Source organism: Rutilus rutilus (genome assembly GCF_951802725.1).
Source record: "Rutilus rutilus genome assembly, chromosome: 23".
Taxonomy (NCBI): Eukaryota; Metazoa; Chordata; class Actinopteri; order Cypriniformes; family Leuciscidae; genus Rutilus; species Rutilus rutilus.
In genome coordinates, this window is record NC_140233.1 from 16,955,795 (window position 1) to 17,021,731 (window position 65,937).

At 38.5% G+C, this 65,937-nt stretch overlaps 5 protein-coding genes across 9 annotated transcripts; 2 read left to right on the forward strand and 3 right to left on the reverse strand.

Annotated features, from left to right (window-relative positions):
• Positions 1-1,019: 1,019 nt before the first annotated feature.
• Positions 1,020-12,890, reverse strand: sema7a (semaphorin 7A (JohnMiltonHagen blood group)). Of its 2 annotated transcripts, none has more exons than XM_084397865.1 (14): positions 12,642-12,890; positions 12,327-12,460; positions 11,664-11,702; positions 11,471-11,566; positions 10,260-10,353; positions 9,993-10,103; positions 9,419-9,561; positions 7,978-8,156; positions 6,147-6,255; positions 5,049-5,244; positions 4,096-4,211; positions 3,815-3,960; positions 2,103-2,158; positions 1,020-1,983 (listed from the first exon to the last, which is right to left on the reverse strand). In XM_084397865.1, exons 1-14 carry the CDS (start codon positions 12,802-12,804, stop codon positions 1,610-1,612), a joined length of 1,956 nt encoding a protein of 651 aa, XP_084253991.1. In that variant the 5' UTR covers positions 12,805-12,890; the 3' UTR covers positions 1,020-1,609. The 2 variants fall into 2 exon arrangements, with proteins under 2 accessions (XP_084253991.1, XP_084253992.1); XM_084397866.1 differs by having other exon boundaries at positions 1,026-1,983; positions 2,103-2,155.
• Positions 12,891-12,912: 22 nt separating this feature from the next.
• commd4 (COMM domain containing 4) lies at positions 12,913-17,818 on the forward strand. The gene is made up of 9 exons (XM_084397869.1): positions 12,913-12,970; positions 13,221-13,311; positions 13,518-13,589; positions 13,695-13,760; positions 13,852-13,891; positions 14,957-15,076; positions 16,722-16,802; positions 16,892-17,068; positions 17,152-17,818. Exons 1-9 carry the CDS (start codon positions 12,963-12,965, stop codon positions 17,190-17,192), a joined length of 696 nt encoding a protein of 231 aa, XP_084253995.1. The 5' UTR covers positions 12,913-12,962; the 3' UTR covers positions 17,193-17,818.
• Positions 17,819-17,820: 2 nt separating this feature from the next.
• Positions 17,821-24,181, forward strand: neil1 (nei-like DNA glycosylase 1). Of its 2 annotated transcripts, none has more exons than XM_084397867.1 (11): positions 17,821-17,898; positions 20,254-20,747; positions 22,090-22,209; positions 22,436-22,520; positions 22,624-22,717; positions 22,921-23,042; positions 23,121-23,148; positions 23,230-23,291; positions 23,375-23,576; positions 23,658-23,759; positions 23,862-24,181. In XM_084397867.1, exons 2-11 carry the CDS (start codon positions 20,290-20,292, stop codon positions 23,909-23,911), a joined length of 1,323 nt encoding a protein of 440 aa, XP_084253993.1. In that variant the 5' UTR covers positions 17,821-17,898; positions 20,254-20,289; the 3' UTR covers positions 23,912-24,181. The 2 variants fall into 2 exon arrangements, with proteins under 2 accessions (XP_084253993.1, XP_084253994.1); XM_084397868.1 differs by having other exon boundaries at positions 17,831-17,906.
• On the reverse strand, positions 24,158-35,473 carry man2c1 (mannosidase, alpha, class 2C, member 1). The gene is made up of 26 exons (XM_084397864.1): positions 35,285-35,473; positions 34,922-35,047; positions 34,727-34,850; positions 34,574-34,644; positions 34,319-34,496; positions 33,990-34,179; positions 33,306-33,412; positions 32,956-33,066; positions 32,508-32,600; positions 30,279-30,395; positions 30,104-30,199; positions 29,872-30,017; positions 29,553-29,676; positions 28,981-29,102; positions 28,814-28,899; positions 27,383-27,544; positions 27,139-27,224; positions 26,971-27,065; positions 26,790-26,894; positions 26,523-26,679; positions 26,274-26,417; positions 25,571-25,680; positions 25,388-25,467; positions 24,965-25,104; positions 24,769-24,872; positions 24,158-24,432 (listed from the first exon to the last, which is right to left on the reverse strand). The coding sequence occupies exons 1-26, from the start codon at positions 35,383-35,385 to the stop codon at positions 24,318-24,320; spliced, it is 3,090 nt and encodes a 1,029-aa protein (XP_084253990.1). The 5' UTR covers positions 35,386-35,473; the 3' UTR covers positions 24,158-24,317.
• A 1,287-nt stretch (positions 35,474-36,760) lies between these two features.
• Positions 36,761-57,181, reverse strand: ca12 (carbonic anhydrase XII). 3 transcript variants are annotated; one of them, XM_084396657.1, is made up of 10 exons: positions 56,988-57,181; positions 52,270-52,449; positions 50,269-50,411; positions 48,375-48,470; positions 48,066-48,129; positions 47,814-47,971; positions 46,808-46,934; positions 44,300-44,323; positions 42,026-42,107; positions 36,761-40,159 (listed from the first exon to the last, which is right to left on the reverse strand). In XM_084396657.1, the coding sequence occupies exons 1-10, from the start codon at positions 57,025-57,027 to the stop codon at positions 40,081-40,083; spliced, it is 993 nt and encodes a 330-aa protein (XP_084252783.1). In that variant the 5' UTR covers positions 57,028-57,181; the 3' UTR covers positions 36,761-40,080. The 3 variants fall into 3 exon arrangements, with proteins under 3 accessions (XP_084252783.1, XP_084252784.1, XP_084252782.1); XM_084396658.1 differs by lacking the exon at positions 44,300-44,323 and having other exon boundaries at positions 39,966-40,159; positions 56,988-57,100; XM_084396656.1 differs by lacking the exons at positions 36,761-40,159; positions 42,026-42,107; positions 44,300-44,323 and adding an exon at positions 44,721-46,190 and having other exon boundaries at positions 56,988-57,100.
• Between the last annotated feature and the right edge of the window lie 8,756 nt (positions 57,182-65,937).

The following is a 65,937-nucleotide window of genomic DNA, read 5'->3' on the forward strand; positions in this document are numbered from 1 at the left end:
CTATTTGAGGTCTAAAGAACTACATTCTCACCTAAAAAATTCTTAGAACTACATTCCGTGACACAATAACAGTAGTATAAATTATGGTGGGTTTGCTCATCCGCCTTGAAACTCTCTTTGAGAAGTGGAGTGATACAAACGGTGAAACGGTTCCAGTGCTGATACTGTGGGAATATCGCATGGCTGGAAAAGGCTCTCAGCCAATCAAATTCAGATTCCAGTTTAATAATAATAATAATAATAATAATAATAATAATCAAATATAGGCAGCAATCCAAACAGGTAGTAAAATACACACCATAAACGTAAACGTAACAAACACTACCATACACGAACATGACCTGACAACAAAAGACTGAAAACAGAGGAACTAAATACACAGAAATAAAGAACTAAATGATGAGCAGCTGTGCTGGAGGATTAGCGTCCAACGGAAAGTTCGGCCTGTTTTGAAGGTTTCATCGGATGTATCCTTAGCGGCCTTAAATCACCCACAATCCTTTGCACACATTCCAATTCGCAAAAATAAACTGACGGAAAACGAGTCTGTACTAAGCTTGTCTGAGATTATTATGAAATGTAAGACAAAAGCATAGATGTTAAACTTTAGTTTTGCTGTAAATTAATCACTAACACTAAACTGCCAATAATAAAAAGCCAGTTAATATATATATTCATTTTTAATAGTATTGTTGTGCCGTGACCGTGGGGGCGGGGACATGTGTGATGTAGCCATGCGCTCTTACTAGACCGTCTCATTCTAGCGTTGGACCACTTGCACTGAGCTTCGTGACGCACTTCCGTTTGGAATCTGGGTAACAGCTGGATTTATAACTTTATTATACAAAGTTTATATTAAGATTTTTAATATTTAATATTTTTATAACTGCTGAGGGAACGTGCATTTTCATTCAGTGCTTCTCCTTCACTTGTTCCGCCATGCGGTTCTTATGCGTGTTGCGCACATGCCTCTTTAACGCAGCATACAGCGGTGTTTTACACTTTTTCGTAATAGTCCGAAGAAAATAGTCCGTTCCGCCTCTACGGTTTGAATCCTGCGTCCATAGCAACGCTCTGTTTTTCGTGGCAACGGTGTGTTATACTTCGCAGCGGTCTGTTATCAAGAAATAACAGACCGCATTCTACATTGGAATTCAACCAAGCCATGTAATAACGTGATACATCGTATTAACGTCTAATTTATATTATATCTTTATACCACTAAATTAGTAATTGTTTTAAAAAGTGACTTGTGACCTAGGAATAGAAGAAATATTCCTTCATTTTACTTCATAATGGGTTTTTTTTTCACAGAAAAATTCTAGGCCTAAATCCTGAAACTGTCCGAGCATTTCCAGGTTCTTCAGAAGCCCAAATTTGCATTGCAGTCTCAGACTTTGGACCCCACTGTATACACTCAATAGAGATGGCAAGCGTGTAATCTCTTTTACTTCAGTGTTTACTTCCCTATAAACCTCACTTGATTAGGCCATAGTCTACACCAGACAGCCACTGACACCTGGCAACGAGTTACTGATGGTTGAAATCAGCTTACAGGTCAGAAATGCTGGAGGACGGAAGTACTGACATTTATATAACTACTTTGACCTTAAAGTGAGTGGAGATTGAAGGCACTAGTGACTAATGTGGCCATAAACCAGTCCTGGGCTCTGAGCTTGAAAGCATTGTTAAAAGCAGACTTAGGAAAAAGGTCATATTCATTCACAGTTTTAGTGTAATCACGTTCATGGGAAATACATTTGTAATTTCCATACATGTCAGCCATCATGGCTGGGATGAGGAGGAGGCACTCTGATTGAGTCGGCTGGCATGGGCTTCTCTTGTCCCCATGTTCCCATACATAAGTGGCATGATGGGAATCAACAGGACAAGAGAGATAAAAGGGGACATTAGTGGGCACAGAGTGTCGGACACTTAATGGAGCCGTTGATGATTGTTGCATATCACGTCTGAATCTTCCCACTGAAAAAAACATTTGTTAAAGATACACGAGTTAGGAAGATGGTTTTGTCTTTTGTCTTGAAATATTGCGGGGACATTTTTTTACTTAAAAACATTATGAGATTATTCTTATAACAAACCTGTTTTTTTGTGACATACGTTAGTCAGTCCATCAGCAATGTTTTGTATTCCTCCTCTGAAACAAAAAAGAAAATGATTTAAAACAGTGCTAGGGTGTTGTAGCAGGTTGCCAGGGTGTTGCTATGGAGTTTCTTGGCTAACATTGTGGCAAGGTTCTCTCAAAGTTATGAACAAACGTTATTCCAGTAAATGTTAATAGAATGTTTGTTTAGAGTTTTCTGGGCCCGTTGCACCAGCTGGACGTAAAAAGTTGGACGCATAGTTGAGATGCCATTCAAGATTCTTAAAAACTTAAATTTGCTAATGCTAAAAAAATTTAATTTGCTCATCATAAATGAGGCTACTACACCATCTGATTTCAATGAGTCAGATTACCTAACGAGTCGCCCTGTACGTTATTACAACGTATGTAAATTGTTATTTATGTAATGCCTAAACATGTAAAAGGTTATTTATAAGTCTGCTTATTAAAAGTGTGAGTATATGTTGTTTGAAGTCATATTCAAATAGAATTTCTGGAAATCCGTTTCAGTCTGATCGTATTTCGCGCGGTTTATGTGACTTTCTTAAGCTACGTAAAACATAAACGCCAGAAGTTGTTATAGAAAACATGCTGAAAATCGCTGCAGAAACAAGGTTGTGTTGTTGCAAAGTGCCAGACAAACTTCCGGCAAATTTAGATTTGCTCTGCAAGTAGTCTGGCAAAGAGCCCATTCAAGCCGATTTCTAATCCGTCTAAATCGAGGCACCAATCAGAAACGTTGAGGCGGGCTTTACACGATGACGATCGCTCTGATTGGTTTTAGGTCTATTCAATTGCGCCCAGAGGCATTTGAGCGACGTCCGTTGGTGACGCCCCTTTGGAAATGAGTTGTTAATGAAGCTTTGCCAGACCATAACTGAGAATGGTCTGGTTTTAACCAGGCTAGCAAAGTGCCGGACTAGCAGAAAATGACAATATAACGGAGACATGTTATGAAACCGGCGGAGACGACAGCACGGAATAAAGCAAACGCAAACCAGCCTCCTACCGTTCAGCCGTAGCAGACAACATCTGTATTATTTACATATATATTGTATTTATTTACATACTGTATGTACATATTACATTATGCATATCTGTATTATAACGTTGTTATATCGCATGTCATGTGTAAATGAACCCATCATCAACATTACAGTTCATGTCTGCAGTTACAATTAACTCACAATTGATTCACAGAGATGAAACTAACCTTTTCCGAACAAGTCACGACTTCTCACTTTACACCTACCTTTGACCAGGTGTACGATTTAGAATAATCAGTTGCGTGAATAATTCAATGACTCACTCACAAAGACAGTGTGTCCAAGATCGCATATTGAGTACTACATTTGAATTACCTTTGTGACCATTAAAAAGTAGGTTGCATATGGTATAAATATGCAGTAATAATTAATTCAGACATATACTAGTCTTTTCTGAACAAGTCATGACTTTTCACTTTACACCTACCTTTGACTAGGCATAAGATTAAGCCGCATTTTACATCCAGCCTAGTCTAATAACCGGGTGTATGTCCAGCTGGTGCAACTGGCCCCTGGTCTTTAATAATGTTCTCAAAACATTAGCACAAAAACACTAGCACAAAAACTAATATATATATATATATATAAATATAGCACAATAATATAATATTCTTTAATAAAATAATAAAAAGATAAAGCATACTTAGTTTGTGACGTGCAGCCTCGTTCAGTCCAAGCGCAGTATGGATCACGGGAAAGAACACATTCCTCACAGGAAGCATTGTAGTCTTGACATCTCTGCAGGTCTAACACGGACAACTGCCCAGGATATCCTACAAACAGCTTCTTCTGCAGATTAAAACAACAGCGGTGAAAATTTGCAGCAACTAGGAGTATTCGTAGGAGGTACATTCTCTTCTCTCTTTTTATTAAATCTTGTTTTACTCCCAAAAAAGCTATTAAAGGGTCTCTGGACAAACGAACCTGAACAGAGTCAAGTTTCATTGACTGTATGGGTGCTGAGCCGTTGCACAGATGCGTTTCAGAGATGATAAAAGCTTCGGAGCCGTCCTCCAGGATCTTGAGGATGTCGCCATTATCTAAGAAGAGCAAAGACAATGAATGTGAGTAAGGCAGAATGTCAGAACTAGTGAGAACATTTATTGTAAGCAGGTTCAATAGTAATTTAAAATTGACAGTACTAAGCGCATATAATGGAAAACTTGTTAAGGCTGGAATACACGGCACGACTTTCGCACTGATGCTTTCCCCGATTTGCGGTCTAGAGAAGTCCGGGTCGCTAAAGACCTGAATATGTAATAATGATTGGCGAAACGTGTATTTAAGGGTTAATAATACAAAAATCTCATTCTAAAGGGAACATATGACGAGAAAACAAATTTACCTTCATCTTTTGAAATAAAATAGTTAATTATACTCTGAAAGTATAACTTAAAACTTCATCCAGAATCCAAAAAAAAAGACTGCGGTTTCTGGCTGTGTGTAGCAACAGCTCAGCATATCCTTCTGAAGGATCCCATGCTTACAAAAGAGTGGCTGAAGTTTATAAAAGTTGCAACATGGGTTGTTGAAACATCAACAAACCAGTAGCTTGTGCAACAAAGTGCTACATTTAATTTCAAAGCCAAAAGGAGGGTTTCAATTGGAGACCTAAAGGCACAGCAGGAAATTATTATTTTTTTTTTTTTTTTTAGGGGTCAGAAAATATTTTCTTGTGCAAAGAACTTGACTATGTTTTCAGCAGATTTCAGGGATTAAAATATGACCCCTTTAAGCAGGAAAAAACAAGACAAAAGCCGGTATTGAGGGAAGGGCTTTTTAAATCAAGTGTATTGTTATTTTCTCTGGTATGAAGGAAGTCACGAAGCAAACATCAATATACAGAGATCTTGAACCAATTTACGACATCCATGTACCTGTTGCAAGCAGCAGCACATTGTGCATGTTTTCATCTGAAGCTTGGACTCGGTCAACAGCTATCTTGGTAAAGTTCTTATTACTTGTAAAGAAAGGTGTGTCTTTTTGAATGGGATGAATCCAGTCCTTCATCTCTGGATAGTCTTTAATAATATGGAGGGTGGAAACTGGAATGGAATTGCTGTTTTCCACACACTGGAAAAGATGGGAGTTATAATGTCATTTCAGTTAGCATTGTTTGAGGTTTGAGGTTATAACCATCTCATTGTTACCAAGACAAAGGCCAAGGTAAAAATGACTGTGGATTTCCTCAAGTATAAGAGGAGATTTAAAATAGCTATTGTGAGGAAACAATAGCCTTGGCTCACCAACAATGGCTATAGAAATAACCCATAACGATTCACCTTTGGGTCAAGAGTAAAATGATTGAGGAAGTTGTTGGGTATAAATAAGTTCACAAAAATAAAACTTAGGAAAATGTGAATTAAATAAACATTTGCAGTGAACACGCTTCACTTGAATCTAAGGTTACTCAATACAGTTTTTTTTAACAATGTTTTAATGCAAAAAATAGGACAATATTACAAAAATGTTTGGTAAATGCTAATATATTTACACATTTATTAATTAAAATGATTATCTATTCCTTTTTATATTACTAAAAATAATTATTTACATTTTCATTATCATTTAATTAATTATTTTAATGATTTTTTCCCCAATTAAGTTTTTCTATTGCGGCCCCAAGGGAGTCTACGACGGTCAGTTTGACTCAGATCATTGTCAACTTAGAAATAATACCACAATACCAGTTGAGCTATTCATCAAATCTGGAAACAATATGTGGAATATTGTTGACACGCTCATGGAAAGGTCTTGTGGTGTTTGTGAATACTAGGAAACTAAAAAAATTTAAACTTCCCTACACATTATTTGACCACAGTGGTTAACTGGTAGGTGTTGTAATGCAGTGTAGTGCAAAACCAAAAGAGGGCAGACTAACAGATATTTGAGTTTTTCTATCCAAACAAAACAAAATAATATGATAAAACAAGATGTTTATAAAGATTATTCTGGAAAGGAATGTTGTTGCTCACCGTTCCTGGTCTTGGGCTGGGCATGGCCCCAGTATGACCTTTGAAGGAAGATTTCTCAAAAACATAATCAAGATCCTTCAAGTTGTATATGCAGACAGCAGTAGAGTTCCTGTGCAAATGTTAAAAGAACAGATTGTTAACACACACACACACACATATATACATAAAACTGATGGCTTTTTAGTTCGGGTACAATCTGCGATCTCTGGCCCAGTTTGTTTTCTGGCTTCCATGGCTTCAACTTGCTGTGTTTTCCGCCAACTGGAAACACGGGTTGTCGAACTATTATTGGGTAAATTGGCAGTGGGCGGAGTCACATCGACCAAAACAAAAACAGACATTCCAACACGAAACACACATTTTAAAGTAGAATAACAGGCTGTTGCATTGTTTTTTCAGAGAAATGAGTTGGTGAACTTAGCATGTTATCCGCTAGCATATAGTATTTTTGTGCTTTAGTACAGTCGTCATTCGCAGTGCTTCATGGGAGTAGGTGGAGCTAAAGAATTCTTTTGGTGTTTTTTTCTTTTTCATTGACAGCCAATCAGAATCCTTCCTGCTTTCAAGAGCTACAGCATTTAAAGTGGCAAGCGACAAAACTACAGCGAGCGCGTCAAAAAAACATATTTTTTATCGTTCGTTGGTGTGGATGCGAATCCTCTTAGTTCAGCCTTCCGCTTGGAACAATGACTGATAAGCTTAATAAACAAGCGACAATTGACTTTTTGTGTTTGTACTGATCACTTACAGACTGTGGCCCGGTTTACACCTGGTATTAAGAAGTGTTTTGGTCGATCGGAACACAAGTAGAGGAAGAAAACACATCTCGTTTACACCTGGTATTATAATCTGTCTCTTTTGTCCAGTTTCAACCACTTATATCCTTATTTCTTCAAGGGGAGGGTAAATGTAGGTGCTTTTTCTGATCTTTCGATCTAATGGACGAAGTAAGCTCACGCAATTTACATATCAAAGTGCCCGAAGACGACAGAAAAACATACGGAGAGCAGCAGCTTGTATTTCTGCTCTGAGAGCCGCAAGACGACGCAGTGAGTGCGTGTTAGAAATCAGGAATGGTGAGAGAACATTGTACTTGGTACATTTTTCATCTTCAAACCAAACTTGGGTCTCCAGCCAAAGTTTTAATCCTGTCTCATTAGCACGCTTCCCATTATGTTTACGCATTAGATCAGTAGGTGGAGAGTAGATGGTCTTTTGTGGCTGTTCGAACGCATTCGACCACATGAGTATTTACACTATCCGGTCGAATGCGTTTTCGACTACCTCTGGAAGTGGTTCAAAACATTTTAGACCTCGTTTACACCTGTATTTAGCGTCGTCCACTTGTGATCCGATCGACCAAAACGCATCTTAATACAAGGTGTAAACAGGGCCTGTGTGTTGACTCAGTTCTCTTTACTGCCATGATTATATATGGGTAGGGATGGAGACAGTACATTGGGTACTTGTTAGTAGCTACATTTCTGTCATGACAACTCTCGAAGAGATTGGCATGGTAATGGATGTGGCAATGTTAATGTATTTGGTCTCGGCGGAATAGATCTGCTTCGCTTCTGCTGCTGCAGAGCAAGTACCGAGACTTGCTACTGCCAATACCTTCACAGACATACAGCTGCTCTACATATAACATACATGAAATAACCCCCGTAGCAGATCTATACAGGTGGAGCTGGGGAAGATGGAGGGTTTCTGAAGTGCCAAAACAATGCCAAGTATTTGAATGTTGAGAAAGCAAGCTCATTGGTTACACAGCAAGCAATCTGCTGTGCGTGAATACTATTTAAATATCAGAAGATAATGCAGTCTTTACCAGCTGCTGGAGAAGAGCGCATACACTCGCGACTTCATCCAGTCCTCAGCATGCTGCACAAAAACATCCTGCAGGCGGTTGAAGTACAACGACTCACTAGGAATCCCACACACGAGGCGTGCCTTCAGGAAGGAGGTCCAGATGTTCTGGAGGAACAGCTTGGGACCGCCCTCATCAACCTATGAGAGAGTGTTATTTTCACAGGTGGAAAATATTCAGCTGAATTTCAAGCCCAGATATATTTGTCTATCCACATGCCATGAAAGCTTTGTTTCTCTTCAGAACGTTCTCAGATCTTCCCTAATGTTCTAGCAAGGTTCTCTCAAAGTTATGAACAAACGTTCTTCCAGTAACATTAATAGAATGTTTGTTTTAAGTGTTCTGGTCTTTGAAAATGTTCTCAAAACGTTATGGAAATATTCTTTTAAAACGTTTTATTTGGAATTTTTCCTATACGATAGCCTACTACTTGTTTCAGAATTGACAAAGAACATTCAAAAGTAACGTTCCCATTATGTATGCAAAATGAGTTCCCTTAAAGGAGCTTTATGTAAGAAATGTATTTCAATTAATCATAAAATGGCCCTGATATGTCACTAGACATTAAGAAATCATGTTCATTTCAAATACTTATATGTAGTCCGGCCAGGATATTGTCATTTAAAAAGTGAAGTTGCAGCCCTCAACTGATGTTGATGTTGTCATCTTGTGTTTTGGCCTGATGCTCCACCCTCCACCTATCTACCAATCACAAAGTCAGTAGTGTTTCGGCATCGGGGTTGCCAGCTCTGCTCTAGTTACCACAGCTACGTAGCAGCCTACGTTCCTGCTGGATCCTGCAGCCTATCTGGCAACCTCGAGTCAGGGGGGAGGGGGAGGGGATACACCGCTCTACAGTAATTTGAAAGTGATTGCAGTACCAGTTTTGGCCACAATCTTACATACGGCTCCTTTAACATCCGCATAACCAAGAAACATTTTTTTTAAAACACTTAAAATACAAGATGGTTTATGAAAATAATGTTTTCACAACATAATGTGAACGTTAGCAAACTGTTCTTAGAGCATATTTTTTGCATAGCTCATGCTTTGTTTCCAGAATCTGATATCTGTCCAACAGTCTTGTTTCCAGCTGATGTTTACTAAAAACTTTGCTGAAGCACTGAAAGAAGAGTGATGACTGCATTGCTGGCACTGTCAATTAGACGCCAATGAGGCTTGCAGTGCTGAAATGTCTCTTTACCACCTCCACAATAATCATGGCAACCAATCCCTGGCAAGCAAATGCCTTTATAAGTTAAGGCCATTCATCTTTCCTTGAAACGAGTAGGATGATAAAATTGCTTTTGAAGGTCACTTTTCCACAATTATTGTTCTCTCAGACATGTAGGAAGCCTCACAAAGAACAGACACATCTTTCATATCCATGTGAGAAACCTACCTTACAAACTCTGGCAACTCTAGATATCCAAGGATCAGCTTCTGGGCTCGTGTCCGAGTTTTTTTCACGAAATAAGACGTATATCTTCTCATTCAAGGAGTCATTTTTGCGCTCGGCCAGAAAACTGGAGATAAAAGTGGGCTCTGTGGGGGAGTCCGAATAAGTCATGAATTATTTCTTTATTCATTCCACTTTTTTTTACTAATTTCAATGAACCTCAACTTTAGCTTCAAGTGTGAAACAGTGACAAGGGAGTATTTTGATAGCTGAAGCTTGGGAGTAGAAAAATGCTGCGCTGTAAGCAATTGATGACCTTTCTCATGCTGAGCAAACTCTTGTAAGCAAAATTAGTGCATAGGCTACTTAAGTGCAGTCTTTAGAAGCAGAGTAAGATCTACGAGTTCACTCAGACTAATCTGTCCTAAGTTCCTTAAATCTGAAATAACCTTTCTTTGTGGACATTTGGAGATTTCCTCAATTAGAAAAACAGTTCAAACAGTTCATACATAAAATACGAGTTTGCCTAAAAATGCTAAAATTGTTATTTTTAGTGAAAATGTGTGAGTCCACCAACCTGAGACCCACTGGTCATGCATCCATACGCTGATTCGATTTCCAGCTTTTCTTCGAAACTGCAGCAGGGTTCCATCACTGTAAAGAGGAGCTGCTGCATAGAGGTCTCCATCTGCACATTTAAATGGCAACATTCATTATGAAAGAGCTGAATCACTTTCTCGGATCTGCTTAATGAAAGCCTATTCTAGATAAGCATGTACAATCCTCCAGCTCATTCACAAAGCCTGCAGATCAAAATATTAAGTGGCTTGCGCTCCGCACTTACCTGCAATCAGAGACAGCGAGTTCTGTGTAGATGTGTGAGGTGAGATCCCTGTGCCGTCTACAACCTCAGTGGAATGATTGCTTTCTGCGGGAAACTTTGAAAAGAGACAATCATTTTAGAGAGCAGCGATATGGCAAGCCATTTTAACATTTATTCATTTGCATGATATGAATGAAAGAGATCTACAATTGAAAATACAATTACAAATGTACTAAAATTTTAATTAAAGTTGAGATGTCAAGAATTTCTGTAAGTGCTCACATAATATTTTATATCAAGAATTCACATTTTTGTAATAGTAATAACTGATATAAAAAAAATTGGCATTTTAACAAGTAAAAATGATAATCTTGATATCAGGAATTATTTTAACTAGTGAAAATTTGAATGCTGATATCAAAAATAATTTTTTTCTGGGAATTAAAAGTCAAAATGGCGTTTGAACTAGTAAGACATTGGTTCTCAATCACATATTTGAGTGTTTAAATGTAAATGTCACACAGAAATGACTTCATATTAATACTTTTTCACTAAAGTTTATTTTATTTGCGGTAAAATTTACGACAAGCTGAAACCAGACATATGCACAGCCAGTAAAGCTGACAAAAATTACAGAGAGTCCAAGCTTATATAAAAAACGTTTGGTTGTGTTTAATTAGTTTTGAGAATGGCACACTTTGATTGGGTGAAGATTTGCTGCAAATGCGAGAGAGAGAGAGAGAGAGAGAGAGAGAGAGAGAGAGAGAGAGAGAGAGAGAGAGAGAGAGAGATCTTTTGGGCATCTTTTTATTAAAATTATCTAGCAGCATGTAACTGGGCGGGCTGAGTACATAGAGCCTATACACAGCATTAAATAAATATTATTTGTATTATTTTTTCATTTTTTTTTTACAATTACTCTTTGAATTTTTGGGATCATATATTTCGGGGTCACCCCAAAAGACAAGGAATGTAACATAAACTAGGAGCTTATGAGGATTAATCATCCAAGTTGATTGTACTTAAAAAAAAATTAAGGCAGCAACTTTTTTTACAGCGTACACAATCATATTCCGTGAATCTGGTGGAAATTTTACACGCACAAATAGAGTTGAGTCAAGTTACACATATTTTTTACACAGTATGGTCTTACTAAAAAAAGAAAACTGTGCAGTTCTAAATATGTTGCAGAGCTATATGCAAAAATCTTGCTCTCTAAATTTGTTTCTCACCAGTTTCCAACACTTCGGCTCTTCTCCATTCGTCCCACATACGAATGTGCAGTCTTGAAATCTCTCAATTACGGTGACTACATTTTCACAATAGCTCTGTATATATGGAGGAATATTAGAAAGACTGTTATAAACCACAAAACTCCATTTGTTCTTTTATGTTTCACTTCTTCAAAAGAATTTAAAAACTCACCTTACCACATCTTGGTAAGTTTGGATTCAGAGTGAAGTTCTACAAATAAAAATAAAACATCATCTGAATCAATTCTATAAAGTTTGCATCTCTATAAACCGTGTTTTATTTTATTATCTCGGTCACAAAATCTTCTGAACACTTCTCAAAATGTTTATATATTTGAGTACTATGACTGCACAATCACACAATAAACATTTAAATAATGTATTGTAACCATAGCAACAGATTGGACATGTTGATGGAAATAAATCTTTCATGAACACCTGCTATTCTTTTGTTTGCTTAAATGATCTGAATTAAACTGCACTGACAGACACACGTTTGTTGTGGACCCAGCTGCCTTGTGTGCGTCATGGCTTCATTTCTAACTATCTATTCACAATATATAATTTAACCTAGGCTCAATTTACCAATTACTCCCACTGCCAAAAGTTTCAGTTAACTTCAGTTAAAGCGTTAAAAAGAATAATTTATCACTGACATGCTACTATGCTTTACATTCAAACTCTGAAATTAGTTTGAATAGAATTAAAAGAATATTATCTTAATAATAATAATTTTATATTTCATAATATTTTCAATAGAAAATGGCAAAATCATATACAAACATTGTGATTCATTTAAATATCACATATAATTGACATATTAAGGACCATTTACCTCCAAAATATCACCAGTGTCTACATCAACATGTAGAACATTATTTAATCCTCCCAACAAAAGACTGTTCGATCCTTCTTCATGAAATAAGACTGTATGACTATAATTCGTGTTGTATAACAGTAGAGAGTCATCTGAGAAAAATTAAATAAAACTTGGGTAAAGTTATGTCGTAGTAAGATATAATATATCACATCTCTCACAAACACAATTTAGACTGCATTATTTGATATACAAAACAAACAAACACTACTATCAATTTATTTATTTATTATAATTAGTCTGACTACAGGGTAAAATCGTATTTTCTCTTACCTTGTTTTACTGTTAATCTGGGATTACTAGAGCAAACCACGCACTGAAAGCACGCTCCATAAATAAACCAAGGATACGCCAAAATTCCTTTGATGTCGACAGAGAAATATCGTTTTAGGAGCATTATCCTGCAGTCTATTCGCTCAGAGTAACTCGAACACATCTCATCTCCAGCTGAGTGCTTGCGTAGACTGAACAACACCCCCCCCCCCCCCCCCCGTCGATGTACTAGGCGAGATTGCTGCCTGGAGAGAACCTACGAACTCAAGGGTGGATAGGATACACATCACAGTGAGATGTAGACTACACAGTTCTAGACTAATGATATAGTGTGTTGGTAATATTTTCTTAACATTCACCGTTAATAATTTGCATATGCGCGTTTGCAGTTTAATCTTTCGATTTCAGTCGGAACTCGGAATAAAACATTCATTTGCCGTATTAAAAATGTCACTTTAGTTAGTGTGACTTAAAATAAGGGCCCAAATCAGTCAAATATTGTATCACGAACTTCTCAACTTTATAAAAGGAACTACACTGATAGAATATAAAATATGTTTTTAACCAATTTGACTCCAGTCCAGTAGAGGCGGCATGGGAAAGCTGGTGTGCTATCCACCAAATAACAGTAGAAGAACAAGAAGAGCAGCTGACTGACTGTGTCACAATGGTATTTATCTTATTTCTTATTGAACGGTAGCTGAGTTTATTTTGGTTTCACGTTTGAAACCATTAAAGCTATAATATGTGACCGCTTTGTTTTGTGGATAGTTGATTTATTTTCATTTTTGTGGATAGCGCACGCTAATCGTGTAGTGTAGTCTGTCTGGCTGAGACATTCTTCACTCAATTTGCTCTTTCATTATTTTATTTCAGAGGTTCCGATTTTGTGGAGATCTGGACTGTCCTGACTGGGTCCTTGCAGAAATAAGCACCTTAGCTAGAATAGTAAGCGCGGGTTGTCTAAATTTAGTTGTTGTTTTGATGCTCCCTTTGACACCTTCTGTCTAAAACTTAATTATATATAATTTGCTTCATTGCTGTTCTTCACAGTCGAGCGTCAAGATGAAACTTCTGTGTGTGCAAGTCATGAAAGACCTGCTTGATGAAGGCATTGATGTAAGAGAGCACTGGCTACAGCAGACTGCTATACTGGAAACTGAATTGATATTCCTCTGACTAGTAACTGTATACAATTATCTGTTTTCAGTATGACAAAGTTTCAAAGCTGACCACAGATGCAAAATTTGGTGAGTATAACCCAGTTTTTGTGTCATGTGTTCTCAGTAATAGTGATGTGTCAAATAAGATTATTATAAATCAAATGTTTCAATACTGATAAGCTGATAATCATTTTCATGTTATGGCTTATAACAATAAATGGCTGATATTAAAATTATTTTCAAATAATATTTGATGTTAAATATTAATATTAAATTGACACTAAAATTAGAACTTTTAAATGCTACAAGTGAATGTAGGCAATACAGTGTGGGAAAACTGGATATGGATATTGATTTTGAGATTTGCTAAAGATAACATTTAACATTGTTATTAAACTATTAGTGCTTTTAAAGATTAATTGAGTTAGATGACGTCAAAAGTTAGGATATGAGCAACAATGAAATATCCATTGTTTACCATTCAAAAAGTGCTTTATGCTAGCCTGGCTAACGTCAGACCTCGTCTCATTGAGACGTGGTCTGGGAACCACATGTTCATTTTCTCGTATTTGAGGCGTGGTTTACGAATGCCCAGAGCCGTTTATTGGGCGCTACGAATGTCTATCAAATGCGCCTGTAAGTAGCTCATAGCCAATCGTTTCAATTATACCAGATGACGTATGTAGAGCGACAGAAATTCGACGAGGAAGAAGACGAAATAAACTTGCGTTCTAAACTACTTAGAACACTATCTAAGGCTGCATCGAAAGGTTACTTCGCGTCTGCTGCCATGTTGGATCCATAGATATAAACAAACTGCTTCGGTGTGTCGCATAGACGTCGTCATCGTCTTGCTGCTCCCTCCCCGTTCTGTGATTGGTTCCCTTTTTGAGGGGAAAATCTGGTCCATGGTGTCCAGGCTGCCTAGCAGCGTGAATAAAATCGCGCTGCGCGCAAGGCAGCATGAGGAAACCCAGGCTAGCTTTATCCATAAAATTAATGATTAATTGATCAATGATTATTACATTTTTTTTCATTTTGACTGATAACTGATATGTTACCAATATGTATACATCCCTACATAAATGTCTTTTCTGTTGTCTGTGTGTATTTTATGCCATATCTCTGGCTAATTTGTAATTTTTTCCCCAGAAATTGGAGACATTAAAGCCAGTGTAGCTGTGCTGAGTTTCATTCTGTCCAGTGCTGCTAAACATGATGTAGACAGTGAATCTCTCTCCAGTGAACTACAGCAGCTTGGCCTGCCGAAGGGTAAGGATACGCACTTTATCATTTTGTGGACTTTATAGTAAAGTCCTCCATTATGCTATTTTAACGGTTTCCGCAGACCGTCGCTTTGACGGAACGCTCAGTAAATAAGTTTATTAAATTCATTCACAATATGTACACATTCATAATTAATCTTATGCCTAATATGATATAATGGTTCTTGACAGTTACTAATTCTTATATTACGTTTAATAGTTTGCCTCATTATTTTTGTCGGTCATTTAACATTTCTATCCTAAAACAGCTGTCAAATATGAAATGTTTAGTTTAGCTACTTAAATATTATCTCACACTTAATGACCGTTAACTATATCGTCGCGCTGGAATTCGCGGACAGCAGCTTCTGTGAACATAAAGCCCGCCTACTTTGATTTGATTGGTCATCTCATATTTTGACATTGACGAGCGGTGACAGACCAATGAGGCAGCTCAGATGAGAAGATCTTGGTACCGTGCAATATCCTTGCTGCACTAAAGTAGAGTTAATACTATATTAGGCAATTATTTCACAATTATTTTTTGTATGGAAAAATACATAGGTCCGGTGACCTTATAGCTGGCTATGGCCATGATTGGTCTACTCTGCTCTGATTGGTCTGATGGCCCAGTCTGTTGTGATTGGTCTACTCTGCTCTGATTGGTCAGATGGCCCAGTCTGTTGTGATTGGTCTAGTCTGCTCTGATTGGTCAGATGGCCCAGTGTGTTGTCATTGGTCTACTCTGATCTGATTGGTCAGATGGCCCAGTCTGTTGTGATTGGTCTACTCTGCTCTGATTGGTCAGATGGCCCAGTCTGTTGTGATTGGTCTACTCTGCTCTGATTGGTCAGATGCCCCAATCTGTTGTGATTGGTGTACTCTGCTCTGATTGGTCAGATGGCCCAGTCTGTTGTGATTGGTCTACTCTGCTCTGATTGGTCAGATGGCCCAGTCTGTTGTGATTGGTCTAGTCTGCTCTGATTGGTCAGATGGCCCAGTGTGTTGTCATTGGTCTACTCTGCTCTGATTGGTCAGATGGCCCAGTCTGTTGTGATTTGTCTACTCTGCTCTGATTGGTCAGATGGCCCATTCTGTTGTGATTGGTCTACTCTGCTCTGATTGGTCAGATGGCCCATTCTGTTGTGATTGGTCTACAGCGCGTGCCGGAAATGAAACGGCCTTTTCTGAATTTCAGCTCCAGATCTTCCTCAGCACTTGATATAAAGCTATACAAACAATAATGATGCCGTTGGTTTTACCGTATCAATTCAAGCCAGAGTTCTCATCCTTTGGAAGTGCATCAAATTGATTGGCTTTCACAACGCAGAAAAACAGCGTTTTCTCGACAACACGAACCAGACTCTTCCAGTCTCAGCTACAACTAGTGTTTGAGGATCAAAATAGACGTTATTCACAAGCAGCCAGTGAAGACCATAGATGGGCATTATGCAAATTTGTACGATCAGGAAGTAAGATTGGAATTACTGGCGTTTCAGGCACTTCAGAATCGGTTCTTTCTTTTGGGAGACAAACACTCCATTTATAGTGCACTTTAATCTTTGAAACTTTGCAGACCTTTTACAGTCACAAACAGCTGTAATATCTGAAAAAAAGTGTAATGCTTTAATCATGTATTTTTTTGTGTTTAGAGCACGCCACAGGACTGTGTAAATCATATGAAGATAAACACAGTGCTCTACAGGAAAAGCTGAGGGAGAGCAGCCTACGATGTGAGTATTACCAATAAAAAAAAGAAGAAAGGAAATTCATCCCGGATTATTTATTTGCATATAATATCCTGATCCATGCCATGTGTCAGTGGGTCGTCTGGAAGCGGTGAACTGGCGTGTGGATTACACCCTGAGCTCCAGTGAAATAAAGCAAGTGAATGAACCCACAGTCCAGCTCAGACTTCAGGCTCAGGACCCCGAGACCGACTCCACAGAGACCACCGTTGTCTCCATCACTGCTGACAAGTTCAGAGTCCTGCTAACAGGTGGCCAAGTCATTTCCCTTCTGGGATCAGTAATTATACATTGTATTATGCAAATTGTAAATTTCCTTCTTTTTGTTTTCCAGAACTCAAACAAGCACAGACTATGATGAATGCACTACAGTGAGCCAGTCATCCTTTGTTGAAGAGTATTGATGAAATGTGCACGTGCACAGAATCTGTCCGTGTACATGAAATGTGCTTCTCAGAAAGAAAAGGAAAATGTTTTTCTAAAATTATGTATTTTGTAGAGGTCTCCAAATGTGGTTGCTCAAATTGAGCACTGACCTTAAAAAAGCACATCGATCAGATTTATCATTTTTATTCATTTCTTTTTGGACCAGACGTCACTAGAAACTTAATTTTGTCACGGGTTGAATGACATCCTGAGAACATAAAGCTCTTAGTGATTCATCTCACCTCATGTATTTGTCTTAATATTATGTGCATTTTCTTAAATATATTGTTTTTTTTTCTCTCTCTTTAAAAAAATGTAATGTAATAACAACAGTTCCGCAATTTCCTTAACGTTACTTAAAATTAAATTTTGTCAATTTTTCATTGTTTGTTTTGTTACTAATGTAATTAACAGTTTGCAGTTAAAGGCATATCCTTAAAATACAAATACATACTTTGTATTTTATTCAGATATTTGATTTATTTCCCCTGGCATTGAGAATATCTATTCAGAGATTCAGACCAGTTGGAAATCTTCAGAATTGAAGAACTGGAAATAAACTACAACTCCCGTGATCCTCCCGTGTCCCGTTTCATAAACATTAGCACACACCGCGCGAGTATCCATTATTATATAACATACATCAAGAGCAAAGGTGAGTTGGTGCACGATTCATTGAATTTAACCAGCGATTTACTGAATATGATCTTGCTGGCTATTCGGGAGCACACGTTGCAAAGCGACAATTCGTGAGCTTTGCATTATGTAGCATCTAAACATGCATGTACTAGTTGCTTGGCGCTTAAGGCAGACTTTCATAACGGCATCGTTCAACATCAGGAAAGGATTGTAAACTAGCACAGCACGCTTATCAGACGCTCTACATTACAGTACAATAAACATCAAGCAGTCCAGTTGAACTATTCTAAGCATTAGAGGCACAAATAGCCGTTTCTAAAGTATTTCTCCACCGTTTATCAAAAACATTTCTTGAAACTGTTGACAAATTGCAGGACGTAAATCGTTAGTTTTCTATGAACTTTTACACAGATTGTAGCGGCAACTGAATGTGCCGAGCTTAAAAAAAAGAAGAAGATATTATTCATTAATAATAGTTACAAATATTTGTCAGTATGTACATGCTTCATTTAGGCTAAATCTTACACTCCATTACCCATTTGGTCAGAAAAGTATTCCCATTTTCCCTAAGTTTGTCCTTAAGAAAATTGCAAACACAGACATCAGGATATTTAGACATTTTTAGACAAGTTCTGGTTTTGGCTGCAAAAAGAAAGAAAGAAGAAGAACAAAACCAACCAAGAAATAAAGCAAATTAGTTTGACTGTGAAAACAATTTAGTTTGACTTAAAATCTGATTCTTCGTTTTCTGAAGGTTAATCACCTACTTTCACTGATCATTTGTTAAGAAAAAAAAAAAAGATAAGCCTAAATTGTTGAAGTCAGCATGAAGCGGAAGTTACAATAGTCTTTTCTTCCCTGTTGTGACTATAGAGCTGGTAAGTCCCGCCCCTTCCGCTAATCCCCCTGGACCTCAAAGTTGAAAAACCGTCAATGCAAGGGAATGGGAGAAAATAATTATTTTCTGGTCCCGTTTGAATTTTGCCATGAATGTGAACATATGTTGTCTTTGAATTTTTTATAGAACTTTTCGTGTAAAGAATGCTACAATTTAGCGGGTAGAAGTTTGATACGGTTAGACTTTGTGTGAAAGCACTTTGTGGACTACAACTCTTCGCTGCTTTCGACGCGTTTGAAACGTCACCACCACTAGCACACGGCTCTAGCTCACGGATCCCGCTAAACATGACTGTGTCTTTGGTGCACTTCACCGCCTTCTTTCAGGGAGAGGACAAAATCGTTGAGGTTGGTGAAAACCACGGGTAAGTCAACTTTATGGGGTGACGTCACATAGGCGACATGTAGTCTTTCTCATTATGTCTTTTCCACAACTGCTAGCCGAAGAATCATACCATATACTGTCAAACTCGTAACATGAAAGATTATATAAAAAATTCACAGACAACATATGTTCACATTCATGGCACAATTCAAACGGGACCAGAAAATAATTATTTTCTCCCATTCACTTGCATTGACGGTTTTTCAACTTTGAGGTCCAGCGGGGTTTTACGGAAGGGGCGGGACTTACCAGCTCTATATCCGAGTGAAACAGCTACTTGAACAAGAAAGATATAGGGCGGACTTGATCGGATGGTTATGGTTTGCTATTGGTCGATCTCATGTGATTGACAGGTTGCCCCGCCCTCGTGCCAGTAAATGCGTCATCAGAGAAGAGAAGACTGCCAGAGGGAGAGTTATTTTGATTAAAGCAACACCAAAGATTCTTTTGTACCTTAAATAATGTTTCCAAAATCGTTTCAGTGGTTCATCAACTCGTAACAGGGTGAACGGCACTTCTGCATTCGCTTTGCGGCCCTCTATCCACTATAACCGCACTATGCAAGTTTGCCAGATCGGGTAGCGGATCTGTAGTTCGAATGAGACATAAGAAACTACAAATTTGACTTGCTTTACGGCAAGCGTTATAATGTCATTATTTTGTTTTTCTTCGTTTCTGATGTCGCAAAACATCATACTTTAATAAAATCATGCAACATACACTACCTTGTCTGTGGACATCGTTATTTTCAAAGCCGGTGCTGGATAAATAGCGTGCGTGCGAAGGTATAGGCTAAATTATTTACGACAGCGGTAATGGACAATTCCGCTTCCAACCTGTAGGGGGACAGAAGAGGAAAATTGCTTTGGTGTTGCTTTAAAGATTTTAAGGGTGCACATGAATAAAAAATAATGATGTGCACGGATAAATCATTTATAATAATAACTACTGTAATATTCCATTTAAAAAAAAGAATAGCAGATTCTTAGGTCCTAGAGTTGAAGAGTTGAAAGAGTTTTAGGTCCTATTTTGAACCTGATTGTGGAAAGTCGCTTGTGTGACAACAACATCTGCACCCCTTATGTTTAGGTTTTTCCACAGACTATCTTCCTTTCATGTTCGAGAATGCCGGAGGGTCCTGAGCTTCATTTGGCTAGCCTGTTTGTCAACAGGATGTGTGAAGGGCTTGTGTTTACTGGAGCCGCAGAGAAATCTGAAGTGAATAAAAATCCTGAGGTCCCATTCTGCTGCGATGCCTACGTCATCAAAGCCCAGTCCAGAGGAAAAGAGGTCATACTCACACTCACACCCTTCAAAAATGATGGTGACATTAAACGCAAGGTCGTTAAACATCAGTCTCAGCATCCGATGGATGTGGTTTTCCGATTTGGGATGTCAGGGTTTTTCCGCTTCACCTCAGAAGACGATCTTCCAAAACATGCCCACCTGCGGTTCTACACTAATGAGAGCCCACGCAGGGTTCTGAGTTTTGAGGACACACGCAGATTCGGCAGCTGGCAAGCAAATGGGACCTGGCAAAAAAACAGAGGGCCTTGCGTCATGTTTGAGTACGAGAGCTTTAGGTGAGGGATTCACTGAACTCTAATAATCATATTGTACACATTAAACGTATATCAGAAATTAGCATAAAAGATTAGGTTTCTGTTAAGATAACAGGAAGTGTACACATACAGGAAATACATAGGCTACATACAAAAAAAAATCCTGGCCAAAATATATTTTAAATATATTGTAAGAATATGTTGTAAACAGTTAAGTTCTGGTTAAATATATTTTTGAAAGTGAAAATATATTTTGTTTCAACCTTCATATACCAAAATATATTTCAAATGCAAGAAAATACATTTCCAACCGTACAGTAGCCCTACATTTAGACAAAATGCCAAGATGGATGGAACATCACACCACATTTCGCATAACGAAACTATATTTTATATCCATAATTTAAAATGCGTTAGATGAATTTTAAACCCGTACAGAAAAAAACACATTCATTTCCGCATGTTGTCCACTTTTGTACAAATGTCTTCCCAAAAAAATACAGCGATTGATCACGGCATTCAGAAGATTTTTTTTCCCCCTCAAATTTACTCGATAACAGCCTTATTGTCTTATCGCACACATGTTATTTTTTTATTATTATTATATATATATTTTTTGTAATTTAATACAAGTGTAATATAACAATTATAGCGTTTAAATGTATATCAAATAAAAAAGAAATTTAAATATTTAAAAAAGTGGCTAGATTTACGATGTTAATAACTGCGTCATCATTTGCGTGCACAGACTTTTGGCGTAACGTTAGAGCATGCGCCTCATTTTGCTTTAACGGTCAACTACCAGCGGGAGTTCTCAGTGGAAAAGGTATACATTTCGTTTTAGTCATCATTTAGCATAATGTTAATTGTCACTTTAGATGCATAGTGTGTTGTATTTTTAAGGGTTTGTAACTTTATTTTTCAATTTAACGCCCTGTTTGGTTCATTTGAATTTGAAAGCTTAGACTTTGTTTCAAATAGCCTAAAAAGTAACAAAGATTATTCAGATTTGGATGGAACCAGCGCTACAAACAATATTTTTGTTCATAAAAGATCAATTCATGCGATTTAAGTTTCGGTCCAGCAAGATAAGAAACGATTCAAATCGAGAAAATGTTATTTTCAACCCAGCCCTAGACATATTTTATGCCAAGCATATTTCATGGTGCGTCTTCGACATTTTGGTGTACAACTCAATTAATCTCTGTAGTTACATAGAAATTGGCAGGTAATTAAGGTTACTCACTTACTGGTTTAGTAGTTTGATGCTAACGTTACTGTCGGTGGAAATGCGATTAATATGAAAGGGCCAGTTTACGATTCAATGGGTTGATAACTTAGTATGTGTGTTTAAATATTTCAGGGAGAATGTTCTTTCAAATATATCTGACAAGGCATTTGACAAACCCATCTGTGAGGCTCTCTTAAATCAGAAGTATTTCAACGGGATTGGGAACTATCTTCGAGCAGAGATTTTGTTCAGGTAACTCCCTTTCCAATGTTTTCTACGTTCTAAATAAATTGTGTATCTCAACTTTGAGAATAAAACCACGTTGTCTATGTGAAAAATCCCCTTTTTTTTTCTTTTTTTACTTAATTGTACATTAAACCATTGAACCATTCCTCTCTTTGATGGCCTACTGTCATGACCATCTAAATCTGATTATGAGAAAAAGGAACTGATTGTTTTCCCCACACATCCTTTTCAGATTACAAATCCCACCATTTGTGAAGGCGCGGACAGTTCTAGAGGGAATTGAGCAGAAAAATGAGGATAAAAAGGAGATCAAAAAGGTTACGTTTTAGAGGCGAAGAATCTGACCCTATAGTTAGTGTATTAATAGGCACTTTGTTTGGCATTAATCATTCATGGCTCTCTCTGTTCGGTTTCATCCAGACAACAGATACTGCTGGAAAGAAGGGGGTGAAGGTTGAAACCCTAGACCTCCTTTCTTTGTGTCACACTGTTCCCTTGGAGGTGGTGCAATTGGGTTGGTTTACACACTACATTTAATTGTGATATATTCATTTATCAACTGCTATTTTGCACAGCTGTGCATGACGGTACATGCATACCCATCACATTCTGAATAACATGTTATCTCAGATTTGTTGTTGTGTCAGGGAAATTGCCTTTTTAGCTTCAGATCGGTATTCGTGCAACTGATTTTTTACTTCATTTTTATATAATTAGGTGAAAATGGCTATAAACCAGCAAAAGCTGAATATTCTGTGCTACAAGCCTGGATGCAGTGTTACTGTGTGGATGGAATGAACTCATTAAGTGACCACAATGGACGGACAATTTGGTTCAAAGTACGTAAATCTTTGTAAAATTATATTTCTAAACCTGGAAACCATTAAGTAAAATGTTATTTAAATGCTTTGTTTCAGGGGGATCCTGGTCCTATGGTGCCCAAAGGTAAAACCACTCTGCAATTTAAACAGATGATTTATTCCTAAGAATTTTTGTCACTTATAACTAAAAAATATTTCCCATTAGGTGCCAAATCTCGCAAAAATATGTGGAAAATACAGAAAGATCACGATTATACTGATTCAAAGGTGAAAAGCAGTTACTTTTTTTATTTTTTTAAACTTGGGTTCATGAACAGATACAAGAACATTAAACGTCTGCTTCACTCTAGAAAGCCAAAAAGACTCACACCGAGAGCATTGCAATAGAAAAGCCTGCCAAGAAAAAGGACAACATAAAGGTAAAGAAAGAAAGTGCAACCTCTAAAGCACAAGGTGGTTCAAAAAGGCAGAAAAAAGACACAAAGAGGGTCAGTACAGAACCTGCAGATGAGAACACAAAGTCGAAAAAAAGAGGAAAGAGAAGCTCAAAAGGTTAGAATCTTACATTCTCCATTTGTATTTTTACTTTAAGTATTATACAATGATTTCACTGCCATGTTGTCCTTTTTTAAGTTCCTCCAAGGACTGGAACTAACAAAATCAAAGGCCAACATGTGGAGGAAGTGATTAAAACTAAAAGGAATTCCGTCACCTGCAAGGAAACTGCAACAAAAGGTATGAATTCAGTCGTGGCCTTTAAATACAGAAGCTGACTGTGCTCAGTGAGTTGTGGCGTCTTGGGTAGCTGATTCAGTCTTTCTCTGGATTCTTTTGTAGCAAAGCCACAGAGGAGAAGTAGTGGCACAAGACGAGGCCGTTCAAGATGATGACTTAAATCGGTATACTTTTCAAAAGGAGATGAAACTACTGTAATGGACCACTTAGACCTTTTATATTCAGTAAAAACATCATAATCTATTTTTAACATAAAATATGTATGCAAAAAATACCTGAAATATATTAAAAAACATTTCCTTAAATTCTAATGTTTAATCGACCATCTTGCCTTTTCTTTCCAAAATATCACTTCAATGGTAAGAGATTTGAGACGAAATAATAACAGGAACAATACATTGTAAATCAAACATTGAAATTTATTTAATTAAACAAATAATTAAACTTAAGTGAAAAGTTTTATAAAGGTGAAAATGTGTGTGTGCAACCGTAAATTTTACTCAGGGACTTACAAGGGATTTAAGTACCTGCGTCACAACTGATACGGATTGAAATGATTCACTGTATAATTAAGAGGAGAGATCTGATCTGAAAGGGTTTGAACGTTAAGGATATTCCAGAAGTGGTCTTTGACACAGGAATGCTGGGATCAGGACGCTCCAGGAGATCACAACTGTAAAGACAGTAAGTTATTTATTAGTGTTCTTGACAATACAAAAACAGAAGATTAGTGTTCATTTGCTGCGTTCCAGTCCACTTTTAGACACGCACTTGCGAACTTCCCTAAGCACTTCCCCTCGAGGGAATCCCCGCCGCCATTTTGAAGTGCGTTCCACTTCGTGAAGTGGACGAGGGAAGTTTAGATGGACAGACCCTCGTTCCCTCAATTTTGACCGAGGGAGCGAGTCTACTTCATATGTACACTTCAGGCACCTATATGTCCCACAATGCAGTTAGCGAGTGAAGGGCATGACAATTTTGGACTGGAATGCAGCCATTGTTTACTCACTGCCAGGCTTCTTTCACTAGGAGGGAAGTTGACAAAGTCGCAGTCACACTGCTTCCGTGAGACTCGTAGAGGCGAATAAGAAGGGCATTCTCTCTCTCTTCCGCCTGTGAGAAAAAAGGAAACTTGAGTTTGTGCTGACGCAGTGGGCAAAATCTGTTTGGAAAGGTTACCGTCTGGTCATTTCATGAACGGGCACCTGTTTTATGGTCTCCAGGATGACAGCAGGCGAATTAACAGAGAACGCACTCAAGGGTTCAGAAATAGCACCATGATAGACACGGAGCGGGAAGTTCAGGTTGTAGGCATACTGGATAACTGAAGCTTCCTGGAAGGGACCTTTTCAGACAATGATTTTATTAATGGGTGACTGGAAATTACTTCTAATGGTGATGATACACAGGGCAACTTTTTGAGTAATGTTGCTGGGCAATCTTGCCGACCGATTGTTGCTTAGGCACTTTCCCACTGAAAATGGGCAATACATTTCTATCTGGATAATTTAGATCGGTCATGGGACCTGTGTCTCATCTTGTTGCCCGTTGACGACAACATTGCCCAGCAACATTGCTCAAAAAGTTGCACTGTGTACCTTAATAGTTTAGATTTGAGATGTACCAACCTGTATGTGGCATTAATGCGTAGGTAAAATTATGACGCCCCATATCTGCATTGGCATCTGGCGCTTTTGGAGCCCGCAATCTGTGGAAAAAAACAGTGGTGTTAGCAAAACATCTTAATGACCGGTCTGTACTTGTGTCAGAAAAATACTGCCATGTTTGTTCATTCTGCATGGGTAGCTTACAGGGACAAGGTCATGATGTTTTCATGGACCGAGTAGCCGTATTTGGAGTCATTAAGAAGAGCCACGCCAAAGCCATGCTCAGACAGATCAGCCCATTTGTGTCCCCACACCTATTAAATAAATCATAGAAATAACGTAATATTCTCCAAGGGAACATTAAACCACAGACATTATAAAAGAGGAGAGATGGCAGCTGCTGAGAAACCCATGCTGGGTTTGTAGGAAGCAAAGTCCTATCTTCAAATTAAAAGAATCAGTCATCCCATTGGAAAAGACATGGTCCTTTTGGTTTTGAACATGCAAGTGCTTTCATTGGACCAACCAGAAAAAGGCTGTTTTAGCCTGATTTGAGCTAAAACCGATTTTTAGTCGATTTTATTGGTGCTTGAACAGGTTACTGAAATGTACACTTGGCAAAAAGAGTCCCAAACAAAGTACTTGACATGAACTTGGGCATCTTGTAGCCTATTCTCACACAAGGCCAACAAGACTGTTAGGTGTCCCATTTATAATTTTATGTTTCTAAAGGGTGCTCACGTGCACCTCTTATTAGCCACAATGCTCCCTCATTGTGCCCTTTTTCCAAGTCTTGAGGAAGACTGCTAGGATTGAATGCAACATTTAGAATAGGACCAGTTTTTGGCCATTCAGAAAGATAGGGGCTATACTTCTAATACCAGAAAATAACCCAAGTTTGCAGTACCTCAAAGCGAGCCCAGTCCCAGGAGGTGTTTCTATGAGTGGGCCTCTGCAAGTGTCCGAATTGGATCTCATAGGTAGCGTTTGGGCTGCGCACCTGCACGGGGAACTCCACCTTCAGAAACTTATGTGCCTCTTCCCAGTCCACCTGTAAACAAGATATCCATTGCGCTTTATAGAGTTTCTTGAACAGCTGGGTGATTAAATATCAAGCATAAGATGACAAACTTAGTTGTAATTCATAATTCCTCACCTGCGTATTGAATTTAATATAGGGGCAGCAAGCATCCAGAATAATCTCCTGTCTTATGGTGCTATTTCCGCTGATCCTTAGCGAAAAGGAGACGCTGCCCTGAACCCCCCCAGATCTCACTACCTTAGCCGGCTCGACAAGCTCAATTACAGGCTTCCTGGGAAAGTAGATTTATTGCCATCATTGTTATGACATTAACTTGGGTTCACACGGAGTTCGAAGCTGGAATCTGATCCCTCCCACTGATGTAACAAGAAACATGCTCACCTTGTCTGAAGGTGGTAGTCCATCACATCCCAAGCGTCCCAATACAGAGGCACATCATCGAACAAAGAAAACTGGTTTCCAAAGCCACCCTCAGAAATGGTTTCCCTGAGGTCATAACATAGTTCTATAAACAACCCTACAAGATTGCGCACTCTGCTTGAAGGCCAACATTATGACTCACCTGTTTGTTTGGACTAAATGCAGGGACATCAATCGACCTTTTTGGTCAATTGTGGCCTTCAAAAGGCCATTCTCCATCAAAATGGTCCCATCGACCTGTATCACAAAGAGCAACCACTGAATGACGAAAATGTGTGGGATGAAGAAAATGTCCAAGGGAATTAAGTACCATCATTGTGACGGAGACTGTAGGCTCTATAGGCTCAGCCATCTCGGTGACTTGGGCTACACCCACGCTGGGTACTCTCACCAAGGCTGTGGAAACAGGGGATATAATAGAGGATGTGCTTCAATGAGCCTTACTGTACTTTAATAAAATCTTACCTTGTCATTAGATATGAATAGAAGATATCTTTGAGGTTTACCCAAAAGAAGGTCATCTGAACAATGCATGCTTTGTTAGTGGGAAGTACCTAATCTTATTTTAGTGCCCTCCCCTGGCAGTGAAATGACTTCAGTTCTCTCCCAGGGTAAAGTATTCAGTACAGCTGTGCTGGATCCTACACCCTTGTCAGGAGACGATCCCAGTGATTCACAAGCAGCAAGAAGTAGTCTAGACCCTGCGGTGCGTATCTCTGAAAACAAAGTTCATTAGGTTATACTCATCGTGATCTTCATCAATATATTATCACTTATGTTAGCTTTGTCATACTTTAAAAATGATAAAAGTTAACGGGTTGTATATTTCAGTTTTTTGTCATAGTTTACTCATCTTCATTTTGTTCCAAACCAAACATAATCGGATGATGTGAGAGTTCTAGGGGGTAATAACTCATTTTGATGACAAGCTTTGGCTCAGGCATTTAAGGATGACTAAAACAACTTTTGAGATGATTTGCAATGGGATTGGTCTGCTGGTGAATCCAGTTTTCCATTCACACAATCTGTTGACGCAAAGTCAATCTTTTTTTGTGCATTGAAGAATTTGTTTGGTAAATCATATCTGTCAAATCATATCATATCAAATCTTGTTGAGGTATTCAAATATGCCATGTGAGGACATGCACTAGTTTTGATGTCAGAGATGCCAAGTACCACTAGTTCTCACAGGTCTTGTAACCGCACATGCTGCCTCAAATATGAACATGCAGAAGTGTGAATGAGATTTGAGACCTAATATGCCAAAGGTCACAAATTTCAGAAAATGACCTCAATTTCAACATTTAACACAAAGCTATCATATAAAAAATGTTGTACTTTTATGAGTTTTTTAAAAGCTAGACACAGACAAGCCCAATTCACTTTTATGGTATGGAAAATAATTATTTTGTGTTCCACTGAAAAAAGACAATAATAGACTAAAAGTTGTCAAAAACATGAGGTTGAGTAAATGATGCCAGAATTGTCAAGTATCTCTTTAACATTAGTAATTGTAATATTAAAACTGAACTTTAGAACTAAATATTAGGGATGCACCGATATGAACATTTTGGTTGCTACCGATAATCAATTATTTATATTTGAATGCCGATAACCGATATATTGGCCGATAAATTAATACACTTTTTATATCATTTTTGAGAGCCTGATTACAAAAACAAAAGTCTCACTATTAAAAGCCATATACCAAGCACACAATTATAATGATGTTCTTACTATAATTGTATGTAGACTTGCGCTGCACATGTTGCATTAACTGTATTTTTCTTGTCGAAGTGATTCCAATCATATTTCAAGCAATTAAAAAAAAATAATGGCGAACATGATGCACATCTGAAGTGTCTCAGAAGGAAATAATCCATTATTTATCGGCTTTAATATATCGGCCACAGTCCGATAACATTAAAATTAACATTGTGCATCCCTATAAAATATGCAGACCGTGGTAAAGGCAGATGGTTTACCATCATAGTACTGTAAAGCATCCTCAACAACCATCTCAATACAGCTGCCAGGAATCACATCATGGAACTGATTGAGTAGAAGCAATCTGAAATAAAGACATGCAGAGAGCCACTTGAGACTTCAGCTATGCTCTTATCATCAGAACATTTAATGCTTGAGCACTTGCCTCCACAGTTCTTGAAGTTTGCATGCTGGATATTTGAAGCTATCTCTTTTACACAAGGCCAAACAGCTAGCCACCTCAACGTCATGAAGCAGAACTTCACATTGACGGTTTCCCAATTTTATCTACAGAGAAAGAAACGACAAATTAAAGGGGGCCTTCCCATCCAAGTTGACTCAGAACATAAATAAAAACCAAGCTGATCAATCAGAAACTGACAGTTTTGATGTAGGAACAATTGGCATATTAACAAATGACAACTCCCTTATATATCAACGCCTATGTAATTATTCAGCAGACCTCCCTTGATGAATAATGTTGTGAACTACGTCAGTAAGTGGAGGTTAGCCAATCATAAGTCATTTACACAAAGTCTTAAAGGTACAGTAACCAAAATCAGCCAGATTTCCTCTTACGACAGAGCGAGAATAGAAAGTAAAACAAAACTGTTTTTAATGCAAAATCTTGACTATCAAAAGAAGTTGACGCGTTATATGCATCTTTATCAAATCAACAATGAAAATGAATGCAGTTAGGAAGTGCACTATTAGGGGGATTGGAAGATGGACACACACCTTTGCTTGTGTGGTATAAGTGCCATTATGTAGCTCAAGGAAGAGCTCGCCAACCCATGTGCACAGAAGGGATGAGTCCGCTTCCAGCTGAGAGAACAGGACATCAGGACTTGACATCTGAACCCTGGATGACATAATCATGTTCATTAAATCTCACATCAAACTGACGACTCATTCTGGTAAGTATTTTTGAATAACGTCATGAATGCATCACAGGATAAGTAAATTATAATATTTATATTTTTCTATAGTCTGTATAAATATCAGGAAATGAGTGTTTTTGTGTTACACCCTCAGAAAGGTGAAAAAGGAAACTGACTTTGGCAGACAATCTGTGTCCCGGACACGCTGTAGACGGTCAAGCATTAACTGTGTTGGGCCACCGCCACCGTCGCCGAAACCAAACAGGGCTGCGCTGTGATTGGCTCGTCCCTTGTCTTTGTTGTTCTTCACTGTGTTAATCAGCTGTGTTGAGTCAAAGGAAGGAGAAATGAGCTGGCCCTTCATTCGAGGGAGCTCGCAAATGATACATTACATGACGAAAAACGTACATCTTCCACTTTACCCTTCATCTCATAGGAGTTACCCGGAGGAAAATGAGTGAGAACCGGTGTCCCATCAATACCTTCCCAAAAGAACGTGTTATGCTGGTGGACAGAGGAATCATGAACATCACAAACAACCATAATAAGGGTTTTCATATGTACAGATGTGATAGGCACCCACCGGAAATGTGTTAACAAGGTTCCAGCTCAGCTTCTGAGTAAGAAAACGAGAGATTCCACATCCTTTCATGATCTGAGGCAGCTGTGCGGAGTAGCCAAAAGTGTCTGGCAGCCAGAACTGTGCGAGATACAGTAGACAGTGAATTAGTACAGGAAGTGAGTGGGTTTTTTTAATAACAGTGACTAGCATACTGTATAAGATATACATAGTCATAATCAGACTAGACAACAGTTACTTTTTACTGATTGTATGTATGTGTAATTCACACAATGGCAGTAAATGATCATATAGTTTATGTACATTAAGTCTAAGGAAATACTTGTTTTTATCGTCTGCAACGTATCCACCTTTTTCCTAAGCCCCATGATGCTTTGCACAAATTATGGGAGTAACTTCCGTTAAACTGTAAACCAGGGGTTTTCTAAGTGTGGGGGCGCCAGAGCAGAGAGTGCGCGGAGAGTGGTACAAGTTATTGCCTGATAATTAGTTTAAATTAATAAATAAAAAAAAGTTAAATTGTTATTATTCTGAAAATAAGGCCTTGTTTATTACATCTTGATGCCCAATTCTGATGTTACCTTTATCCGATTTTTTTGACCGTCCGTTTACACATTCTTTCAACTGTGACCCATATACAATTCATGAGTTTACACTTTCCATACTATCTGAAACATTGCGCATGCTTAAAGGGTTAAATTCTCTTGCACAGATGGACGAACGCGAAATATGCTTGATGCTAGCTCTGCGATATAAGCAAAGTTCGCCAAACATCACCATGATTTTGAGGCGGAGGAGGACGATAAGTGCCATCATTGCAGCATGATCATACGCTTCAGTTATTGCGCCATTGGGTAAGTTGTGTCAAAAGGGAGGCCCACTGTCTTAGACTTTGAAAACCCCTGCCGTAAACAATTAGCAAAAGGTTCGCTCTATGAACATAATAAGCATTTTCAAAAACTGAGTATAACGATAATGTTGGTAACCAGACAGTTGACGGCAGCCATTTACTTCCATAGTAGGGAAAAAAATCCTATGGAAGTCAATGGCTGCTGTCAACTGTCTGATCACCAACATTCTTGAGGTGTGTACCAACAAGGTGAGTCAATTATGACAGAATTTTCATTTTTGGGTGAATTATCTCTTAAATACAAAAATGTTCATTATCTGGAACATTGAGTGATACAATTTTAAAGTAATTTCCATCATTTTGACAGACAATATTGTATTTACCTGCTTTAGAAACATTTCCAGTGAACACTGCTAACAGGGATTAGAAGTGAAAAGGGGAGACAATTACATTTGAATGAGATCCTTCTTAGTGCATTCCAGTGAATTATTCATGAGGTTAGAAATCGGGAAGAGCAGACCACAAACGCACAGTATTTGTTGTCTTGTTATACTGTTACAGCGGAATACAATGACAAAGAGGAAATAATGAGGAGGAAAAGAACGCAGCAACTGAAAGCTTTTGCCATCGATATTCTTGTCACATTAAAATACTAATCTCCTGACGTCTGATAATAGAATATAAAGGAGATTTTTTTCAGCACATTCAGTCAAACTGACAGATAAGGATTATTTGTAGCACAACCTAATGAGTTGAAATGATTTGTCTCAGTCTTTTTGAACGGAACTTCCCCAAACCGGAAGTGCCTCCCATAATCTAAAAACGCAGTAGGCTCTTTAAGAAAAAGATGGATAGACGGGTATCGGCCGTTAAGCAACTGAGCGCCAGTAGCTTATGCTTATGCTGTGATTATGCATAACTATTCGTCAATGTCTTGTTCCGGGAGTCATATGCAAATGTCTTTGCCCATATTTTCCCATGTGAAAAACATTTTAAGCTATGACACTTGCAGGATAAAGTTTGATTTCTCATGACAGAACCACTTTTAAAAGGTTTGGTTAATTAAGATGAATTTCTTGTCGTTGTACTCTGTTACTTTATCTCATCTCAAGGTTGTGTCTGACAGATATACAGCCTCATGTGCCCTCCTTTCAGGTTATCATGGCCTCCTCAGCCTTGGAGGAGAGAAGATATGCACTGGTTTTCTTTCCTAATCTGTCCTTTCCCAGTAAATTTCAAAGATTTCAAGACCTGGTTGATTGTGTGACCATGAGTTACTGCATCAAATTCAACACTGATAATGATGTAAAAAAAACAAACAATGTAAACTGTATTGTTATGGGACTGAATGTACCTATTTGTTTTTAGACAAGCAGAAGTACCTCTTTACAGTAATGTCCAAATTCATCCTTGAAGAAGTTCTGGCCGTGTAGAAAATGTCTGACCATTGACTCCCCAGATGGCAAGTTTCCATCCTGATACAAAGTAACAGACCAAATAAGCTTGTTAAAGGGTTGGTTCACCCCATAATGAAAATTCTGTCATTAATTACTCACCCTCATGTCGTTCCAAACTCGTAAGACCTTTATTTAACCACTGTAGTCACATGGACTATTTTCACATTTCCGGCCCTTGAAAGTGAGCATTGCGTTGCTGTCAATGAAGGGGACCGAAAGCTCTCGGATTTCATAAAAAATATCTTTATTTTGTGTTCAGAAGATGAACGAAGGTCTTACGGGTTTGGAATGACATGAGGGTGAGTAATAAATGACGGAATTTTCATTTTTGGGCGAACTATGCGGTGAAGAAACATAAACAACAGTGTCCTACCATCTCTACCCACGTGCCTCCAACTGGAATAAACTGGCCTTTCTGCACAAAGCGCTTGATCTCTGAGAACAGACCCGGATACCAGCTCTTCACCCACTGGAACTGTTGTGCCTGCACAAACACATCTGTGTTTTTATCATTTCATTGACATCCATTGCTTAATACTGAGCTTATTATATTTTTTTTATCCCTTAACCCTAAAAATTATTTTTACAAATGATTCTTTTACATTTTAACTATCCCAACATTTAGTATGTTTATTAAGCATTTTCAATTGGCTGATGGCAAAAGTGAAGGCAATTCCTTCTCGCTGTGCCTAAAAAGAAAGAAAATTTGTAACAAAAACGTACTTGGGAGCATGTAAAGACAAACTCTGGGTTCTTCTCCATCAGTCTGATCACAGTGACCCAGCTGCGAGCACACTTCCTGATGGTCTCTTCATACGGCCACAACCAAGCTGAGGACGGGATTGAACACATTCAACAAGATTTCCTATGTACACTACCATTCAAAAGTTTGGGGTCGATATGATGTTGAATGTTTTTGAGAGAAGACTCTTATGCTCACAAGTCTGCGTTTATTTAATCAAATACAATAAAAACAGTAATATTGTGAAATATTATTACAATTTAACATGATGACTATCCTATTTTATCACATTTAGAAATTTTCAGCATCATTACTCCAGTCTTTAGTGTCACGTGATCCTTCAGAAATCATTCTAATATGCTGATTTGAATATGTTCTTATTATATTCAATGAAAAAAAAAAAAAGTTGTGCTGCTTAATATTCTTGTGGATGCAAAAAAAATTTTTCTGGATTCTTTGATGAATAGAAAAAAACAGCATTTATTTAAAATAGACTTTTTAACAACGTAAAAGTCTATAATCTGAGTTTTGATCAATGTAATGTGTACCTGCTGAATAAAGTGATAATTGCTTTCAAAAATAAAAAAATCTGACCCAAACTTTTAAACATTAGTGTATAACGAAGAAAAAAATAATGAAGTGAAGCAATACTTCTTTAATATTACCCGAGTCAATATGGCAGTGGCCCATGGCATGAACCACATGTTGGCTTTCCCCATTTTTCTGGGCAAAAAACTTCTGGGCTAGACTTCGAGCAGCAGCAAATGAACTAGGATTGGCTGGATCGCACAGATTCACCATCTCATTGGCTGTAAACAAGGCCTGGAATCCACGCTGCTCTCCATCTCCTAGTAACTGTGCAAACATAGCAAAAAAATTAGACCGGGAATGTTTACATTTTTGTTCTACTGTTCACTTTAAAGGCAGGGTAGGCGATTTGTTCCTGAAACATTGCCTACCCTACCTTAAACATCACAGTTCAATGTGAAAATACCTTGACAATGTCCACAAGCATCTCAAAGTCGGTGAGAAGCTCCCTAACATCTCGATTGAAAACAACAAGCTCGGCCTTCTGGAGAGTGAACTTCCTCTTTGGGTCGGGGGCGGCAATCATGGAACCTTGTCCGGCTCCAAAAAGTCCATTACATGCAAGTTCCACGTATAGGGTAATGCTTAAATATGAGATTAAAGCATGAAAATGGAAGCAAATGTATATCAGTTTAGAGTCAGACTTTAGATTTCCACTAACCCATGAGGTTCACTGTCCTTCAAGCACTCGGTCAGAGTATAGCTGGTCTTCTCACCTTCTTTGGTCAAACCCTGAAAAATAATTCACAATGCGTGAACTCTTAAATGTTAACTGTCATTCATGAGATCATGATCTGGTCTTGGGTTTCCACACCTGAACTGGTTGGTGATCCCGCCACACCATCCCCTCTCCATCGCTCTCCCATCTCAAATGGACCTCCTTCTCTCGCCAGGCCTCTGGGATCTTCAAAACCACTTTGAACCAGCACGTCCACCATCTGCCACACAGTTTTAGTCAATACACTAGTGCTATACAGTTTATTGGACAGTAAACATTTACACATCTTACGTGGGTCCGAATGCATCACCAACGCTACAAGGCTGAAAGTTTTGCTGGATGGCTTCTGAATAAGGAATTCTCTTCTCCGAAAGAAACGCAGTGATGGACTCAAGTGGATGAGTGTCTCCAAACAGTCTGCAGTGAAGGAGAGTGTTTACATCACTGCTCACAACAAACTACCAAACAAGGTCAAAGGTCTTAATTAACCTTCAATAACTCGTTTACAAGAAAAAAAAAACAAAAACAAATATTCATTAGTTTAAAGACATATTAAGTACAAATAGTTAGTTTAACATAAAAACTGATAAGTGAATTTGCATGAACACTAATAATTAAATATCAAACATTATTAGAGGAAGTGCACTGGCTTACCTTCCTCTAAGATTGCAGTCCGTGAAATATATATCGGAGGTAAACTTCTCCGCTCGCTCCAGTAGAGTCCGTCTGTTTTTCAGTACGGGTTGGTGGTACATGATTAAAAAACGAATGTAGTTATGAATGAACAGATCAGCTCCAGACGCGTCTCTGTATTAGCACCCGGAAGTACTTTGACAATAACAATAGTCTGTAAATGCCGTGATGAACACTAGAGGACGCCATTGCACCATGTGTTTCCAAAAATATAAGCATGGCCGGTGTCATGAGAAATCGAGTCCCCTCTTAACCATCATGATTATACTTGTACATACGAACGATATTAATTTAAAATATGTTAAGCTTAATAGTGCATAATAAATCAAATTGAACGTAATTTCTATCTCTTGATAAATTGTTACAATAATAATCTAATAATAATTTAACATTATTACGCTAACTGAAATATTTGGACATTTAACACTAAAATTAAAACGTAATAACATTTTAAATTATTCTGAATAAATGTAGGGTAAGTATATAATGCATGCATTTATAAACTAAGCTATCATGCTTATCGGATATCTGTATATGTTCTATCTATCTATCTATCTATCTATCTATCTATCTATCTATCTATCTATCTATCTATCTATCTATCTATCTATCTATCTGTGTCTGTGGCATGTTTGTCAAGGAGACAACATTGTCAGTGAAGAGCTTGAGATGAAATAAGAGATGTGATGTGTGCATAGAACAAAGATAAGGTAAATATCACAATATTTGTATTGTTTGTCCAAATGTTTTTATGTATTTCTAATTTGTATTATTGTTTTCAATATATGAATATATTTCAAATTATATTAGTAAACATATAATAATATGAAATCATATTAATAACATAGGCTAATTAATAATAATTACTCTCTTCTGTGATTGAGGTTTTATAGCAGGCGTTACTAGCGCTGAACCACAAATCTAAAAGGGAGGCGAGAGTCTGACACCTACTATAAACCAATAAAGCTCATTTGTTATTAATAGCCCATGTCTATTGTTTAGTTTTTGCTAATCTGTGATATTTTTTTATTTTTTGGCCTGTGTAAGAGAAGTATGTTCTACCCCATATATGTCAGAGATACTGTATTTAGTTTTTTCTACTACTTTAAATTTAATAAGATTATTATTATTATTTGCTGCTTCAAATGATAATAAACTACTTAGATTTGCAAATAAGCAGCTTGTGCAGATTTATTGTTTAAGACTATGAAATTATTTAGTGCTATAATCAGTTAATTTCTGACATAAGAATAAGATCATTACGCCTTAGCTGTAACAACTTTTGAAAACTAAGATTATGTTATCCTGAGGAGAAGATTTTGAATATATTAAGTACTTCATATTTCATATAATAACAAAAAATTTAAGTTCTACACATGGCAATTTGCATTATAAAAATTCTAAATAATTTGATATTATTAAAATAATATAAATAATGCAAAAAACTTCTTTTTTTATTGGGTCGATGTATTAGCAGCACAAAAAAACATTACAGCACAGTAGTTCACAATACCAAAACACTTTAAGACACTTTTAAGACAAATAAGGAAAAATACAATGAAAAGTAACATCTCAAAATTCACACTGTTCATCACAAATATGTGCACACAACTAACCCACTTAAAATAAATCAAAATCACATTCTGTTGCCTTTCTTTTCACATTTTCCATCAGAGGACAGTCTATTTCCAGATTCAGCGAGTGCTAAGAAGAATACGATGGCTGTTAACTAGCAAAATCACCAAGATTCTTCAGTCAGTCAACTTCACCAGACCATGGTTAACCAGCTTAACCAGAATAACCAGCCTAGAACGGCATGGAAACTGGTATAAGCAAATCCCACCGGATTATGAAAATATGGATTTTATTTGCTTAGTGTCATACAGAAATCACAGCTTCAAAGATCTCCAAAGTCATATCATAATCTACATGATAATTCTTGAATAATATGAGTCGACTCAGGCTACATCTACACGAATCCGGATACATTTGAAAATGCATCTTTTTCTTTATGGGCATGACACAGTTTTTAACTAAAAATGTAAACTTTTTATGCGTTTTGGCCATTCATTTACACGAAAATGGCGCTTTGAGGGTCTGAAAATGCAAACTTTTGAAAACGAGTTTCAAAGTGCAAGTTTTTGGAAAGATACCGTTATCGTCTCCGCGTAAACAACAAAAATGCGCATTTGTGAAAACTGACACCATGCACATTACGTGTTCAGTTTATAGACATGTAGTTTTGTCTTTAAAATGCGAAACCGCCAACTACTGGTCTGGCATGAATAATACAGCGGTTTTAGTCGGTCTCGCAGATCCGTGTGTACCGAGATCATTTTGTCAACGTTTTCAACTTTTCAAAAACACAAAGAAAAAACTTTTCAGTGTTTAGTACTTCGTTGTCTTGTAAACGTATTCTATGTTTTGGCTTTCCATCCACATTGAGACAGTGCTTTTGTCCTGTAAAAACAGCTTTTTGAAGACACTAAAGTGGGTCAATTTGAAAACGCCATTTTTGTGTTGTAGAGTGGACTGTATTTTTAAACAGAGGTATTTGAAATTATCTTTAATTTTCAGAGGATGATGCTGTCTCAGTGTGGATGGAAGGTCTAAACATAGAGAAAAAGATTAATGTATGCTATGTTCATGCCATGTCGTAATTGCGTTACTTCGAGATAACAACAGATGACTGCAGGGCGGGGCAGAGAGCTGTGGGAACGGAGCGAGGTGGCATGATTGCTAAAGTGTCTCACAGTGGATAAAAGGAGCTTGCTGCCGTGCTCCTGGGTTGAGGCTGGGTGGCTGCCATCTGTGAGGGGACGGAGGTGTTGCCGCTGTTTGCCGCAGGCAGACTGAGGACGCGGTCTAATGAGCGTAACCAGCGCGCCACACCAGCCTCAAGTGTCTCATGGAGGAGCTCCGGATGGATAAAAAGAGGAATGACGACAGTGAAGAACGAGAGAGGACCAGGCCTGGACAATTGTGCTTTGTTTATGTTTGTGCGGCAGTCGTCCGTGAGGGGCTGCCGCTTTACTTTTTTCCGTTTTGTGTTTGTTTATCTTATATTAATGTTACAATGAATGTTCGCCGGTTCCGCCTGAACTATTATTACAGTGACATTCTACTCAAATCTGTTCACGTCCTCGAACTTGGAATTATGTATTTTTATGGCAACACTATCATTAAATGAATCTGCAGCGGTCAGGTGGTACAAGTAGGAGCTCTCAGAACATTCCCAGCTTACAAGTTGTTATTACGAGCTATACGAAGACGTGAACACTTTGTGATTACGGTTATTAAGACATGGCCTGAATGCAATTTTCAGCCCAATAAGAAAATTTGGCCAATATATTAAAGCCGATTAATAGTGGATTATTTACTTCAGCTGAGACACTTCAGATGTGCATCATGTTCCCCATGATTGTTTTGAATAGCTGAAATATGATTGAAATCACTACAAAAAAGGAAAATACAGTTAATTGCAACATGTGCTGTCATATCGGCTACATAAAATTATAATGAGAACATTATAATTGTGTGCTTGGGACATGGCTTTTTTTTAATCGGGCTCTCAAAAATTATATAAAAAGTTGGATTTATATTAATCGGCCAATATATCGGCTATCGGCTTTCAAATATAAAGAATTATCATTATCCGTTTCGGCCAAAATTTTCATATTGGTGCATGCCTAACTTTATTATGTTTGGTCTATCTCATCTCAGTGAGCTTTTATTACATTTTATTCATGCGCAGTGAGATGATTTTAGCGTTTTCAGACATTTCAGCGTGGACAAGTCACTTTTGGAAAGCACTTGAAAATGCTATTGTGGACAGAGAGCATTTTGAAAAAAAAAAAAAACCTTTTCAAATGTACTGTATCTGGATTAAATGTAAATGAAGCTTCAATCAAGCTACTCAAGATCGTTGTGTACTTGAAAATGACAAGCAGGTGAAGGTTCAAAATCAGGAACGAGCCCCCCTGATGTAGTGTTCGTCAAGCTAATCACTCCAGTCATCATGCAGTATCTTCACAGTTAAGTCAGAGCATTACAGTACTTTATATTTGTACGGGTTACTGGGTGTGCATAGGCGTTTAGTCTCATGATTGCCCAGGCAACGAGAAGTCAAAGGTCAACCTACACGCAAGCTGGGGAACAATAGGCCAGTTCTGTGGCAAGCTCAGTGGGAACCGAGAGCGTGGCTCTTCTCGTACCCTTTCATTACTCTAATCGGTCAAACAGCACAATAGTAAATATAGGGTGGGGACATCATAACTACCCATCTCAGGCCACCACATATCCATGCTGAACCAGAACGTCCTCGTTGCCTCGGACAGAAGCTGTGTTTTCCCACCGCATCTGCCTGGCACTGCATAGAGAGATGTCACATGCCGCTGGACAGCAAAGGAAGGCCACCATTGCAGAATATTGTATGATGGTTTCTGCTTCACAAAGCACCAGGTTTGATGTTGACTGGTGGGTTATTCGCATGTGGTGAATTACATACTGTACGAAAATTACATATTTTTACTCTCCTCTTGTGTCATCTTAGGTTTTTGGATCCTGTTGGATTAGAATGTGGTTGAAGAAGAACTCGGTATTCAAATCTGAGTCTGAGTTCTTTGAACATTTTTGATCTAAATATTGCATGCAACCAGACGGTTCCTTAGCTACCAGGCCCATGAGCTAAGGAGACAAATGGAAATGATGGAAAAACGGATTGACTGCATGCTCAGGTTTCATCAGATGTTGAGAGGTTATACTTTGGAGATGTTTTCTTCTTTCTCAGCCAGTTTGTACGCATTGGGTTTGTCTTTCTGCTCTTCGGTGTTAGATCTAGTTAAAAGAACAGGAGATGGCCAGTTAATTGTGGGAATATGTGGAACAATTAAACTGGTAAACTTGCATTAAGATGCAGTCACATCCATGCTGCAAATTCACATGACCAACTTAAACACAAGCTCAATTTGTGTGGGGAACATTTTCGCTCGTTTTTCCAGACAAGGCATATTCCAATAAATTTACTGGATTTTGCCCACACAATGCGCAATTTTACAGAGCAACGGTACATTTAATCTCATGAAAACTACTAATAATTTAAAGTGGCATTACATACATATGTGCACATGTGCTGTCAGATCATTTCTATGTTAAACCAAACACATTGTCCTGGTAGTTGGATAAAAGTTGGAAAAAAGCAATGGATCTTAACCAACACATTCCTATTGAAGGCAACTTAATAATTTAGTGGTCTGTGCCTGAGGCTCCCTAAATTAATGTTAATTAATTATGGTGGGATCTTTACAGCACTGTCACATTACATTGTATTAAAATAAATGCATTATTACTAAATTTAACTTTAAGCCTATGTGGTACACACAGTGTTTCCCTTCACTTGCAACAAACTGAATTGTGTATTTTAAGCCACATGGCATTTGATTTTCACACTAGTTGTTTCTATAGTGGCAGAATTGCAATATGCAAATGTTTCCCCAAAAATATTTCCCTCAAATTCAAAGTTCTGTCATGAAACTCTAGATAGCACAGGCTGATAAGTCCTTAACTCAATGTGCTGCAATCATATCATTCTCTATCTACCCTTTTCCATCAATGGTTCACATCTAGAGCCAGAGGGGTCTAAAAAAACAACAACATCACACACTGTGTGTCATTATACCGGGAGTGATTCTAGTGAACTGGCAGCTCGTACTCTCATCTGTCCTTTTCGGAGATAAACTAAAACTGAAACCGTTGATTCACTCGCTTCTCTTGCATGCTGGGTCTCTCTTGAATCTAATATATTTATATATAAAGAGCAACATAGTGCAACGTTATTACATTGCTCAACGAGGCAGCAGCAGCATTTCTCCACCCCCCTCTCCTCGGCTTTGTTCGAGACCAGCAAGTTTTTAGGGTCGGAGTTGAACCGGTCTTTCCGGCCCGGAACCCCCTTTTCTGCAGTGGAAATGTGCGGAACAGTTCGGGAATGGACAAAGGTTGGAAACCCACACTGGCATCGTGTCGGTGGAGAAGGGGTAGGGCACAGCTGATTGGTTCCTGAGCTCGCTGCTCAACCCTGAAATACTGGTCAGTATTTTCTGTTAGCAGTTGCAGTTTGCTTTCATGAACCCTCCACCTTCCTCAGCTCCACATCTGCTATGGCTAATTCATTAATGCTATATTGTATAGCAGCAGCATGTCTTAATTTCTCACAGCAGTGTGTCTGTGTATGTATTGGCAGTAGCAAGTCCTGTATTTGCTCTGCGACAGCAGCAATAACTAACAGCAGTAGCAGCCCCAGATCTATTCCACCAAGACCAAACATATCAAAATTGTCATATCCATAAGTGTGCACTCCAAGAGTTGTCATGACAGAAATAAAAACCTCTTTATACTTTTGTTGTTGGATCTATATTTTACGTCAAAATATCTAAGATGATTCAAGGTTAAAGTTTACAAGGAAACTCAGTTCTTGGCCTTAGCTTCACACAAAAGTCTTGATCAAATCAAGCAGCTTTCTGTTGGTCAACGCTGCGAATTCGAGTGGCCCATTTGAACCAGTTGTGATATATGTGAGGGGAAATGTTTTGAATCGATTCCCGATCCCGTACTATTCACGATTTCGACTGAAAATTCACAGAAGGTAAATGTGACTGCATCTTTATGTCATTTGTTTCATTTTGGTATGAATTAAACACTCACCTTTTTCTCAAAAGACACCAAACTAGGGTAATGATCAGTAGCAGTCCTAGCATGGAGGCCACTATTATTGTTGCTAGTATACCTGAAAGGAAAATTTACCTCATAATTAACAGTATGTTTGATTACCCTCAATTGTTGGTTTAATGCAGCATGCCTTGTATTTATTTTTGTTAAGTTTACAAAGTTGCCATTTTAACTTTGAACATGTATCAACGAATATGGTCATAACCTGGTTTAAAATTAATTTTGTGCATCAAATGAAAGCCAGTGACATTAAAGTCAACATGAAATGGCATTTGCAATCTATTTTATATTCATAAAATAATGGATTTCTGAGTGAAACAAGATTATTAAACAAGAAAACGCAGCAGGATTTGATTTTATCCATAGGGAATTGATTGGATTAAGAAAAGTGGATGTTGACAAGGAAAGTAAACGCTTTAGATAATTTTTCTTTAGAATAATGTTCACTTTTGAATCGTGGATGTGAATGTGTGTGTATTAAGAACGTATAGGGTAAATTTTGATTTCATGTTGACTTGATAAAAATAACTTAACTGCTTAACCCTCAGACGGTCTTCGTTTCGGAGTCACATCCTGGGCCTTCCCGGTCAGAAGTGACCGGAGGCCTAAAAATGAAACTTCCTCCATCCCAGTAAAACCAATGCAATTTATTTTTGTTCTATAATATTTATTCTTTTTAATTTAGTATTTTGAGATCATTTTATTGAATTTATTAATATTTATGCAATATTTATGGTCTATTTTTGCCATTGAAAATAATTAAAAAATGTATATAAATATATGTATTTAAAAAAAAAAATTATACAGTATTTTAGTTTAATATAGAGTCTAGGCCTTCAAAAAAATTTTTTTGAAGCAGATTAGCACCATCTGGTGAGAGTATGGAGAGAAAGCGTAGGAGCATGGTGTAACCACTAGATGGCATCTACTGTTCTCAATGGAGAGGCATGTGAATTCCCCAGCTGTTTATGGACACATTTACTTTTTTTTTGTACAGAATTTGTAACAAAAAATGCAATTCATTCAATTATAACACTTTTTGTAAAATAATATTAAGATTGTTTTTTTTTTATTATTTATTTTTTATTTATTTCCCATTCATTTTCTATTGGGGTCATTTTTGACCGAAGACCACAAGTGTGACTATTTTTTTACGACCACTTAGCATGCTCGAATCATGACCTCAATTTTTTTTGTGCGTGCACATACCTAATGCCATACAAGTCACCAAGTTTCGGAACATTCCAATGAAGCTGTGATTTTTAAAAATTCAAAACAGATTTTTTGTAATCAAAATGTATTGGTGTTTATGTGTATAAAAGTGTGTGTGTATGTGTGTGTGTGTGGGTGGGTGTGTCTTTTTTGTACTCTTGATGTTGTAGAGTGTCACCCCTTTACAGCGGTGTACTTTTTTTTAGGATTGAGGCCGATTTGTAGATTGTACACACAAAAATTCGGAGAATTTTTTTTTTTTTTTTTCAATTTCCCATTCATTTCCTATGGGTCGGTCATTTTTGACCGAAGACCAAAATCGTCACTATTTTTTTTTACGACCACTTAGCATGCTCGGATCATGACCTCAATTTTTTTTTGTATTCACATACCTAATGCCATAAAAGTCACCAAGTTTCATAACATTCCGATGAAGCTGTGATTTTTAGAAATTCAAAACAGAAAATTTATCGGTCAGAAATGACCGAGGACCGTCTGAGGGTTAACTCCTTAAATATACCCAGATTAGTTTATTGGTTAGCTGTTCTCAGTATGATTAGCAGTCATCACCACACTAATGTTACACAACTGACATAATGCACAAAAATACACAAATGTGGATATGATTACATATGTGGTGACAAAACCCAGTAGTGTCAAATGAGACACGCATTCTCATGGGCGCAGTGGTTTAAAGTAAAGATATATGTCAGCCACTGCAGCACTACAATTAGAACTAAACCATAGATACGTCAATGATAAGGTCCTAAAGTCATGCTAAATGAACAAACATGCCCTCTCCATATGTTCAAACTTATGTCAACAGCAATCATGCTGTGGTCAAAGACGAGTGACGTAACACTGCAGTTACACGTCACTGCATGGCCACCAGCAATTCGCCTCGCATATGAGTGTCATAACGCAAGACGTCACGTCTGTTAGCCAGAGGTGAGGAAGTATTTGACATCACAAACACACACACACATACACACACACACAAACACACACACATGCACAAACTGTGTTACCATAACATACCCCAGCTCATCCAAGTAAAGTCTCCTTAGAGGAAAGAAAAGAAAACTGAATTGAGAGAAAAGTTTTGCAAACATATTGCACATCCAAATGAGCTATTCAGCCCCCATTGTACATGCAATGAAAGTCAATGGGGTCCAAAACAACATTGGACTTTTTTTTTATTTCTTTTTTAGATCTTCATCAGCAGAAGAAATAAAGTCAAATGGAAAAGAAATAGGTTTGAAATAACATGAGTAAATGATGACAGAATTTTCATTTTTGGGTGAAATATCCCTGTAAGGTCAAAACATAAGATTCTGATAATTGTAGAACTTTTAACTCAATACAAATTCAAACATAAACAAATATGGCCACAGTAATACCTTATAATATTCACATATCACTTTTGAACACCATTTAGAATAAAATCAGGGACATGGTTCTCCTTTACAAGTGGAAGAAGTGATACATTTTTAATTGACGTTATGCTTTTATTTTACAATCCATGATCTAGACATTTCACAAAAAAATTATACTGACCAAAATCTGAGTCAGTGTACAAAAAGATTACTCTGTCTGCTTTCTCCTTGGTCTCAGATCACACCCAAAAAAAACAGTACCACACAGAGTTCGAGAATGTTAAAATACTTAAAGTGCTGATTTTGTCCCTTTGTCCCTTTTAATTTACGAATGACTCTTCAACCACAGAATACAATTACTGCAATATGCAGCTCAACTTTTCTCAATAAAATGTAAAAATATGCCCTCAACATTATGGTCTTCTGTCTTTTTGTGCATTGCATTTAATAATTAAGATTGTTGAGTCATACTCTCCCACAAAAATCACTAATGCTTAAAACAGACCAGCTTTTAGTCTGGACTAATCATTAGAGAGTTAATATGGAGGTCGGAAAAAGGTCTGTTTTGTGGTCCTGTCGACAGCCATCTAGCAAATGTTGTCTAGCATACTGTCCAGTTCTTTGTAAAGTAACTACAAACTTCTTGGTAATTAGCGGCATAACATATCATGAACATTATTTGCTCACCGATTCATTTCATCTACTGCAAAAGCAACTAGTTTGAGAGTCTCTGAGACAGTGTTAGAGGGGTACCATCAAACTAAATAAATATTAGTCAAATGATGTGCTAGCCTTAGGAGCAGAGTTGACTAAATATTGTGCGTGACAGCGTACTGCGGAAATTTAGGCCCTCTGGGAGGTTTGCTGTCTTCTCTGGGTCTAATCTTCCCATTCAGCACGTTGAGGTCTGTGGTAAGTCGAGGCCGAGTTGTAGTCCTTCGGGAATGTAGTTTGAGAATGCCCCATCGTGGTTTCCATGTTTGGGTTTCTATGTTGTTTGATTTGTCTCCTTATCTCCCTCAGCATGGCTTTAGTCAGTGATTGTTCGAGCTCAACTGCCTCATCCCGAGATCTTCCTTTTATGAGTTGTTTTATGGTCTGAAGGTCCAGATCAGACCGGCAGTGCAAGTAGCTCCTGAGGTTCAACTCAGGAAATACAACCTCTCTCAGAGCTTCGACCATCAGACCCTTTGCATGGTATCTCTCGAGCTGGTGAACGACATTCTCCTCCAGGGATACAAAGCACATCCCTTTATCCGTACCCAATGCTCCCATATACCACGGTGTTGGTGTTTTCTTCCCAACGGAAGAGGAGTAGCCAGTGTTGCTTGGTACCTTATTGTTCGACCACTGCTGTTTTTGAGTTGCCTGGCTCCACTGTCCCTGCTTCTTGGTCTTTTTCAACTTTGCATCCACTCCCAGTTGGGTATTCAACTTTGGCAGAAGCTGGTTGAGTCCTTCGTCAGCCAAGTCCGCAAGGTCGCCCACCAGAAGCTTCTGGATGACTTGCTTCCTCTGAAACGGGGACCCCACTGAAAAAATACTGTGCAGTCCTGCACCAGACACAATGTAGAGGGGTGTTCAAGCAGAGCATTGCAACGGAGGACTGCCAGGGCAAAGCCTTACTAGCGCGGGGGCTGATAGGAACTCCTTGGTAAGTCAGCTTTTTAGGAAACATTGCCATGCAGTGAAGAACGCAGCAAGCGGTAGCCTGGGATATTGATGGATTGAGCCTTCATGCAAAGATGTTAGAAAACAGCAAGACTAAAGAAGATAACAAGGCTCCGGTGATAACAGCAATCCCAAGCTTCTCTCACAGCATCAAAATGCCTGAGAGTTAGAAGCAAACTCTGTTACGCACCAACTCAGGTTTAAAGGAAAAGATTTATGTCAATGGAAGCATCTAATTTAAAACCCAGCATATGTTTCGAAGCAGCCTGAAGTAGCGAAGGTCTTTCATTGAGGAAAAAAGGTAACTGAGGCCTTACGCAGATGTTGAGAGAGAGACAAAGCCATCTTGAAAGCTCATATTCCTATCAATTATTTGATAGGAAACCATGATGCTCACATAAAGCACTGCAGCAGATATTTGAGCATTTCAGCTTTAGCCCTTCATTAGGCTTCCTGGTCATATCATACACATTCAAATTGCAATCTAAACTGTACTTACCGTCCTTAAAAGAAACCAGTACCACTCTGCTGTCTGTGAGTTGTGGCTTCCGGTAATTTCCATGAAGTGGCACGGTAACAGAATCTTGGGCATGAGAGGCATACAGAGCTGTGGCCAATGCCAAAAACTGTAAAGACACAACAGTAACATTACTACAATATGGACAGCTGAAACTATTGCCTAAGAGGTGGATACCACACTCAAAGTGTCAAGATTTGGCTAGTTAGCACCTGCTGGTAGATGCTGTAACTAGATGAACTACTGCTGATGACCATTCAAAAGTAGTCATGCATTCTGACTAAATAAACTTTTCCAAGCAACACATTAATCATTTTTTCTGCCTTTCATATCACAGCTTACAAAATTTGCTAGTTGTTAATTGCTAACATGGCAGATTTCAACTGTATTCTTTAGCATTCAATGTGAATGCTAATGAATAGCTTAGCTCCAGGTATTATTGACCTTTTTAGAGAATGTGTATATTTAATAATAATTGCCCGATTTGATTTGTTTTTAAGCACACAGTGTTCCCATTATCTGTCTTTAGTTTACAATCTGTTTACCAGTCCTGTCTTACATGTTATTAGATAGAACTGTTATGCATAGAAAGTAGACAGTAATGAAAAAGTAGTGTTTGCCGTGTGGTTGATGTCCAATGTCGCTAGCTGAGCAGAAATACATAATCATGTTTCGCTTGGTCAAAGTCGCGTTGGATTTTCTCCTTGGCTTAGCATAAAGGTTGAGAGGTCCATCTATCGATGTTTGTAGAGTTAGTTTGTGGAATAAATAAATATGCTATAATCTGTGTGTGTTATAGCATATTTGTTTCGCGTGCATACACGTCACTGGTAGTTCCTATTGTGCTGGTTTAGACCCTACTCTGAAGCAGGAGCTAATTTAGTTCCCCCAAAAGGCATTCCTAGAACTCAAATCATTCCCAAATCCTGTGGTGCGAACATGCCAAAAAGCACGATAAGCTTCTGAACTATAAGCATGATTAATTTACTTGTTTTCTTGAAATGGTGACAGGTTTCCTGAACACGGTCCATAGCACACTGGGATAGCAGGGCGGTGTGGTCAGAGAACCATCGTAGCGGTAATACTCGTCCAGACGTGCTGGTAGCAGTGCACGGACGTCAAATGCTGGGACCTGTATTTTCTGATCTGTCAGATAACAGGTTAGTAATAGGAGTGTTAGCATACTTGTGTTATGCACATCATAATTAAAGATATTTGAAACGATATGAAAGTAACGTACCTCTGTACTTTATCCCATTTATGTATTTGAAGAATTTGTCAAAAGCAGGGTTAAACTCTCCAATCTAAACAATATAAAACACTGACTGATTAGAAAATAGACTCATGCTGGGGAAATTTGTTGATGTGACTTTCAAGCAATGCGCTTATTATAGGGACAATTACCCTAAAGCATCTGGAGTTAAATGCCTTGTGGTGATGGCCCATTGCTCAGTTGCGGGAATCAAACCAGCAACCTTCCGGTCATCAGCCCGAGTCTTAACCACTACACCACATCAGTCTCAGTGGTTTGTTTAAGGTCCGGACTCACCTCAATGAAAACTCCCAGCACAGCCAATCCATCATGCTTGTCCACAGCCATTGAGATGTTTGGGTATTTGTCAGAATTGAAGTGTACTACATGCATCTGGATACAACAGAAAAGGCTGCCTTTAATGAGGAATCATAAGTAAATCCATCCATCCATCCATCCATCCATCCATCCATCCATCCATCCATCTATTTCTTTTTTAAATCTGATTCAAACCACATTTGGAGGTGGTTTGAAATGCGATTCCAATCAGATTTTTACAGACGAGTCTCAGTCTGGACACTCTGGCTGCACAAATCAGATTAAAAAAAATATTTTGCATTACTGTTAATGCAACACACAATGATAATATCAAAACCGGTGATGGAAATGCTGGAAGTACCCCTCGGTGCACAGCGAAGCAGGCCGCTTATTTGGAGAGCAAGATGATGCACCTCCATTTTTCCTGCATCCATTTTGAAAGCTTTGTTACCAAAGCAACCCCTGCAAATAGGTTGGTTATGTCTGGACACACAAATCTTATTTGATCACCTGCAATTAATAGTGTGGACAGTCTGCCTGAAAAGATCTGATTTGATGTCTAAACTTAGCCACAGTGCTGCATCTGAAACAGCAGACCTTCGCAGTGGAGTATCCACACATTGCAAAGGCATTTGTCGACTCGCTTGGGCATGCTGTTTAATTGGCTAGAGAATTTTAGGTTGCATTTACACTGCAAGTCTTAAAGCACAGATCCGATCTTTTGACCATATCCGAGTTTTTGGTCCGTCTGTTTACATTCACTTTAGACAGGACTGGATCTTTGTTTACATTAAATGATTTTCGGTGATTGTTTTACTATGCACATGGTTGACCCTGGTTTTGAATGGCCGTGCTATTAAAATGATTTATATAATTCATGTCGGGTGGTCATGATTATTTGCCAGCATGGACAAGATAACAGCTGTCATGACTCATGAATGTTTTGCAGCGCAAAATCTGACGGAACAGATAAATAGTCCAGAAATAATTTTCGTTTAGGCTATCTACGGCTCAGATCTAGTATTCTGAAGTGAAATAAAATAGCTCTGTAATATATTTAATGAATTCCAATGAATTAACCAGAGAGAGCACGCGCAAGTGAGTAACCTATTAGTGAAGCTTGTTGGTTTAATTACAGCAAAGTTATCATCTCATTGCTGAGAAATATAATGTAGCTTTCAGTAGTGAAGATGTTTTTTTATAAAAGTCACGGGCAGAGGTTGAAAATGCACGTCTGCCTCATAATACAACATTAAAAAGCTATCTTTGTGAATAAACATGTCGTCCTCGCCTTGTGGTGGCTTGGAATTCAAGGGTGAATTGGATGTGCGTGTTTAGACGTAGGTCGGATGTCCAGATATCAGATATGTATCTGATTTAAAACCAGATTTGGAAGTGGCTTAGATCGGATGCGGAAAAAATCGGATCTCGTGTGGATTTTTGTGTTTACACGTGTGCAACAAATTCCGATTTGTGTCAGATGGGAGTAAAAGATCGGATTTTTTGTGTCAGTGTAAACGCAGCAAAAGAATTTTAGTGTCTTTTCAGGTCAGTTCACAGGATGTAACCTCTGGCCCCAAGGCCAGTTTAAAGAGAAGAGGAGTGTAGTGCAGAGCCACAATGACTATAAATCTGTCTTTGGGCATTTAGGTGTGTTAGGAACACAAATTGTGCAGACATTTTCCTTGTCCTAAAGTGATAAACAGAGATGAAAATATTTCTGACACCTCAATACACATTACGTAACATTGCATCATGCACTGTTGAGTCCTCACTTCTTTTTAAATCCTCTATAATGGGGTTTAGGGCATTTGTTCAAGCATTAAAGGTGTTCACAGTAATGGTAAGATCTTGTTTTGGGGGTTTACTTTACCTCTCCAGCAAACCGAATGCCATTAACCATGTGTTCTGATCCAGTCAGCAGACTGGAGGAGCCCCAGTGGAAATGGAGTTGAGCTGCTGAATATCTGTGAGGGAGGCTGGAGATGTGCATGTGAGACGGCAAGGACAACAGCACTGTGGGTACAAAAGGAAAAAGGAAAAATTTCACTGGCAAGAAATGTTCATGGTCTTCGAGATGCTCGAAGAATCACTCCCACAGAAGTCACTTTCAGACAAGCAGCATTTTGTTAGTCAATGTGGCAAATTTGTGTGAAAAACAATAGCCTAATACAAAATAAAATAAAATAAAATAAACATAAAATTGTCAAACGCACGGATTATTATTGAAATGAGTTAATTTTTACGATGCAGAGGCAAATGTGACCACACCGTGTCAAGGTAACTCCTCGAAGAACAAATATTGGTCACAGCATATAATTTTTTCATATTACATATTACATATTCGACTACCCCGACCCAGATTCCACTCCAAAATACATGTTAGAAAGAGGTCAACCCCAAAATTGCTCAATTATCTTAGAGACAGTTTGCTCTGGTCTCAGTAATATGAGAATAGTAGCACCGGAATGGTATTTAATCAGTTATAGCATGGGAGTGGCAGCGGGACCTCAAGAACCATCCTGTGACAAAGAGTTTGTGACCGTGATTGCCAGTCATAAAGCAATCACCCACTGACCCCTTTGGTGATCACACCTGTTACAACATCTTTGATGTTACAACAACTTCAATGGTTGTCCTAATTTACATTTAAAACGAAACCTTGTTTACATGGTGAGTGGGAAGACTAGTGTAGAAACGGTATAAAATGTTTAAGCCTGTATTATTAGGGGTTCAACCCAAGGTGCTGGGTTACGCTGCAATAAACTTCTTCATCGAGATCTTCAATGTCCTTGTATTTTTTTCTTACACTACCCTGCTGAAAAATCCGGCATGAATTCCATGCTGGTCCAGGCTGGTTTATGCTGGTTAGAGCTGTTATAGTGCTGGTCTAGCTAGTGGACCAGCATAGTCATGCTGTTCTTAATCAAAAATGACATTTGTAAGCATTTCGATTTACATTAAATAATGATCTGTTAATCATTACGTAATCATCATTAAACATTAACAAGCTGTCATAATTATGCTTAGTTTTGGTTTCGTTTTCTATCAGTCTGTTTAATCACCTGTTTTATATACCTGTTTAATATTAAATGTTAGGTTTTTGTTCAGATATTTACATCCCTAATAATAATATGGCTGAGGCCTTGCATCTCTGTATTAAGATATCCATTTCTACAAATTCTGCAAGCTTTTCGACTAATAATCCTGTCTAACTTTTTCCAAACCGAGTCTGAAATGGCTCCAAAACCCCAAACACAGTGGCTCACTGTCAGAAAACAGTATTCATCCTCGTGGCAGCAATGCACACTTAGTTATGGCTCTCTGGAGTGAGAGCGCATAAAATAAAAGAGTCTCGAAAGTAAACAATCGCAGTCAGGAGATGGTAGATGGAACAACTTCAGTCTGTTTAGTGCAACTTGGACCAAAAATATGGCAGAAAGTACTCATTACCTAGTAAAGTATCACTTGTTATGTTGTTTAAGACGTTACCTCGAATCAAAACCTTGCCATATTTTCCAGACTAAAATACAAACAGCTTTGTTTTATCATAATAAGCGGGTGATTGTGGAAAATTGCTATGGCAGAGATGCAAAATAGATCCTTCTATCATTTTCTCCACGTTGACCTAGAAATTAAGTTAGAGAAGAAAGACTATTTTACCTTTATGTCTGATGCACGGTCTCATTAGTTTAACAACCACAAATCCTTTAATCTATTATTTCGAACGAACAGTCTATGTTTTGCCTCAGACATTACAATATGAAATGCAATAGCCTATCTAAAAATGTATGTTTAAAATGCATGTACTGTGACAATAGTTATTAGTAATGTTTAAAAACAAAATCATGCTCTGTAATCATACTGCACCAACCAGAGTGTCCGTTGTTTCCGAGAGTGAGCTGCTCATTGGTTGACAGGTTGTAGTTCTGGACCTGGATGGGCGGCAGGTTTGGATCGTATCTCAGCAGCTGGGTCTGGAAATCGATGGGCGACTGGAACGCTCCTCCGCAGAACGGGTACTTGCTGGACCAGTCGTGTTCTCCATCAGGTCCTGAAACCAAAAGTCAAAGAAAGTTGTGGTCACAAAACATCTTTCCCTGACCGATTCTTATCTAGTGGTGTGCATTTAAACATTTGGGGCCAGAATTACTAAACAGGGTAAATCAGGGTAAATTCCACAAGTGCAAAGATGACGCGCAAATGAAAGAATACAGACGCAACCGTATCGTTTCCATAATGACCAATGCAATCTACCAAAGAACAGCGCAAATTAGCATCTGGTTTAAGTTTTTTGGGCATTAAATAATGGCGCAAACCTTAGTAAACACCTTGCATGATTCATTCAATACTCTCCTCCCATAAATTTTGCATCTGAAAGGGAAACTGCGTCTTTAGTAAATCCTTAAAGTAGTTTTTTAACGCCACAAGAATGTTTGCACTTGCGCAAGCTGTTAGTAAATCTGGCCCTTGTTGGTGTGGCCAGAATTGGAGTGCATTAGCCACAAGTTTTGCTAAGACACAAGCTAAGGTCACCGGTCACAGAACACTGCCTTACAAAATGAATGCCCTTACATGAATACCACACCCAACAATAAAAGATGATGTTTTGTTGCTTTGAAGGAGGCTTCAAAGTCACTCCAACAGAGTGTATGCTTGTCTAAGAGACATTTCTGGTGCATTGTGGATCTTTTAGGGAAGAGGGTATAGAAAAGGATTTTTTAAACAGCATAGCAAAGTTCCTTAACATAATAATTTCTAGCCTTTTAAATGCAATCGTCATGGTTTCTGTTTCTGTAAACACTGGCAGTAAGAGTGATTTGTTGTTGCTGTGGGTTTAAAACATCACATTAAGTTATTGCGTATTCTTCGTCAATGATGGTCATGGTTTTGTGGGCAGCTTTTGTTTTCTGGACCGCTGTAACTGCGAAACTACACATTGTCTTTTTTAGTAGCTTAACACTCTTAACTTTCCCTTGCGGTCGTAATTACTCACCGTCCAGTTCATTTTTGATCTAGACTAGCTTCTCCATCATAATCACATCAGATGCTTGTGGCTGGGCCCGTAGAGAGTCATAACTCTAAATCATAACTGTCAGCCTGAGATGTAGTCGTAATGAGCAGGCTTCTACAGTAAAACATCTGAAGCTCTCTGGTCTGGATGTGTTTGACATTAGCGCACTGAACCGCTGGAAGCTGAGGTCATGCAGCAGTTTGAACCAAATCCCTTAAGTTGAGAAAACTTTAGTGGTAATAACTTTAAATCAAAATAAAATATTGGTTAAACATTTTTTTAAATTAAAAGTTAATTTGGGGTTTGTTGCAACTGGCATATGATATAAAATACAGTAGCACATACAATTATTTCACATTTTATGAAGAAAATGCGTGGTTCTTGCTTACAGTCCAAGTCCCAGGTCTCTAGGATATTCTCTACTCAAAAAGCATGATTTGAGGTATCGTTCATGTCTGTGTCTGACCAGGATAAATGATGCTAAGATAAGCTAACTTTTTTGAGTAGTGTTTTCATCTTAGGCAGTGGATGTTTGACGTCATTACGTCCCAATAAGTGACTGTAAAAGGCCTTGACTCAGCGGAATTAATTCAGGCTCAGAATGTCAAGGGCTCTCAGTGTTAGCCAACACAAAGGACAACGCTCATCTGAGCTCTGTTTGATATGCTTGATAACAGCTACACAGCAGCACAAGCACTGCAGTGTTCCTCTCTGAGAAATTTGTCATGGTATTTCAAGCAGTGGTCAGTGCTTTGGACACTTTCACATCGAAACACCCTATGTGACACCCTGCACTTTTTCACATAGAAACACCATAGCAACAGCATAACGATTATAGAGACATGAGGGTGGGCTCTTGTAACTTGGCCTATAGCAACCACATAGCAACACCACAGTAACCACATAACAATTATAGAGACATGAAGGTAGGGTCTTTTGACTTGGGTTCTTTTAACTTGGGACACTAAACAACAACCTAGTAATGGCCTAAAAACGACTTAGAACACCTTAGCAACACCATAGCAACCACATGAGAATTATAGAGTAATGAGGGTGGGGTTCTTTGACTTGGTCCAGTAAACAAACACATAGCAATGACCCAGTACCCACCTAGCAAACACCCTAGCAACCATGTTACGAAGTTGGAGGCTCTTCTGACTTGGACCAGTAATCAATCCCTTAGCAAGAGCATAGCAACCACTTAGAACAGCTTAGCAACCATATAGCTACACCCTAACCTAGAAACCACTCAATGCACCATAGCAACCACATAAGAATTACTGGTATAGAGACATGAGGGTGGGGTCCTTTGATTTGGTCCAGTAAACAACCGCATAGCAATGACCCAGCAACTACATAACAACACCGTAGCAACCGTGTAACAAAGTTCAAAGCTCGTCTGACTTGGACCAGTAAACAACCACTGACCGCACATTTTAACCGCTGACTTTTGCATGAGTAGGCCTACAGCTCATGTTTTCTTCAGAAATTGCACAAATCTAGTTTTAGTAGCAGCTAAACTTAGCAATTTGCTTAATGAGGGTGCTTGGTTTGATAATCACGTTGTCTAAAATTCTTAGTCTACAAGCCTAAAATACAGCACATTACGAGGTAGTCTGACTTTGCAGGCACTGTAAATTTGCACACAGGAGTATAACTGAAGGGACAGAAGAGATTCAGCTTGTAAATTGCAATGTGCCACACACAAAGACAGAATAATATAATGCATTGTTCTTTCCTAAGTATAGAGAGCTATGAAATTTCACAGCCAAGCAATTAGACGAACAATCTCTTCCCAAAATAAAGCCATTATAACAGCTCTGTTTTGCAGTTGAGGTCCCTTGAGTTGCCTATATCTTAGTTCAACCCAGCTTTAAAATAAATCAAAACTAGACATGTAATGTAATGACGTAAATATGGGTAATTCAATCATGGAACCTACAACTCAACATGGCCTCCTTGAAAAGCCAATGAGAACACGTGAGTGACAGTGGCACGAGGAGAGAGCCGAGGGGGAAGCTAACAGGAATGACATGTGAGACATTGTGGGAATCATTTCAGAGCCGTAAGTGCCAAAAGGGGTCAAAACGAGGTCAACTTTGCACCACGAGTTCCCTTTTTCCAGCAGCAACCTGTTTTTTGATACCTTCATCATGGCTGCCAATGGGTCTCCATGTCCACACTGGTATGGCATACTGGGATTGTTCGAGATAACAGTTAAAATAACTGCCCAGGAATAGGCTTGACTCATGACGATGGTAACCAGAAGCCTGCTTGGTTCCCTAGGTGAAAGCAATTGACCAGAACTCTGCGACAGCAGTCGTGATTAAGCATGTTTATTTTAAAGCTCTTCAACGTGTAAAGGGCACGTTCTGTTGGTCTCTGTGTGACTGAATGACCTTTTTTACTGAGGTGAAAACGACGGCATCTGGCCATTAAGGAAACGCATTACAACTTAATTACTTACAGTAAGGTGAAATATTAAATATTCACATTACACTTTCAATGATTTTGCTGGCGAAATAAAAATCATAAGCAACATCGTAAAAATGTATGTGTTTTTTATTTGACCATTAAGTTCCCTAATGTCAGTGTTACTATCCTATTTTTTTTTAAGTTGCTGCCTTAAATTTTTAAGTACAATCAACTTGGATGTTTAAGTCATTTCAACTTAAATTACATTAAACTGACTTAAAACAATGAGTTGAATCTTATATAATTTATAAAAAAAAAAGTAAAAAGTTGGGTTAAAGCAATGTAAACATGTCATCATAACTTATTGATCACATATTTTTTTACAGTGTGAAAAGGGTAGTGAAAAGGGTGTTGCAATTTTATTAATTTCTATGAATTATTTCAAACAGGTTGTGTCATCACCTTATGACTGTGTGCAGATGTGGCATTTGTCATATGTTAAAATGTTTTAGTAAAAAAAAAAAAAAATTAGTACTTAGTAATTAGAAATTAGTACTTTTCTTCAGCAAGGATGCAATAAATTGATCAATTGTGACAGTAAATACTCTTACGTTGTTGCAAAAAAAACAAACATTTTAAATAAATGCTGTTCTTTTGAACTTTCTATTCATAAAAGAATCCTGAACAAAATGTATCAGTTTCCATTAATATATTAAGCAGCACAACTGTTTTCATCATTGATAATAATAATAAATATTTCTTGAGCAGCAAATCAGGATATTAGACTGATTTCTGAAGGATCATGTGACACTGAAGACTGGAGTGAAGACGCTGAAAATTCAGCTTTGCGTTACAGGAATAAATTAACTATTTTGAAATAGATTAAAACAGTTATTTCATATTTATTTCATTCAGATTTTTCAATTTTGGTCAAATAAATGCAGCCTTGGTAAAAAAAAAAAAAAAAAAAAGTCTTATCCAAACTTTTAGGTATGCAGGTATATTTTACTGTTTATGACTATGTATTTCTATATTGGTGGATATATTTTAAAAAAATGTTTCTGGTGTTCATTTAGTGTGGAAAACATGGCTATCTTACATGAAACACTTTGAATCTACATTGTAAAAATTATTGAAATTACAAAACAAAATAGCCTACTTACCATTGTATGTCCATTTTGCCCCTGAAAAAGAGATGGACATAATTATTAAACGGTTTGAAACTGGATGTCGAGCTTCATTCTCCCAGACCTGTTTTCATGCAGTTCCAATAGTCTGACTGAACTCCAGTCATAAATCAGTCAGATAATGCATTCCCTTGCAGCTGGACTCCATTCTGGTTGCAACCTGCTGCTCTGGGCATTGCAGGCTATTCTCAGTCAATCTGACGGACAGGCTGAGTCAGACTCTTGCTGGTCTTTCCCACAGATTTCTGGTTGACAACGAGGTTCCCCGGGAGCGTGTATAATCTGCCGCTGCTAAAAATGCTGAAGAGCAAGTCAACGGAAATCAAGGCATTTCTAAGTCCAAACTAAGATTTAAAAGACATACTTGTCTGGTCTATGATGAAACCTAAAATCATTTTTGTATGGTGCAGCTATTTATTTATTTATTATTTACAGGAAAACTACTATGCATTAACTATACAGTGATGGAAATGTTTCTAAATGACATAGGAAATATGATATTTTTCCAAATATGAGACTGAGACTCCAAACAGGAAGGTGCAAAAATGTCCTCAGCAATTTGGTCATCACTTTCTTTCATAAAAGTTAATCTTCCTTGCTATTGTGGGAGCGCAGGTTTTTCCTGAACTGACCCTTTCGGGGAAGATCTACAGACAAGATATCAGCAGTGCAATTAAGTCAGCACCTGGGCGCTAATTTGGCGTGACAAATGTTCCTCCTGTGGTTTTCAATACACTGGGGTCATTTAAGGCCATTTGTCAGATCTGCAGACAGAAATCTTCACGCTAATTCAGAGCATTTTGGGGTTCTGCAAGTTTATAATTACACATTTGACATGTTCTATACTCCCAAGGTTGTTCATTTATGGAAACAACATTCACCCACTCATTATGTTAACAACTCAATTGAACTTCCAGGAATCTATATTTGATGTTAAATTTTCTCCCAAATTACTGCTTCTACACCAATATGAGACCATATTGTCCAGTTAAAGTGATGCAAAATGTTATGATTTTATATTTTTATTGACTATTTTTCACAGTAATAATTAGTTTTTTTAATTACTAACATTAACATATATGCAAATAGAGAAATTTTCAGAAATGTGTGTTTTAAAATAATGTAACAGAAATACGAGTAAATGGTACATTTCTGCAGCATATTTATCCAATTATCATATATATAATCCATTAATTAGGCAACAAAAACTACTAATAACTTTCACTATATTAGCAAACATTTCCACATTATAGGTAGCCTAGCTATCTAATGTTTAACAGATCAGTACTAATTCACTTTTTCTTTTATTCCTCAATATGTAAGCTACAATTTTGAATGCACATGTAGTAGTAATCTGTTAAGTAACAGTTTACCATGTTTTTGACCTATTAATTGAAGTTTAGGCTTATTATAAAGTGAGCTCTGCAAGACTTTGCATACTATAGTGCGCGAGACTAACTTACCTGTGGACGCGAGGGGACACGCGATGAAGATGATGAATAGAAGTGTAATTGTCATTGCAGAGAAGTGCAGGCTTCTCACGTACCCTCAGAAGTCGACTCAGAAGAGAGAAATTTTGACATAGCTGTCGGAACCGTCTCTTATATCAAGCATGGTGCGCTCGCGAGTTAAACAAACTGACGTCACGGTGATGATATCTGTCGCTCGTTTGCAGTGACTTCATACAAATCTGTGGCTGTGCCTCCTCGAGTGTACTACCCAGACAGCTTTTTAAGCATCAGAAGCGCACAACTTTGTCTAAATAGCCATTAGCCACACGTTCTCAAACCGGTAATTTTAAAACTCCGCAAACAATGTACAATGGTGCGTCATGTGATATGAGAAAAAAAATTACAGCTTATGACAGTGATAATATCTCCATATTGTAACATTTGCTTGGTGTTTACTGAGCCCGCAAATGACACACTGCGTTATTATAGGTGTCTATGTATTGCAGGTATTGTGTTTAATGTGCAAATGTAGCCTATACATTATCTTTGACTGGTTTTGCTACGTAATTTATCATCTATCCATCAAGTAGGACGGAACGCCGCCTAGCCAATCAAATTCGAGGACAGGAATTATTCCTTTAATCCCAGTAAACAAAAATATGTTATAAGAACGTTTTGATAACGTTACATTAAGTTATGAATTTAAAACTTAAGTTCAATGTTCTCTGAACGTTCAAAACGTCAAGTTTAAAAAAAGAATGTGGTTGGGCGAAGTTGCACACATGGTATTGTTACTTTTGAATGTTCTCCGAACATTCTGCAACAAGTAGGCCTTGTAACATTTAGAAATGTTAGACGAACATTGGACGTTTAAACGTTACAGGGAGAGTAAAAAAACACACCCAAAAAAACAAAAACACGTGCCCACCAAGATTGACCGGTGGCCCACCCAATCAGATTAATAAAAACAATTACAATTTTTAATTTTAATAATAATAATAAATAATTAATAAATAATTAATTTTAATAGTGTCCTGAGGACATTTATGTACAGTAGCTACGAAAAAAATGTTCTGCACGGGTCGGCCACACGCTCTTATACAGACTTATACAGTGGTGTAACTTTGTTTTAAAAAGTGGGTGGGACAGGTGGGGGTTGCTAATACAATGGTAAATCAGATATATGTACAATAACATTACGATGTCCAGCAATCGATTTAAATAGTTGGCTAAATGGGGTTTAATTTGTTGTTTAATGAGATGTAGCCTAATATATGTTTGTCAGTGCCGAGAATTTTCGTGTGAATAAATACATAGATCCGCCTATTCGACCAACGTGTATCTTAATGGTCCAGTGGTAGAACTTTCGCCAAACATATCAGAGGTTCTGGGTTTTAATCCGCACTCTATATAGGTTTTTTTTTTCGTATATTTTTATTTAATTTTTTTAATCAAAACCGATTATGTTCATCAGTGGTTATAATTCAAAGAGGGACACGTTTGTGTGCAATATGTTTTGTGATTTCACCAGAACGAATAGAGAGTATCCCCAACGGATTGAAGCGAGTGTCCGAGTGAAGACAGTGCGGCGTGTGCGCGAGCCACACGAGAAAACACTGTATCCGCGCCACTGATCGCAGTGGCAACGAGCACTTTGATCACTTGATTTAAAAAAACACATTTCAGCGCTAGTTCGTCTCTTATTTAAAAAATGAACGAAATGAATGCTCTGCCAGTTAACTGGAGATGTTTTATTTATTTGTAGAATTGGTGCCGCGAGATGTTGTGGTGGGGACAATATCGACCATGGAAAAACGTGGTGGGGACATATGTCCCACCCGCATTTATATGTTTTGGGTACAAACATATGTCCTACCCGTCCTGGGTCTCGTCCCACCGAGACCGCCTTTCCAGAGGCTCGTCCCGCCGAGCCAGAGACTGTTCACGTCAGTCCCGCCGAGCCAGAGACTGTTCACATCAGTCCTGCCGAAGCCGAATCTTCCGTCCCCGAGTCTGTCTCTGAATTCCCACCCAGCCTCCCTCTCCCACCTCCTCCCATCTACCACCTCTCAACCCTTCTTCCACCACTGCCTGTCAGCCCCTCAGCTCCTCCTACCACCTTCAGGGAGGTGGAGTCGCCGTGGGTCTGCCGGCCTACAGCTCCAGCCTGGTCGGTGGATTATAGGTGTTATATGATTATAATTGATTATTGTTATGATTATAGGTCTCCACCTCCAACCTCCGCGACCCAAACTCCACCTCAGCCAGAAGATCCATTAACGTCCCCTTGGCTCCTACTTCCCTCAGCTCCACCATGGCCCATCTGGCCACCAGTTCCGTCAGGCTCCCTCGTCCCCCCGGATCCACCTTGGTCACTCGTCAACCTCCCCTTACCTCTGGACTGCACTACTCTAGCTACGCATCGTCCCTTCGTCCCCCTGGCTCCATTGGACTCCTCACTCCCTTCAGTTCCTCCCTGGTCCTCACTCCCTCTGTCTCCACCATGCCCATCTGTGTCACCGTCTGGACCTCAGTCGCCAGAGCCGGCGGCCCCGCCATGTTCCGCCGGATCCTCGGCGTTGCCTGGACGCGTCGGCTCTCCGACTCCACCCTGGTCTCCTCTCCCACCTGCTTCGCCCCCGTCAGTCAGCCCCCTGGAGTCGTCAGCCCTGCCTCCTCCATGGCTCCTCCCTCTGTCGTCTCCGCCCTGGCAGCCTGCTCTGCCCTGGCTGCCTGCAAAGCCTGCTCCGCCCCGGCCGCCTGCACTGTCTGCTCCACCCTGGTCCCTCCTACCTTCAGTCTGCCCTCACCCGCTCTTCGACCTCCTCCTGAGTCCCCTCCCTCCCTCCCTCCCTCGGCCCGCAGTTAGTCCTTCTATGGCGCGAGGACGCGCTTACCGGGTGGGGGGAGTAATGTCACAGTTGTGTTCTGTTTAGTTTGTTTTCATTGGACTTGTCTGCCTGTCATCATGTCACGTGTCTTCTTCACCGTCATTATTAGTTCAGTTGTATCACCTGTGTCTAGTTAATCAGCGTTCATCTGTGTTAATATTTAAGTTCCTTCAGTTCAGTCAGTCTTTGTCCGTTATCTGCTGTACTTAGTGTGTGAGTATCCTGCCTGCCTGTACCCGTTGGAATTTTGCCATCGCCTTCTTCTGCCTGCACCACACCCTGACACCCACACATTACACAAAGGGTTAATGTGTATATTTAATGACAAATATTCACTTGAGCAAAAAAGTATACGTATAGCCCCAGTCTCTTTTTAAATTTATTTTAGTAGTCAAAAAATAAATTTGTTTACCTTATATATTTTGAAACAAAAATTGTAAGTGGCGAGATAAAGATGTTCAGATTTTGTTTTTTATACACACTGGTATACTTTATATGGAAGCTTGTTTCCGCCACAGAATAAAATAATAATAAAAAGTTAATTGTGACTTTTTACCTCACAATTATGACTTTTTTTCTCGCAATTGTGAGTTAACTTGCAACTACACTTTTTATTATTTTTATTACACAGTGGAAACAAGCTTCCAGCCACTCCAAGCTAAATCTGTCCCATATATATGTCACATACTATGTGAATCACCCACTGGAGACACATGGATGATCATTTAGTGAATCAAAGGTCAAATGAGGGAGAAGTGATATACCAGCTGAGCTGAGCCACTCCAGAATAAATATATTTAGCATTTTTTCATGTAATATAATATATATATTTTTTAAATAATCTTATTTATGATGGGACTGCAGATTTGAATCGACTTAATTGTGTGTTAATGTTCCACTATTAGGAACAGCCAATACTGAAACCTGAATCTGCCACATGATTTGTGGAGCCTCTTTGGCATCATGCTACTATTTTCACTTGTAGCCTCTGAAGAATTCTACCATAGCGATGTGCATAAAAATGGTCATTATACACACTATTATATTATATTATAATATTATTGAATATATATTGATGGGCCTTGATAATGATTTTTTTCTTTAGTTAGTGGGTAATGTTGCTGTTTGAGCATAAACAACATCTACAAAGTTACAAGGCTAAAAGTGCAATGCAAAAGGAGATATTTTCTTTTACAGAAATCGCTAAGAACTACAACAAACGGCTGGTAGGGACTACAACAAGCTTCTTCCCGGGTTGGTGACATCACAAAGCCTAAAATTTACATAAACCCTGCCCCCGGAAACATGCAACAAAGTGGGTGAGGTCATGTTGGGCTGCTTTAGAGAAGAGGAAGAGTTGTTGTCACTGTTTTTCACACACAGGAAAATGTTTGTCATAAGGCTAACGAACTTAGGGAGGGTAACATTTATTTTTAACACTGTTCCTGACCATTATAACCTCAACGTTCGCACAAAAGCTTCTCCTGAAAGACGTAGCCAATCCTATTTTGTCGGGACGATCTGTTGTTTATGGACAACTTATAAGTGTGTATTTGTAGTTGTGTTTTCTATTAACAGTTCCAATTATAAACTTTATGTAGTTGCTATGATAGATGTAAACGAAGGCCTACTATACTGTAACTAACATTACAGTGAGCTAAAATTATAAAATGATGTTGTGATCGATTACTGTTTGTATTACCATAGTTTTCCGACAAATATGATTAAATGGTGGATAACATCTAAGAATATTACCCCCAAAAAAACATACCACTCTGAAACGTCCTGTGAAATACGTGCTTGCAAAGTCCGTGCTTGAAATTCGTTCAGCACAATTCTCTTGTTTGTTAACATTGTCAGGGTCTGAATCAGGCTTGAATTGGTTTGAAATTAAAGCCATCTGACATCTGAGTAGAGCTTGCGGTTATGAATGAGTCATGACATTTCCCGAACACACGTTAAGTGCTGCCAATCACAACACACTGGGCCAGCTAACCAATCACAGCACATTTAGTATTTCGGAAGGAGGGGCTTCGTCGAAAACAACGCGTTCAACCCAAGGGGGTAATATTTCAGAAAAAACTGAAGCTTCCCCGGGGGCCGCCATTGATTAGCAGACCATCACCTGCTGTTAGCATTCCATTGACCCCCATTCATTTTGGCATCACTTTGACAGCGAATAACTTTACATCTGAGGCGTTTAAAGACTCCATTTGTCCATTATTTATTTCTAAAGAAACACGAAAATGTATAAAAGGCTCCATTACCTTGTATCTTACGTTATGGCCCCGTAGAAGCAGTTTTTGTAAAAATAGGCTAACGATTGCGTCATAACCACGCGACTCTCTGTCGCACAGTAGAGAAATGACCGCAGAGTCCTGCAACAGGGGTACTCGCATAAAAGTGGCTAGAACGGGTGGATTGTGACATTCCTAAAATTCAAGGGCAGGGATGCGGGTGGATAATGAACTCCTTGCGGGCGGGTAGCGGATGAAAAATATGTGCAATATTTGTATGTCTAAATTACCATTACACATACGCAAATATGTGTTTTAGTCAGGCCATCCTTAAAAATATTCTTGTTTGCCGTAACCCGACCAACACTGTCAATTTAGGACCGACTCAATACATTTTTTTCCCCCCTTTTAGTCCGACCGACTTGCCGGTTGTAAACTTGCATTAAGAGCGACCGATTTTTTTTCACTATAACGATAAAGATATGAGGAACGATATCGTTGGGATCACTTTCAGAACGATTTTTTTCCAGCTGTCAAACGATAAAACACTGACAGTCAATCAGAATCCATTCTAATTTAAAGGTCTCGCGCATTTAAAAAGGGGCGGGCGCGCGCGTGCTTAGAATAAAAAGACCGTTATCGTTCGTTGGTGTGGACGCATATATAGTTATCTTTATCGTTATCTTTATAGTTATCGTGCTTGGTGTGAACGGGCCTTTAGTTTCATATTCATGTTTAAATCAAATAATATATATATTTTTTAAATTTCATGTTGATTATATGAAAAGTGAAAAGCATGAATAATATAAAATGATCCCGAAATGGAGTGGGCAGACATGATTTTGACCACTTCATTAAGTTTGTTTTTGTAGAAAACCTTTCTTTAAAGTGAATTTCGTTTTGTATTAATTGTATCTTAATTTTAATCAATGTTTCATCAACCAATTTCCTAGATTTAATAAATAAGAGGTAGGCTAAATATAGCAGGCAATATAATCAGGACACGGAGGCGCCGGCGCGTGAAGCTATTGTGATGTTGAGAGAGGTGCGAGATAAAAAAGAAATCACTTTAATTGGAATGATTTTAGCTTGTGTGTGATTTATCGCGGGCACGGGTCGGGTAACGGGCCAAATATTAACGGGTCTGGGCGGGTGCGGATTTAATTTAGATATTATCACGGGTGACGGGTCGGATCTGGTGATGAAGTTTGCGGGTACGGGCGGGGGCGGGTCTCCAAAAATGGACCTGTGCAGGACTCTGAATTACCGTATGTACAGGAGGTGAAGCTTGCAGGCAATCGGGGAGACGTGGAGGCAAAATGACAAAATAATTAATCAGAATACTTAGCAAAAGTTTCTCCTGCTCCTACCTAATGGACACCTCCTACTCACACTCTCCGTCTCTGCAAGTTTCGGAAGGGAATGATTCGGATTCCTCTTGGCACAGCTACTAGAAGACAGACAGGTTGCTCACGTCACATCTGCGTCGTCAAGCTCAGTTTGAGTCTGCGCAGTACCAGAGCCCGTCTATGGAGAGGCTGGCCACTCCCTATTAAGTCCTATTGTACCGAATTTTGGTTGTAGTTCCACCAGAGTTCCACTTGGGGCGATCACCCATGAGTGCAAAATGAATGGGAGTCTATGATTCTAGACGGCTACATTTGTCTCTTTCACCCGATTGCCGTTGAGAAATCTCAGATTTAATTGTAGGTTTTGCAAGTTCAACATGGGTTATAGGTCAAAAGTTGAATGAACGAGTACTTATGTCCTTTCGATTTCTTACAGGTTGAGTTGTTGTTGCCCATAACACGCTAGCATTCTGCTAATGAACGCTGATTGGTCAGTGAAGGACTGATTACGACCAGAGATACCACTTGATGGCATCGTGTGTGTGTGTGTATTTTCGAACAACAAAACACAAACTCTTCTAGCACGTGTATTTACCTGGGTCATCTGTGTTGTCGATGCCTCGAGAGAAAAGAAAGTGCAGAGCGCGAAAGCACCAAAGTGACTGAAGGATTGCCGTAAAGCAGTATCTCTGTTTGTACGATGTGTATGACGTCATTGACATTTTAAAAGACTTTTTAAAGCAAATAAGTAACTCTAAAAAATCTAACACCCAGCAATGTGTAATTTCTTTGCATCTCCTTTCGAATACAACATAGACCTCCATTCATTCTGCACTCGTCCTGTGAGCGCCCTCATATGGAACCAGAGTGGAACTGCAACCAGTTCAGAAGTCGGAAGTTTACTGAGAGTGGAAGTTCTCCCCTTATTAGACATTCTCTAGCAGTACGCTCAGCCATCAGGAAGTGAGTGCTTCTAATTGACTTCACTTTTCTCCGTT

Excerpts from the sequence above, each read along its gene's own strand:
- man2c1 (XM_084397864.1), bottom strand. The coding sequence starts at position 35,385 with ATGTACCACCAACCCGTACTGAAAAACAGACGGACTCTACTGGAGCGA. Across the intron at positions 29,677-29,871 it reads GACACAGATTGTCTGCCAAA|GGTTCAGATGTCAAGTCCTG; the intron begins GTCAGTTTCCTT and ends TATGTCATCCAG. Across the intron at positions 25,468-25,570 it reads AACATCATGACCTTGTCCCT|ATTGCGGGCTCCAAAAGCGC; the intron begins GTAAGCTACCCA and ends TTTTTTCCACAG.
- ca12 (XM_084396656.1), bottom strand. The coding sequence starts at position 57,027 with ATGTCCATCTCTTTTTCAGGGGCAAAATGGACATACAATG. Across the intron at positions 48,130-48,374 it reads TGCTGGGAGTTTTCATTGAG|ATTGGAGAGTTTAACCCTGC; the intron begins GTGAGTCCGGAC and ends TATATTGTTTAG. Across the intron at positions 47,972-48,065 it reads AAATGGGATAAAGTACAGAG|ATCAGAAAATACAGGTCCCA; the intron begins GTACGTTACTTT and ends GTTATCTGACAG.
- sema7a (XM_084397865.1), bottom strand. The coding sequence starts at position 12,804 with ATGTGTTCGAGTTACTCTGAGCGAATAGACTGCAGGATAATGCTCCTA. Across the intron at positions 11,567-11,663 it reads ACTTACCAAGATGTGGTAAG|AGCTATTGTGAAAATGTAGT; the intron begins GTGAGTTTTTAA and ends CCATATATACAG. Across the intron at positions 2,159-3,814 it reads GGCTGCACGTCACAAACTAA|AGGAGGAATACAAAACATTG; the intron begins GTATGCTTTATC and ends TTTTTGTTTCAG.
- neil1 (XM_084397867.1), top strand. The coding sequence starts at position 20,290 with ATGCCGGAGGGTCCTGAGCTTCATTTGGCTAGCCTGTTTGTCAACAGG. Across the intron at positions 23,577-23,657 it reads AGGAAAGAGAAGCTCAAAAG|TTCCTCCAAGGACTGGAACT; the intron begins GTTAGAATCTTA and ends TCCTTTTTTAAG. Across the intron at positions 23,760-23,861 it reads CAAGGAAACTGCAACAAAAG|CAAAGCCACAGAGGAGAAGT; the intron begins GTATGAATTCAG and ends ATTCTTTTGTAG.
- commd4 (XM_084397869.1), top strand. Across the intron at positions 13,590-13,694 it reads TAAGCACCTTAGCTAGAATA|TCGAGCGTCAAGATGAAACT; the intron begins GTAAGCGCGGGT and ends TGTTCTTCACAG. Across the intron at positions 17,069-17,151 it reads GTTCAGAGTCCTGCTAACAG|AACTCAAACAAGCACAGACT; the intron begins GTGGCCAAGTCA and ends TTTGTTTTCCAG.